Here is a 72,089-nt window from a genome sequence, read left to right on the forward strand (position 1 = left end):
CAGTGCACCATGGGTACTCACACTGAAAATAAAAACAAATCCCTAGAGGATTTTATACTCCACATGTGTGGATTTTCCTGTCCAAAAGGTTACTTATAGATGGAGGACATGACAATAAAAAGCATAGGCCAATTCCTGTTCTTTCTTAGATCTGAGTATGATAAGTATAATTCACTCGGAGCCGAAAGTCATTTTACATTGATATATTTAACAGCAAAATTTGACAAAAGACAGGAAGGCCAAGAGCTGATACGAAGCAACCTTTTGAGTTTTGTGGCCTTCAGCTAGCACTAAGATGACTCAAATAATATAACATACAATTCCAATAACGATACAGGGATCCTGTTCGAGAGCAAATGTAAATTATGATGAACTTATGCATCCCTGGGGATTTACACAAAGAGAATACAGAGATGATTACCTTTGGGATGAATGAAGGCTGCAGTACTCACTGTGCTATACCCACATTAGTTTCTGTGAGCAAGACATAAAGAACGATGGCAACAGCAAGCATAGAATTGTTCTCAGGAGGGTTCCAAAAGAGCTGCTCCACGGATGAATGCTCATCAGAGAAGCTGGGGTATCTCCAGGGCAACTTGTTTCTATGACACTCCTGCCATAAGCATAAAGTATTGATCTGCACAACCCTATAGATGTAGGCCTTGGATTTCATCAGTCTTCCAGTATAGTCTCTGACTGTACACTGCTGTAGCACTGTTTTCAAGAGCCATTCATGCATGGAGAAAATTCAGCAGCTCTAGTATGGACACCAGCACACACACTCAGATGGATATGGCCTCTCCGCTACTGATGCAGGTGTTCACATGCTAAGGTGTCCAGGCATATAAGAGAAAGTTTAGCATAAGTAGGACATGAAATAGTCATCAAGAAATTATAATCAAGTTAACAAAACACATGGATTAGAATGTGGGTTTTTTTTCAGGCAAAATAACCTTAATGGTATTTGATTTACAATTTACCAATGCAAGGATCACTCTGTGCCTGTTTCTTAATAATGCGTAATAGAAGTGCTGGTACTTCGGGGCAGGGGGAGGAACTATAGTCCCAGTCACGTGAGTTCCACCTCACCCCTAATCTGCTAGCATCTCTTAGGACCACTCTTCATAGTTTGCCTCATTGGTAAAGGCTGGTGGCGGGGTGTGCTGTAGCTTTACTCCCTGACAGCTCCATTCACCTCAGCAGAGGGATGGACTGGAAAGCAGGAGTGCTAATGTAATTCATTCCCTTAATTTGAGACAGTGACAAGCAAAGTGGTTACAAAGTAAAACTGCTTTTTTCTGCAGTGCCTTGTCTTTGTTGTGGTCCACAAGAAGATGGTCACCTACGAAAGGGGCCTTTCAGAGGGGCACTCTAGCTGTTCAAGCAGAAGGCTTTATTCAGAGGGATCTTTAATTAGCAGCTGTAAAGAAATGGTGGTGTGGAGACTTGCCTAAAATACACTCGGGGGTTATGATACTGAAAACAAGGGAGGAACTTGAACAGTAGAGCAAGATAAAGGAAAAGGGATATGAGAAGGAAATTACAGATAAGTTTTCAAGATGACTTGGTTGAGCCATTCACTGAAACTGGTCTTTGTACAGCCTCCTTAAGCTCTCTAGCCCAGACATTGCAAGTTCTACACTATGAGGAAATTGTTTTCTGGTCTGCTTTGCATTTGCAGGTATTAGTTAGGTAGCACAACTGGTGCTTTGCTAATGGCTAAGAATTGCTAAACTTTAATAGCAATATTAAGTTCAGAATCATCATTTGTTAAGTTTGTAACTCAGATGATGCCTAAGACCTTTCTGTGAGTTTTCACTGGGCTGATGTTTGCTTGGCCACACAGCTTCTGCATGCATGTATGTTGTCAAGACATATTAAACTTCCTAGGAAAAGAAAAATCTTATACAGAGAGAAGATGCCGTTCACTGACTTATTAGCCCTCATTCCTTAGATACTTAATATCAACTAGTCACTGCATTTAGCATAATTATACTTGGCCAGGGTAACAAAAAATTGCTTGTCTACGTGAGAAGCCCCGTTAAAAATCGATTACCTCAGGAGTACAGGAGGGCTCTTCTACCTCACTGTTCTTCACAGAACTCCCCAAATCTAACTTGTCACTGTAATACAACAAATCTACAGAAACATAAACTGATCAGCTTTAAGTTGTGTGTTTCATGGAAAGTGGAGGACCATAGACTGACTACATTTGTAGAATTTTCTTCCTGTCTTGACCCTTAGAAGAGGAGGGAGTTCGGGGAGATCTCTAAAATAACTTGCAGGGTTACATGGAGAAGTTCAGCAAGCTGGTCCCTACCTGTGCTCCTCCCCACTTGCTGATCGTTTTATTAAGAAACTGAGGAAACTGGAGGGAACCCCAAAGATGACAGCAGCGCTCGTGGAGGATGCGCTGCCCTCCGCAGGCAACCTGCCTTAGAAAGCTCACTGCTGCCTCCAGGCCAACCATTGAAGCGGGAGAGACGCCCCTCCAAGAAATAACGTTATTTTATATTACCTTAACTACCAAGACATACCTCGCGGCAATAAAAAAAAAAACCAAAACACCCAAACAAAAATCAAACAACCGACCCCCACAGCCACCAAGCCGCTTCCCTTCCCCCTGTTGAGGACGCTTCTGCCAGAGGGCGGCGGCCTCCCCCCGCTCACCTCGCGGGCCTTAAAATGGCGGGCGGGGAGCCGCCGCGAGGAAGCTGCATTTGCATGGGCGCCCACATCGCTCTCTGAGAGGGCTAACACGAAGGAGGGGGGAGCTGAGGGTGCGTTTGTTTAGCTGCCTGCACCTGCCCTGCTGCCAAAGGCGCTGAGGGGGGCGGAGGGGGGGCTGCAACCGCCATCGGCGGTTGCAGCCCCCCCTCCGCCCCCCTCACCGCCGCCCGGAGCGGCAGCTTTGCCCTTCTGTCGTGCTGCGGATACAGCTGTGGAATCTGTGAGTGTTTGTGGGGGGAAAGGCCCAGCCGAGGCAGCGGTAATTTACAATTTAACCGAGGGACCAGTTAAGAATCGGTGATGTGAGTTCGTAGGCCATTTTGCTCTCCCTTGGCATCGCCGAGGGGTTTGGCTTGGCCTCAGGGGGGCTCTGGGAACCCCAGTGAAGAGGCACAGGGATGTTGCTGGTGAAGGAGGTGGAAAGGATGAGGTGAAAGTCTGCGTTTGGCCGACTAAAGGGAGGGGGTAGGTTGGTAACGGTCCTCATCCCCTTCTTTTTTTTACAGCAGGTTTGCTTTTTCATGCCTGAATGCGTCTCTTCTCGTAAGCAGGTAGAGCCGCTGGTAATGTAGTGCATCACAGGTAACAACGTGCACTGCCTATGCACAGTAGTGCATCTCAGGGCCAAGAGAATTCCTCTGTATTCTGATGTAAAAGATGCTGCCTTCAGGTTTTCCTGAGAGATAAAGGCAAGCTTTTTATTTACATTTGGGAAAACAGAAAATAGGCCAGGGAGCAGAATAATCTGCTTGGTTGATAAAGATGGCAAAAAAATTCCTCTGTGTTTCATTGCACCGCTGGATATTTATCCCCACAGCCCTTCATTAGTCTTAATTGTTCTGGACTAGAAAAATTCTTAGCAACTTTCACCTCAAAGTGCAGTGTAAAACAAATAGTCATAATTTCTTGGATAAAAATTGGATCAAATGCTAACCTTTGTGAGAGCTGCCCCTATTTTCATACATATTCTCAGTCAAAGAAAGGCATTTTGTCTCTTTGATATAATGCCCAAGCTTGCAGATATATTGTGTCAGGAGAGATGCTTATGGGGTATGAGAGCTAGTGTAACTATTTTTGTATCAGCGGAGCAGAGACAAGCTGAAATAGAAGAGGTGGCCACTCTCCCCCAAACTGAAATCAGACTCAAATATGGTTTTGGGTTTTTAGGTTTTCTTTTGTTTTTTGCCTATTTACTTCTAACTTACAGGCAGAAACTACTATGCTGTATGTGATCCAGTGCTACAATGGCTTTCCCTTACTGTCCTTTTTACCTGTGATCTTGGGACTTCAGAAGGTAACAGTACACCTCAAATGGTACGTGACTATACCCTGCACACAAGAGACAGTCAGAATCTTGAGGCACAGAAAGACCATTATTTTGGACATGAATTATCAATATAATTGGGCCTTATGAACTGGAGTTGTGCATAGCAGAAATGGTAAGATTTATCTGCAAAAGCAGAGCCTTGTAACGCCTGTAGCCACCTGGTCTTTTTCAGGCAAAAGGCCCCGTGAGATTCACAGAGACTGCAGCATACCAGCACACAGCTGTGCACTCATTTCTGATGGACTCATCACTTCAAGCTGCTATAGCAAGAGATGGGGAAGTAGGAAATATTTCTTATATCCCACTGAGCTTCATCAGGTGGGATTACTGGTTGACATCTGCAACCCAACTCAATATTGAGTCCAGCCACCTGGCTGAGGTGCCCAGTGTTGGGGACGGTCAGTCTGCATGGAAGATTTTGTAGTTGCTCCTGTTGTTGTAGTTTCATCTCCAGGCCTCATCCCTGATTTCTTGCCAGAGCAGGAAGCAAAGCTCCTTCTAGCCCAGTTTTGCAGACCCAATGAATTCAGGTGAAGATGGGCTCAGGTATTTAAATTTTCTGATTTCCTTCAGAAGTTTGAACTGCCTTTCATGGATTCTGCTGCAGCTACCACTAATGAAAGCTACAGGTGTATATCTAAGATGTGTTTCACAGAGCCAGTTTCCCATTTGGGTGCAGAATAAAGCATCTGTTCTGAATTCGGCACATAAAACCTCTCTTACTGATCTTAAAGAAAAGTATGTACGTGAAATGAATAGAAGGCATGCCACATTCATGAACTGGGCAAGCCAATTTATAGTTGCGGTTATGCTACTGTAAAGGTAAGGTGGTTCATTAACTACTAGTGGTGCTGTGTTTATACCACTGATATATAGTCTTATTTAATATATGTAAAATGCTTTTGCATGTCTGTCTTTAGTATGGTCGATCTGAGGCTTGGGAAGCCACCCTGTGAATTTACGGAGCAATCACTATTAATCCACAGAGTGGTGCTGTTGGTGTATTCTGGATGTACTGCAGCAGAATACAGATGTTTCTTTAGTCTGTTTAATTTAGCTACATTTTTTTGTCCAGGTGGCATTGTAACTATGGACAAAATTTAAACAGAATACTTTACATTTCTTTTCCAGGCACTCAGCCTCTCTGAACAATAAGTGTTCTGTTCTAATTGCAATTTCGTGTGTCTGGATTAGTTTTCATGTTTTTCAACTGTGGTCATGTCATGTTATTGTTGTTTATAAGTGAATGTTAGTGTTCTTTGACCTGGTGCAGAACTGGAGAGGGCTGTCTGTCCTTCTCAGTCTTTTGTCCCTTGGCGTATGAGGTAGGGTGACCTCAGGGTTTTAGATGACAGCTGCGGACTATGGTGTCTAGAAGGGCTTCCTTCAGCGTGAGGCTCGGCGCACAGGGAAGCCTAGTACAGGAGCCAGCATAACACCTCTTGCTCACCAAGTGAGTGTGTGATAGACGCTGGTGTCCTCTACTTTATGACTGAGCAGAAACAACACAGTTGATACTCAGTCAAACTTCTCTACATTATGCCACCACATGCTTTTGTCTGTGTTATGCCAGGACAGTATAACTCTCTGAGAAGAGAATATTTTGGTTCCCATGCCATAAATTGCTGGCCTTTCTGAGGCAACTCCCAGTGACTCCTATCTGTACCATTCTGTACCGCCCTAAGTAAGTTACTCTTTAGAATTTACTACTGTCTTGGTTATTGTGGAGAATTAGGCTACCTTTATTTTAACCATTGGTTCACCAGCTACAGGTCACAAGAGTCAAGTTCTTTTTAACTTCTCAGATAAATCAGCCCTTGCAGGCCTTTCTGCCCTTTCTTGAATTCTCTGTCTACTTTGACTCCTTGACTGCATCACAAAGGAGTGAAGTAACTGCTGCTTCACAAAACGATGTGTCTCTTGATTTTTCTTGAGCCTCACTGGTGAATCCAGCTTGAATCTCCCCTAATTAAAAAATAACGGAGGAAGCCCTGTCTTTCTGTCTTAGCTATAAGGTAGGATTTCAGACAGTTTGGCTTCGAGATCTCAGTTGATGTGGCTAGTCCTATGGCAATCTCTCTGACCGGGTTTCTAACCAGTGTTCACCTAGCTAGTTTAAAATAATTACTAGATATCTGTGTAAATGTACTCTGAAGGGTGCATAATATATTTTATCAGGAAAATTAATTGCAATTTTATCATGAACAAAGGATTTCTAATGGCTTTAAAATTTATACAAGATGAAACAAGAAGACCAGATCTGCTGAGAAGAGACAGATAATCCTCGTTTGAGAAATCAAGAGCAAATTCTGCACAGAGAATCTATGTTGCTTTACAGAAGAAATGTGTTGTTTTATATCTTTGTGAAAGACCTTTGTGCAGATTTACATATTAAAGCTGCACAGACTATATTGCAAAACACTGATGAAAATAGAGCACATTGCCAGTGGAACACTTCGTTAATGTGCACAGTGAGCCTGGTGATCTCTTATCTCTGCATTCAGCATATACAAGGTTTAATTTTGTAAAGGCTGACTCTGTCATTCTTTCTCTACTTAAACTTATTTTAGTATATACTCCAGTATCCAGTTCTTGTCTGTTGTAGCTATACAAGTGTGTGTCAAGATTTCATTGAAGTACACATTACACAAACTTTGTCGGTGGCAAGTTGTAACAAAGCTTTATTTTGTACAGTAGTTTCTTCAGCTACATCATACTTCCAAGATGCCTGTGACTGTTCTGTGAGACACTATTTTCAGTTGCCAAAAAGTGCACAGCTTTCAGAGGAGAAATTTTCTGTGTTACATATCTGCTTTGGGCTGATACGTACCTAAAGTTAAAGCTCAAATAGTTCTGCCATTTCTGGAAGTATGTACAGGGGGGTAAACAAATTCTTTGTTGTTGTTGAGAAGACCTGCATGCTTTGTAGAAAAGTTTTTGATGTGGTGGGGAGATTGCTCTTTTGCTAGCTGGAGCTTTCTCTAGCCTACGCAAACGTACCTCCGTCTGGCCAGGTTGGAACTTTCAAAAAAGTTTGATTGCATGTGCTCAGTAGAAGCTTTTTCAGAGCACAGAGCTAAATTTAGCCTAGAGATCTCACTTGTAGTGAGGGTGCTGCATCCTCTGTCACTCCTTTCCAGCTGCTCTGTGCACCAGTAACAGGCCCACAGAACCACAAAGCATGCTTACTTCCAGAACAATGATTTTTCAGTACTTGCTCCCACTGTGTATGTGGAGGGCCTTTTACAGATTAGAAAAGGTAGTAGACTGGGGCAGGAAAGCCCTCACCCCTATTGAGAAAGGGAGACCATCAGGACAAAGCAGTATAAAAAACTTGCTAAAGGACCATTCCCCCGGCAGAAAATGCTTTCTGCCAGAACTTGGAATTGAATATGGGATTTCCAATCAGTATCTTCCTCCACGGCCAGAAAACAGCTTTGAAACCCACTGGCAAAATATGTTTCTTATTTTCCTTCACTGACTTATCCAGTTTAAGGTTAACAATTCACATGCGTATGAAAGAGCTCTTTTAGTCCAAACTGACAATCTGTATGGCCTGGAATTTCTATTTTTGCAGGAAAAGAGTAAAGTTAATAACATTAAAAGAAATTTAGCACTCCAAAGTTAAGCACTCCAGATTTGTGATGTGCAGTCATTCCTCCCCTTGCCTTATTTCCTACAAGTCCTCCAGATTCTACAACAAATAATTCAGGGATTCTGGAGACAGCAGCCTTATTTACTGCATAGCTTTCCTACACTCCCAGACTGTCTGTCCTCCACCCAGAACTTTGCTGAGGCTGTTTGGAAAAATAGGATGTACTCACGTACTTAAAAACAGCAGGATAGCATATGCACAAAGGGGCCAAGTTTCAACAACCTTAGTATTCTTAGCTCCTAACTGAAGTTTTTAGACTGCAGAGTGTTTGATTTTCCTTAGTTTAATATAGCTTTGGAGAGAGAGAAGAGGCTGTAAGATTAACTAAGAAAACCAAAACACCGATAGAGGATAAATCTTACCCTGTTTGAAGAGGAAATAAACCAGGTATCAGAGCTTTCTTAGCTAGTGGGAATGGTGAGACTTAAACAGATTTCTGCCTTTAAATGTTTATTCAATTTCTTGTAAGTTCCATTTTGTTACCTTTCCTCCCTGATTATAATTCATCAAGAATGGAAAGATGAGCTGCAATTTTACAGAAAGGTAAGGACCTAATTGTTTATAAGTACTTAGGTTTAGAAAATGGCCAGTACAAAAAGGTGTTCATCTGTTTCAATTCAAGTGACAACAAGACATTTGGCACTGGTGGAGGTTTGGGGCTATAGTCTTTGCAGACACAACTCCATTGCTTCCCTGAATAAGCTAAATACACTTCAACTGTTTTTTTACTTTCTTTCCTTTCAAAATGGAATTTGGCGTGGCTGCATCTCTGGTCCTGTGGGGCTCTGACACATACTGGTGCAAAGCCCAAGGGTTGCAGGTGTGGAGTTTTCTACATAGCTGTGCAGGGTTAAGCAGTAACAGCAATTCTCTGTGAAAAGTTGTTACATTTCTCAATTTTACGATGATCTCTTGAATTGGGTAAATATATCTATGACCGTGTTCCGTGTAGCCTTTTAACAAAGACATAAAGAAAGGGAACTATTTTCTGGCCTTTAAAACATTCTCACTTTCCCATTCCTAAATGCTAGCCAGAATCAATGAGAGTATCTTTGGAAACGTTTAGTCTATTCATCAATTAGGCTTTGTTATTAGTGAATGGCTAAATTTACATGCCCACCAGTATTCTTTTTAACACTAATAGCCTGAATTAGAGAAAGTCTGAAGTTCTGCAACGTTTGGTTGCAGACTCATGGTTTAGTGTCCCCCTTCTAAAGGAAAGAAGGCCTCTTCTTCCTTGTGTGCCTTTTCTGTCTGTCTTGGGTTTCTCTGAGGCAGTATTAACACTGCATGTTAGCCAGGTGACATTTATTTGAAAACATAGTCCTCTGGGGGAAATTCCCCTTTTTGCATAGGATGGGACAGAGAGTAGGGAAGTGGCTGGAGATCAGTCTATTTTGCTTCATCACCCTTTCTCAGGTCTCTTCTGGGACAAGGGAAGTAACTTTGGAGGTGCACTAAGGAAACACGGATGTAGTGCAGTTTGGATCACGCTTTCTTGAAGCCAGAGGCCTTTTATTTTAGTGAAGGTAGAAATGGCTCTAAAAATGTCTAAAGGGGAATTGAGACAGGATTTCTTTTCTGAAGAATGCATGAAGGCATGCAGTTGTCTTCAGAGGGTGATAGGCTTTCTGAGAAGAGCAATATTTCAGGATTGTGTTTGTCTTGTCTGTCTGGGGTAAGGAAAGAGCTCGATGCCTAAAAGGGGAAAAGGAAGGAGTATTCAACTGGAGCTCAATGGAAGGATGTGGTATGGCAAAAGGATAAAGGAGGTCACGTAGAGGAGATGCAATCTGGAACAGATTTTTTTTTTGTTTGTGTGTGTGACAAATTAATAGACTCTTACACTTGCTGGGATCCCACCTTCTCCTTTCGAGTTGCCGGGACTTGTGTGTGGGCTCTTTCAATGCCGTCAGTTGCCATACTTCATTAATGACCTTTAAGGGGCTAACATTAACACCTGTTTGTGGTTATTTCCTGTCACTGTTTACTCTCCCAGATGGTACAAATACAATATGCCCAGTGTGTTAGTCATTTGTCAGTAACACACTCTTTGCCAGCTAAATGCCATTTGTGTTAAATTTGGCAGCCATTTCATAGCTTGAAGAATCTGTCCTCTAAGTCAAAAGCAGAAATTGCAGACAAATCTTAGATACTCAAACAAATAGGAAAGAAATAGCCCAATTGTTTGTCTTTCACCTTAAAGTTTATTTTCTTGTACCAAAAAGGTAGAACTGAGGAGAAGCAGCAACTTAAAATCTAAATGAGTGCCTAAGACTGAGACGGGTGGCTTCACTGCAGTTGGATAGGGTGGACTCATGTGATCCTGAACCTACTATTTCATGACCAAAAGATGTGTGACTTTGTTCTGATGACTGAAACCCACAGATACTGGAAGACTTTGCTGCAGAGAAGAATGTGGTCTCCAGCTCTTGAATTTAGTTTTGCTGTTGCCTTGGGAAGATATTTAAAGAAGTAACCAGAAGGCTGATAACCATGTTTCTGGAGTGCTCTGAGAAGTCAGCTAATACTGGCCAAAATGTTTCGTGTGTGTGTCATGCATGACTTTGATTTCCAGCTCTACCAGAGCAAGGAATGTGTTTTTTTCTACGACTGTAATATACCATGTCCATTTCCAGTTCTAGGGAAATGTTTTATATTGAGAGTAATAAGAAAAACATCATATTAATGCCAACTATCTTGGCTTTGTCAGAGATAAAAAAGTTGTTGACGTATGTATTTGGGAATTTCTAGCCCAAGAGGCAAAAGTCTAAAAGATGAGTAAGTGAATACCTCTGCTAACCCATAGACCAGTTGTTGACTAAAATCATTACTATATAAATTGCTATATTCTGCACAGGAAAGGTCAAATGGGGTGCTTGTGCCAACAGTGGGCCTATAGATGCATTCTTCCAGGTCAGATGATGTTGTTTAGAGGCTGAATCCCTGTCAGCTCTGCCTTGATGATAGAGATGATAGCAAAGCATTTAGCTCTTCATTCTGCATAGGCAAATGTCCAAAGCTGATTATTTTACTAGACCAAGCGAAGCAAAGACCTCATGGAGTTGTGAATGCAGCCAATTATTTTTAAGGTCCTTAGCATGTCTGGGCATGTGTATAAATGTTAAAATCAATTATGAATGCAAGACAGTTTTTAGCTAAATAATCAGGATCGTTTAAGATACAGGTTTTGAGTACAGTTTCTTCACTCATAAGGTCTTACACATCTGAGTGAATATGATCTTATTCACTCACCAGCTCCTCCCAGGATGAGTGATAGTTTGTCAATAATCCCATCAAACCTGGAAAATGGATTCTTGTAAGTAAAAAGGTTCTGAGAGAGCAGAGCAAGGCAAAACCCACAGCTGCAGAAAAGCCACTGAAGAGCGGGCAACTAGAGGATCAATGAGAGGTCATCTTCACCCAGGCTCTCAGAGCAGAGAAGGTTTTTTAATACAAGGCATCCATATCACAAATAGGTAATAGGACCATTTTACATTCTCGTGCTGCACCAACCTCATCCCCAACATGCAAGGGAGGGTAGCGTGTGGGTAAGGGGACTCAACTGAGCAACCATTGCCTTTGTTCTCCTCTTCACTTTGGAGTCTCATCTCTTTGAAGCAATCTTTTGGCTTTTGTGGGTGTGGGATATGTCTGCAGTATGTCGTAGAACAAATATACTTATGGTTAAAGATTTTTCTCTAGGTATTACCAATCTTGATACCCAAAACTTTTACCAGTTTGTATGAAAAGCAACCCCTTTTTTTTTTTTTTTTTTATTATAGATGGTGCCAGACTCATGCATTGCAACACTAGTGGCCATGTACAAACTGGCCTCATAGAAACCAGGCAATTAAAGAACTGCGTAAGAAGATGAAAGGAGCTAGAAAGACAAAGTGAGGCAGAAAGACTCAGGGTGTCTGGCTTCAATGGTAATGATTATGAGCTGAGGCTTCTTTTGTTCCCTGCAGTTTGATGCCTCTTCATTGAGATGGGTGTGATAAAACAGATAATTCTCTAAATTCAGATCATTTCTGCATTCTGTTTTACAGTGTGCTTCTACAACTACCACTGAATACCATTGGCCAACTGAACGGGCAGCAAAGAGCAGGGAGGAGATAGAAATACACATAAGACATGCTTTGGATTTTGGAAATGCCGAGCAGCTGACTCAAAAGAGTTGACTTTTTGAATCCAGACAGCCAGTAAAGACTGGTTTATTTTGGAAGCGGTCTTCTGCTTCACTCTAACTCCCTACTGATTACTGAGGTTTAATTTCCTATATCAGAAGAGGTTTGTGTTTCTGGTTGTATGGTAAAGAGTGAGACTGTGGGTTTTGAGGCCCAGGCTTAAATTCAAAGGGGTCAGAGTGGCTCCCTCTGTATGAGGAAGCTAAGGTTTCTAACATTGCTGGAGGAGGCCATGTAGTCCAGAACAAGCCTCCTTCAGCACAGATGTTTGACAATAACTATTAAAAAATACTGAAAGCCTTATTCAGCATGGGACTTAAAAACTGGAATCCTCCAACAATGGGTGGGCCACAGATTTTCTCAACAGCTCAAGAATAGTTTCTCCTGTACTGGCAGCCCTGCAAACTCAAGCAGAATGCTGGGGAGCTTGTTGTGTTCTTTCTGCTTTATCACTATCAGTCATAAAAAATAAGTAATTGTGAATTAGAGGAGAATTTAAGTGCTGATTAATATTGAGAAAGAGTGGAATCTATCTGGCTCCTCTCACAACTGTGATGAGAAGCTGTGATGACAGGATGCGTGTATGTGTGTGTATATGTGTGTTCACAAAAAAACAGGGCTAAGATGCTACTTACAAAGTTCAGGCAGAAATGAAGGAATTTTTGAGAGTTATTTGTCTCTTTTCAACTTGGATTAGCATTTAGAAGTGCTTGCACAAATCAGCTTACAGGTCTGCTTTTTCCATCTATTCTCTATCTCAAACAAATCTCTTACCTGATTTTGAAAAAAGTAAACCAAATCTCATAAAGGCACAGACCCTAAGCAGGAAAAGATGGGACGATGTCTGCTATTCATTCTCTTGAGGAATATCCATAGAGAGCTATGAAAACTATGTGGGATTCCAAATCTATCCCTACAAGTTGACTAACAAATAATAAATGAGACATCTTTGTGTCATTAGTGGAGAGCAGCGTGTGCTCAGGGCAGTCTTCCTGCCAGTTGTTAGTATTAGGAATAGAGCTGAGAGCACTGTCTGCAGTCTTGGGATGGAACATCATAAAAGATGCTTTACTTCAGTCCAGGCACAGTTTAGCCTGGACATTAGTTTATGAACTCAGTGCAATGAAAATTTTTCAGTATGGAGCTAGGATTTTCTAGACACCAAAGCCTATTTGCACAAGTTGAATCCTTTTTATTTTTAATCACTGCTACTCTCTGCTTTCTTGCTCCATATAACACATATTTTTTATCAGCAGCAAATGGCATCGCTTTGAATATGCTGTTATTTCTAGTTTTAATGATGTCTTTGTACTTTGATTGATGTGGATAATACGTTCAGCATGATCCTGTGCCACAGATTATCATCAAAACAGATTTTTCTCTGGAGAGTCTTTGGCTTGGCTATAACACCAGACATTTTTTCTCAAAAGTATTAAGAAGATTCATTAACGGCAAAGCTAGAAGGGAGAGAGAAGTTCCTGAATTCTCAGTGCAGGGAGACCATTAAAATGTCTGGAGCAGGTTTCTCTTGTTACTGATGAAGGTGGACAAGAATTACCATTCTATCTGACTCCCGAAGAACTTGCATTACTGTTCTGGAGCCATAGGCTGTCTTTATGCTTTTGAATCCATGTACACCTGCCATTACCTGTGTTACCTCCACTGCCCCAAGGGCAGCCTAGAGAGGCTCTTTAGCTGTGCCTGTGCTATGAAATTCAGGTGGAACATTCCCAGCTATTGGGAGGTTGCTTGTGGTCAGAGAGTGTTAGAGTCTTCCTTGCTATAGATGGGGCCCACTCCAGCTAGCGTTCTCGCCAAGCCATTCGCAGGCACAGCTTGGCAGCAAAAAAGGCCCAGGGACCATTTCTGACAGACTGTTTATATGCGCTTGACTGTCATAGAAGTGGGCTGTTCCATTCCCATTCAGTGCCTGGGAATGCCACTAGATGTGTGTAATTTAGACAAGAGTGATGCATTCACAGTCAGGCTTAATGCCACAGTGTACTGTACTAGCAGAGCTGGCTGTGGTGTCTGAAAGTTGAGCACCTTTTCTCTGCTTCATCTCCCACCTCTATGTGAAGAGGTGACAGCCTCATGACTGCTGTTATTTGCAATCATGATAACTTTATGTGCCATGATAGGTCCCTGATACTCCTTTTTCCATTGTTCAAATGCACAAACCAGGGTAAGTCTCCCAGGGAAGACAAGAGTTGATTTTGCCTGAGTTGGCAGCATTGCCTTCTTGCTTGGCTGTTCACAGAGAATTTCCAAGAATAAGCAGCACATTCAGGTGCAGGCTCCATACTGTACTTGTGCATTTGGAGTTAGCCCAACCTGCCTATTTTAGCACTGTGATACACAAGCAAGAAAGGACAGCCAGTACCACTACACAGAATATCAAATATTGCCAGCCTGTAAGGTCATCTGAATATCCATCACTGATCTGATTTCTGAAGGGCTGAACACCCAGTATGTCCTGTTTTATGTAAATGCCTACCAGTGGACTCTCAGCCTCTTCAAAAATCAGGCTATATATTTGGGTCCTCAGACATGGCCGTTATGCTTTTTTGTTTTGTTTTGTTTGTGTGTTTTGTTTTGTTTTTAAATATTGGCTTACTAGGTGTGGTTGTTTAAAATAAAACCCTTTTCTTCCCTAAGATGCTTCTTAGAGCTCTGGGGTAACCCTCCTTCTTTTTCTTTTCTCTCCCTGGAATTTATCTGGCATTACAGCCTAGAGAAGGTCTGTAGTAGGTCTGCTCATGTTAATGAACTGATTAGTAAAAGGCTGACAGATTCCTTACAAAGACTTGTTCCCCATAGTAGGGTGACTATCTTCATAGGCATGATGGTATACTGGGAGTCTTTATGGTAGAAACAACTGCCTACTTAATCTATTCTTTCTTCCCTGAAACCTTCAAGACTTCATACTGCTTTACTTCACCTCTTGTCAGTGAGAGTGATAACTTTCAAGTTCTTCCTGCCCTTGTTGGTAAAATCTTCCCAGGCATTATTGAACTGGTTATTGGGGTGGACAAGGAGATAGGCACTGACATGTCGCCTGCTTCTCTGTTTGAGCTCGCTCTGTAGAGTCTCAGTGTACAGAGTGTCCCAGTGTTCCCATCACAATGTTTTCCCTCCAAAACTTTCTCACCTACACAAGATTCTCAGCTGGTGAATCTCAGCTATTTCAGAGATGACTGGGATTGGAAAAAACATCCATCAATAAAGCCTTATACAGAAAATCACACCTTAACTACAGAAGAACTACTGCCTCCTTATACCAATTATGAGTTTTTCAGTGCCAAAACTTCATGAAGATTTCAAAAAAATGAGAAATAGAGCTTTTTCACAGGGGCATCTGTGTTCCAAAAAACAAGTTAAACAATGAGACCCTTTAAAATTAATTGGTATTCATTGAAATGAATACCTTCTCCCTTCTCCCCAGGGAGAAAAGCCAATCAGCTAAAGGAATTTTTTTGTCTGTGTGTAGAAATCAAGGTAGTAAAGTCTAATTTACTTTGCAGGAATGTTGGTGGCATATAGCTCTGATGTTCCCTTAGCTTCCCTGTGGGTATTTTTTTATGTTATTTTGTGAGTAAAGTTTTTCAGCTGGCATGTTGCTTTTCTCCTTCCTTCCTTGAAAATAATCTGAGAGATATGGAAACTGTGGTATGAATTATTCTTCAGTTTTGCACAACTGAATTGAATAATTTTTACTATGGTTTTGGTCTTTGTTCTGACTTTCTTTCTATTAAACCTCAATGTTAAACAGCTGTTTTACTTGCATGAGTGGTGCTTCTACTTTACTTCAAGACACTTAACCTGTGTTTAGTTATTCCTAAAGGAGGACATTCTTTCATGAAATCTGTAGGAACAGACCTATACCATTTTTTGATGTAAGAGAGTTATGCACGTTGTGGATTTACTATAGCGGGGAGGGTTTTGTTGCTATGATATCTGCTCCCAGGGCTTGTTTTTGGGTTATTCAGCATTCTGTGCTCAGTGTTTTTTATGGTGGGGCTAGTGCTTTTCTGAGGCATTTCTTCATACAGTGCTTTGGATGTTTTGTCTTCACTGAAATTTCTCATTCCACCCCAGTATTCTGATTTCCTCCTTCACTGATTTTTTGGCGCTGATAGCATTGGGACAACTTTTTTTCTCTCCTGTTTTAGGTTTCTCTGTCTTTCTTCAAAATTCCCTTCAAGCTTCCCATTTGGTATTCTTTAATATTTCTCTGTTTCATTTCCTCTGTGTGCTGTTCTCTGTTTTCTGTTGGTTTTATTTACTTGTGAAAACTCTAGAAAATGTTTAAGCTGTTAGCTGTCTTTTGTCCATTTTGCAGATAGTCTGTAGTAACTCTGAAAGTTATTTTGGAGTTAATACATGCTCTACAAAACCAGCCATTTTAAGAATGCTTATTTCCCTTTAGATGGAGCATCTTTCACTGGCTATTTATATCCACCAGTTTACCTTATATTTGCATTCACTAATTCACAATTTTTGTTTAAAGTTCAGTGGTTCATCCTGCAAGACATGCTAGAAGCATTTAATCTCTTGTCACGAAAGCGATGTGTAATTCATATTTTTATTGAAAATATAAATTCTTACTTTTTTGTGTATTGTGGGAGGGAGTAAGCTAAATGACAGGCAAATGACACATGGTTCATAGGACAAGGTCTTCTTTTGTGTTCCTTCTGGACTGATAATGCATCATGGGTAATATTTAGTTATTTCTCTGCAAAGATAGAAGTAGCTCCGCCATCTGAAATGCAGACTTGGGAGTACTGTGTTTCTGATGAAAGAGATTTTGGACCCAATTTGACCTGTTTGGACTGTTTAATGGTGATGGGGCTTTGTTAATTGCAAAAATGCATACAGTATGTTCTGTGAAGAGTCTTTTCTTTCCACATGACCTGCTCATCTATAAATAAGAAGATTAAATAAATTACAGGGAAGCGAATCTTTGAGTTCTGTAGGATTAGAAGAAGATTGTCCATTGACTTCAAAGAGAACTAAGTGATTTTGAACATCTTGCCTTTGACATTATTTTTGTGAATGTTTGCATAGATGGACAATGGTCAATATGCTACAAATCTCTGACAGCAGAGATTGACCCAAATTCTCTGCCTTTGTGAGGGAAGGTTCACAGCTTTCAGTTTGCTTTATCAGCAGAGAAGCTAGGTTTTGTTCTCTGAAGTAAGGGTATCAATATTTGGAACAACTTGTGAAATATATGTAATTTTCCAGAAGATGTTTTCAAAAGCTACATGGGAAACCATTATAAACTATTAAAAAAAAAATGATGATTCAGAGTTGTCTGTTTGTTGTGGCTTAACCCAGAACTATTTGAGACACCACAGCTTCAGTGAGTAGTTTTTTGCAAATTTTACACTGTTAAGTGGCTGATGACTCCTCTTGGCTTGTATTTTACTTGATTTTCAACCTCCGCACAACACTGGCAATGGGAATGGTTATTCTACGTTAATCATTCTGTGACAGTGAAAAGGCAATTTAGGCATTTGGAAATGACACTATAAATTCTTGAGCCTCACACCAAAGCTCCCAGGGACTTTAGAGGGGCCATGGCCATGCAGATGAATCAACTCCTGTACTGTAGGGCAGTGTCTTGATGTGGACTCAGTACCTACAGCATCCAAGATGACTGTCAGCATCTGCTTTGTGGTCACTGCCCAAGCCCTGGCTCCAGTTCTTCCTTCTGCTCTGGCCCTTTTTATCTAGTACAGGCAGTACATCATTACAGCTTCTCCCTGTTCTCCGCATCCCACAGAAACTACCCATGTGACAATGAAATACTGCTTTCTGGAGCACAAGGAGAACTCCAGATAAGTAGAAAAATCTTCTGTTTCCTGCATGTGAGGTCTTAGAAGCACCTAGCACTGAGACCATCCTCCAGAATGGGGACTAGCACTCAGTTAATTTGCTGCAGGCTGCTCAGTACTTTGTTGGTGTGACTTGGTGTCAGCGAGGAACTCTGCTCCTGACACATCAACCCCATGTATGCAGAGGCCCAGCAGCCTCGTGTTTTTCCAGCAAAGCCACTGGAGAGCCCTGGTGAGGGGAGCTTTGCCGAGCACGCAGGCAGGTCTTGGTGTGGCAGAGAGGATAGGAAACTCTGCCCCACAAGATGGAATATTTCACCTTCTTGGCTCTCTCTGTTCTCTGAGAACAGAGAGACTTCCCTCTGTCATACCTTATTTGCAGGTTACACCATTACTCTCTAGAAGGCTAGACTCAGCAGACTTGATTTTCATGTGATGTTTACATACTCGTCTTATCACCTTGGGTATTACTTCACTTCCTTATCTAGGACGTGCTTGGTACATGAAGGTATCTGACCTCCCTTCTGCTTCCCTCCTCCTGCCTTTTTTTGTTGGTAGCTGCAATTTCTACATTTTCTTTCCGTAAGAAACTCTTACGGAGTTTATTTAAATTTTTTTTCCCACAATTTCTTCTTTTTTAGTCTTACTGTAATTTCTACAGGTTTCTGCTTGCCTGGAGAGTTGTTCTTAAAATCTCAGTTGTCCTTACAGGTAGTGTTGGTCTTGGCCTATATATCCATCCCCAGTGTACATATAACTGACATTTACATCTGACCTAATTATTCATAGGATCATATGATAGAGAAATTGGGGGGGAGGGAAGGTCATAGTCCTCTGTCGCTTTTTCCAGTGACTTCTGACTGTTTGTTGACGTGTATTCCTAGTTGTCTAATTTTAAATGTCTCTTTCATGTGGTCAGTATATAACCCAATTTAATGACTTTCACTGTTTGGAAAGTTGTGGGTTTTTTTCATGATAGGAAGCTTTACTTTTTGTTTTTTCTCTTTACCTATTTTTCCAAAGTAAGGTTTCTACTATTGCACTTAAACTCTCCCAATGTTTTTGTTGGTGGCTTTATGCCCTGCTGTCCTTCTAATCCCTTAGCCAAAACATTAATATTTCATTCTTTTACTGCTTCCTTACATGTCATTCCTTTCATCCCAGATCCTTGCTGTAGTCTTTAATGATGTGCCTGCAACTTTTAAATTATTTCTGGTGTATGGAAATATGGAGAGTACTGTACTGGAGATATGAAACAACCCCTCAACTTGTGTAAGTAGTATCATTAGACTGAAAGACCAGTGTCAATTTAAAAGCTCTGCAGACAGGGCTTATGTTTTCAGTATCTGAAAATTAGGGGCCCAAGCCTGTATTCGTTTTACGTCAAAATTTCCCTGAGTTCATTTGGACTTTTATGTCTATAAAGGAGGCTTAATTTGCCTTTAGTGTTGGATGTTACATATATTACAGGGCCAGAAAAGACTGCTCTGATCCTTCTCAAAATCCCCTCATTTAATATATCCAAGGATGACACTTGTTGACCACAGTGTTGAACCGGAAAGCCACATTCACTTGATTAGCCAACAGGAGCTCAAATCTTTTTCAGCTGCTCCTTCCAGAGTAGACTCCCCCTCCCCTCAGTATGGCCTCTGCCTCACTTTATTCCTAGAGGGATGAGCCTGCAGCTAGCTATCTTGAATTAAATATTGTGTTTTCCATGTTCCTTCCCAAGTGATCCAAACTCCATGGCAACCTGATCTTGTCATTATTTTGTCCTAGCTCAAATTTTATTTGAGGTGCCTTGCAAGGAGGTGCCTTGCTAGACCTACTGTTCACAAACAAAGAAGGGCTAGTGGGGGACGTGGAGGTCGGAGGACATCTTGGGCTTAGTGACCGTGAAATGGTTAAGTTTTCCATTCATAGTGAGGTAAGGAAGGGGGTTAACAAAACCTCCAGGACAAAGGAGCCCAGGAAGGCTGGACGCTCTTCAAGAGGGAAATCCTAAAGGCCCAGGAGCAGGCTGTCCCCATGAGGCGCACAATTAAAGGGCGGGGAAAATGGCCGGCCTGGATGAACAAAGAGCTCTTGATGGGACTTAAGGAAAAAAGGAAGGTTTACCACCTTTGGAAGAGGGAACAGGCAACTCAGGAGGAGTACAGAGATCGTGTTAGGTCATACAGAGAAAAAATCAGGAAGGCAAAAGCCCAGCTGGAACTCAACCTGGCATTTAATATAAGGGACAACAAAAAAAGTTTCTATAAATACATCAACAAAAAGAGAGTGACAGAGAATGTCCATCCCTTACTGGATGCGGGGGGAAACCTTGCAACCAAGGACGATGAGAAGGCTGAGATACTTAATGCCTTCTTTGCCTCTGTCTTTAATAGTCAGACCAGCTACCCCCAGGGTATTCAGCTTCTTGGGCTGGAAGATAAGAATGGAGAACAGAACAACTCCCCTGTAATCCAGGAGGAAGTAGTTAATGATTTACTTATGCACCTGGACACGCATAAGTCTATGGGGCCAGATGGGATTCACCCAAAGGTTCTCAGGGAGCTGGCAGGAGAGCTCACCAAGCCCCTCTCCATTATCTATCAACAATCCTGGTCAACAGGAGAGGTGCCGGATGACTGGAGGGTGGCCAATGTGACGCCCATCTACAAGAAGGGCTGGAAGGAGGATCCCGGAAACTACAGGCCTGTCAGCCTGACCTTGGTACCGGGAAAGATCATGGAGAGGATCATCCTGAGTGAGCTCTCAAGGCAAGGGAAGGGCAGCCAAGGGATCAGGGCCAGCCAGCATGGGTTTATGAAAGGGAGGTCCTGCCTGACCAACTTGATCTCTTTCTATGACCATGTGACCCACTTTCTCGATGAGGGGAAGGCTGTGGATGTTGTCCACCTGGACTTTGGTAAGGCCTTCGACACCATCCCCCACGGCATTCTCCTGGAGAAACTGGAGAATCATGGCATAGACAAGTGTACCCTCCGCTGGATAAAAAACTGGCTGGATGGCCGCGCCCAGCAAGTTGAGATTAATGGAGCAAAATCTGGTTGGCGGCCGGTCATCAGTGGTGTCCCTCAGGGCTCAGTTGTGGGGCCAGTCTTGTTCAATATCTTTATTGATGATCTAGACAAGGGGATTGAATGCACCCTCAGTAAGTTTGCAGATGACACCAAACTAGGTGGGAGTGTTGATCTGCTTGAGGGTCGGAAGGCTCTACAGAGGGATCTAGACAGGTTGGATCAATGGGCCAAGGCCAATGGGATGAGGTTTAATAAGGCCAAGTGCCGGGTCCTGCATTTTGGTCACAACAACCCCGGGCCACGCTACAGGCTTGGGGCTGAGTGGCTGGAAAGCTGCCCAGCAGAAAAGGACCTGGGAGTGTTAGTGGACAGCCGGCTTAACATGAGCCAGCAGTGTGCCCAGGTGGCCAAGAAGGCCAACAGCATTTTGGCTTGTATCAGGAATAGCATGGCCAGCAGGAGTAGAGAAGTCATTATGCCTCTGTACTCGGCACTGGTGAGGCCTCACCTTGAGTACTGTGTTCAGTTTTGGGCCCCTCACTACAGGAAAGACATTGAAGTGCTGGAGCGTGTCCAGAGGAGAGCCACCAAGCTGGTGAGGGGTCTGGAGAACAGGTCGTATGAGGAGAGGCTGAGGGAGCTGGGCATGTTTAGCTTGGACAAGAGGAGGCTGAGGGGAGACCTCATTGCCCTCTACAACTACCTGAAAGGAAACTGTACAGAGGCAGGGGTTGGCCTCTTCTCCCAGGTGAATAATGACAGGACCAGAGGAAATGGTCTGGAGTTGCGGCAAGGGAGATTTAGATTAGATATTAGGAAGAATTACTTTACTGAAAGAGTGGTCAGGCACTGGAACAGCCTGCCGAGGGAGGTGGTGGAGTCACCATCCCTGGAGGTATTTAAGAAACGTGTAGACATGGCTCTGCAGGGCATCCTCTAGTGCCCAAGATTATTGGTTTGTGGTGGGGTGTTGTGCGTGGGGTTGTGGGTGTGGAGTTTAGTTGGTGGGTGCTTTTTTTTTGTGTGGTGTTTTGTTTTGTTTTTTTGTTCGTTTGGTTTTTTTTATGTGGTTGGACTCGATGATCTCAAAGGTCCCTTCCAACCACTAAGATTCTGTGATTCTGTTATTTCAGTGCCATATTTTACTGCTAGGCTTCTTTATATTTTTCCCAGTGATGTTAATAGTTTGTGCAAAAACCTATTGCAAAAACCTCACTTCCAATTATACTGACACTTTATTACATGCCTCCTAGTTTGGCTGTTCCTTGATAAGTATAATATAAATTTCGCGTCAGCTTTGATGCCAGCAATGTACTGTGTCCACGGAGGCTGGCCGTCCCCAGTGCCTCCCTTTTCTTCATCATCACATACCAGGAATCACCAGCCCCATGCAATCAATGTAGGTGCTGCCTCCCACCACTGCTCCACCCTGCTGTCCCAGCCCAGCACCCAGTAACATTTCTCTGACTATCCAACACCCATTTGTTGGTCCTCTCTTGCAGCATTTCGTTTTCATCCAGTCCTCTGTAATTTCCATCATATTCTAAACATCTCAATACATGAGTATGAGTACTTCATCCAAACCTTTTGTACAGTTTTTGGGTGCAGTTTTCTGTACCTTTTTTGGGTTTTGTTTTTAAAACATTACTTGTTTTAGTAGCTGTTTAGCCTCCCCTGATTTTATTTTTTTTTTTTTTTTGTGAAATAGAAAGTATTTCCTTGTGGTAGGAGAGAAATTAGTCTCTGGCAAAAGCCAGCTATAAGATGAAGTTATACTGCATATTTCTAGGTTTTGTATGTTTCTAACAATAATTCAATATTTGTCTGGGTCTGGAATGCCTCTGTTACTGGGATTCCTTTCACTCTTAGTACTCTTAGAAATTTCCTTGCTGTCTTGAACTCTCCATGCCACCGATTTATTTTAGGTCCTTTTGTCCTGGTAGGAAATTTCTATATTTAGTTTCCTACCTATCAGCTTCCTTCTTATTTACAGTAGAAGTTGTGCACCTTATTGTCAACATTAAGAAAGAAGAAATTTTTTTAGGTAAAATTTTTTAATGCTGTTTTTCTTAACCTTCTAACTAAAGGTTCCCTTCTCTGTCAGCTTCCTTTGCCTATGAGGAACAATTCTGACAACATGTATTTGGGTAGAATAAACTTATTAGTATTTGGCACCACATCTTCATCTTTTTTTTCCTTCCAGTTCTCTGCTATTCCTGGTACACTTGAACATAAGATAACAAACAGACCACTAAGTGTGATCACTCCTGGTTTTGTGCTTTTTTTTTCTTCTTGTTTGAGGTTCATTATTTCTCCTAATTTGTTGTCAGCATGAGCATCAGTAAGGAGACAGGCGCAGCAGGAAGCAGGAGTTGTGCCGTAGGGATTATACTCCAGGAGACGTTACATGCTGTTTTTCGATATGATTAATCAGGTGAAATGCACAGAGCTTTGTAGTCTGAAGAAATCCATTTTGAAAGGGGAATTGTTTGGTTATGACTGGGTTAGGAAGGTGAGAATTTCTCCCTTCCCCCACAGGCAGAGATTTCAACAGTTGAAGGACAAGGGTGAAATATTTGTAAGTAATACTGAGGCATGAAAGGTAGGCAGGCTCAGCAGTCGGGCTTTGATTTGTATGCCACAGATCTTTGGGTGGAATTCCACGGGGCTTTTGTAGCCTGAGGCAAATGCAGGCTGAAGATGGCCCTGGGCAGAGCTCTGGGATTGGAGGACGTGGCTTTTGGAGGGCAGTGGCATCACCCTCAAGCCCTGTGGTAGCCAGAAACCTGCTGGGCAAATGCGGCCATGGGGAGCCATGGCCAGGGCATGCGGGAGGAGGAGTGCATTGGTCACCTTCCACATGAGAAGGCCCCAGCATAGGGTTTAGGTTGGTTGGTTGATTGGTTTTCAAAGGCGAAGAGAATGAAAAAAACAAACTGTGACTCTGTGATGGCACAAGGCTCATAAAACTCACACTGTGGCAGCAGTGGCTGCTCCCACTGTGGATTAGGATTTCATTTAGAGGCACTTCATATAGTTGGGCAATATAGTCTAGCACATTTTGCAGAGCTGAAGTAATTACAAGGAGAAATCAAAACATTGGGAAGCCCTGTCAGGAAATAGGGCTTCAAGAGACCCTGCAGGAGACATGGACATGCCTGGCCCTGGTTGTCTTTATGGTATGCGGATCTTGGAGGGTCTCTGTGTAAGGAGAGCCCATGCTGGGGTCAGGATATGCTGTGATTTACCTGGGAAGTGCCCCTCGTGCTTTCATTCCCAGTGCCACTGAACAGCAACATAGGCTATCCTGGGAGCCATCCACTGGAAAGGTTTGTTGTTAAACACAGGTAAATTGCTTCTTTATTTGAAGAACTGGAATAGGGGCACTTCCAAGAGTCAGAAACAGCTCAACAAGAAGGATTAGTAGTGTCCTATCGTTATTTGTTTTGGCATATGCGGAAGTAAAACATAAAAATTTTTGGATGTGGCCCAGTTTAATTTTAGGTCAGGGAAAGCTCTATATTCTTCCAACCTGGCTATTTTAATTGTATTATGAAAATATCCCTGCAGGTTTGGCCACATTATGACCAGACTAACTTCACTGTAAAATATGTCATCCATTTAAGGGTCTTTTTAAAGGCAGAAATATGGGAATGAACAGCTCTACTTTCTTTAGCTCTCTAAAGTACAGAACCATTTTTATTTTAAATTTGTAAGAAGAATTCTTTCTCTCATATGGGACCCTCTCTGCCAAACCGGGCACTTCAGCACAGTTAAAGACATAAACCTTTCCAAATGCTTCTAGGTAGCTTGAAATGAGGTCGTGTGATTGCCTTGTCTTTTATTACAAAATATTGTAGGAAGAACACTGATGGAAAAGAAAAAATCTTCTGTTTTGAGAGGAAATACCTTTACATATATACTGACAGGAGTAGAAGGGGCCTATGAGAAAATACAAATGATTAATAGCTTTTAACAAATATTTACAACATGTATTTAGCAGGACTGTACGAATATAAACCAGTTCCTTTGCCACCTGCAAAGAAATCGTCTGGTTTTATTTTTAATACCTATGGGTAGGTAGTAGAGGAAATTTTTACTATTTAGGTGAATCCTGATACTTGGGAATATTTTTGTTGCTGTATTTGGAAACTGTGTAATTTTGCTGAAAAAAATGAAATATTGGGCAGACTGAGGTAGTGCTGTATGATTATTTCCAACATGCCTAAAACTTTCTGTATCCCTGTTCCTAAAGACATGACTGGACTTCCTGGGTTCTGTTTGGCTTTCTTGGGGTTTTGTCAGTTTATTAACAGAGGACTGGGAGGTGTATTTGGTGTAAAACATCAATGCAAATAGCTCTTCAGCAACCTTTTCCATTAGTTTGACAAAAAAGTTCATCGTTTTGTAGTGGTATGAGTTTTAAGAGATTTGGTTCTGTTCAGTGATTAATGTGTTGGTCCTTTTTTACATTTGTCTTTTAAAGTTCTCCTGGGTAAGAAAGTGACAGTAAATCACAGCATCCACTGAGTGCAAAGAGAAGTTCTTTGTCAGATTTATACACCTACTTGTACTTTATGTGCAAAGAGGATTTTGGCTCTGAGTAATACCCACAAAAGATTTCCTAAAGTGAAAAAGCTATCAATACGCTAGTAAGTGATAAATCTCAGTCGGGAACAGGTAATGGCCCAGCAATACAGACTGAAAACTGCTGAATCTGATCCCTCCATAGCAAACTGTTGGGTAATACATTACTCAATGCAGTCTTCACTGACTGTGTCATACTGATGGAAAAAAAACCCCATGCTTTTTTTTTTTTTTTGTGTGAGAGGGGTCCAATACATCTGTATATGAGCGTGAAACTATGTCCACAAAGCCAATGGAGACATCTGTACTGTTGAGTCCAGCAGAGCTTGGATCTGATCTTCAGCGGTTCTTGGTGTCAGCTAATGGTGTGTGCACAAGGAACACAACTGTGCCTACAGGGTTGGCTGTATGGTTTGTTTCAAGTGCAAATCACAAGTGTCTTGGAGGCAAACAGGAGGGTGGTGGTAAATATGTCAAGATAGACAAATATCAAGAGTGACGTTAAGTGTTCCCAGGTCTCGATGGCTGCATTTTTTGCTTATTTGACATTGTGTTCTGGTTCCGGCGGGGATAGGGTTAATTTTTCCTGGTATTCCATGCCATGTGAGCCATGCCCACCCTGAGCTGCCGGGGGAGGGGGCAGGAAGTCGCGGCTCAGAGCGGGCTGGGGCGTCCCGGGTCTGGGCGGGGAGCCGCGAGGAGCAGCGGTTCCGTAATCGTGTTTGTATATGCCTCTATCTGTGTTATTGTTGTTGTTTGCCTGTTCCCTTTGCTGTTCTGTTAAACTGCCTTTGTCTCAACCCAAGAGTCTTGCCTTTTTCTTCTGATTCTTCCCGTATTGGGAAGGCCCGAGCGAGCGGCGCGTGGTTCTTTGGTGCCGTCTGAGGCTAAACCACGACACATTGATGTAAAAGACAATGTACAGTCAGACCAGAGGAGAATACAGTCTTGGACAGTTCAATTTTGCAAGTCAGTTAATTTTGAGAAGTGGTTAGTCACTGGACCTAAGTCATGATGGCTTCATGTTTTAAATATGATTCAATACACAGTGGTTCTCCAAATGTTCTAGGTATCACTTTTGAGGGAGAGTTAGCATGCACATTCTGTATGGGAAATAGAAAATATAATTATTTAAATCAGACATAAACAATGTGGTGTGTGGCTTCAGTTTTGCAGAATATCATGCCTGGGATTTTGCATTTAATTTTAGTTCATAAGGCAGCTCCTCAGTTAGTGGATTTCAAAAGTATTCCACTGTGATCAGCAGAAGGAGCACAGACTTCACCAGCTCATGATGTCTTGGTGAGGAGATGGTTTGGCCTGTCTTGAACACCTGCTGTGGAGATGGTTTGGCCTGTCACTGGTTGAAACAGACATGGGTAAATACATTTCCCAAAAGCGGCTTTTATTTGTTCAAGCAAGAGATGGGTGTTTTGAGTTCTTACCAATTATAGGCCTTAAAGTGTAAAAAACCCTGGGTCACTGGTTCTGATTTTCACCTTTACATTAATAAGCGAAAGAGTGAGCTCTCTGAGGATATGCTAACACGCGGAGACCCATGATTTGCTCTGATTTTAGCTCTACAGGCTATCAAAAAGTAAAATAACACACTCTGGCTTCAAGGCATGTAAAATAAAACATGTGCCCAGTACTGTATATACAGAGTGAAGAAAATGTTTCAGGAGAAAGGCAGCACTTTAGTATTTGACATTGGTAAATAAACATTGTGGTAACTTTGACCAAGAACAACTGTGATTTTTTTCATTCACATGTGACGAGTATTATTCTTTTATGCCACTGTTTCACTAACACAACACTATGTATGATTCTCCAGGATAATCATCCAACGAGGGAAATTTTAAGTGAGACAAAGGAAAGGCAGCGTGGCAGTCTAAATACTCGAGCTTGTAAGTGAGCTGTGTGCTTTACATGCGATAGCTATTTCTGGGGTCCAAGATCAGCAGCTCTTGCTGTGAGCAGAGGACTCTGCATGCTGGAGGACTTGGAGGCAAAACCACTGTCTCCTAGGATGGCTACCTGTATCTGAGGGCTGGGGCAGGTGCATTGCACAAAGCTGAAAGGAGACTTTCCTCCACTCCTGGAAAATTTTCTGCCCTACCTCCATCTGGGCATGGGAGAACTTAGAGGTCCAGGGTGAAATCCCAGAGGGGTTTGCCAAAAACTAGGCAGGCCTGAAGTTAGGATGTATCAATAACCTCCATCATTGTCCATGAGGTGATATTTGGTATTGGATGTAGGATGGATAACCAGAGATCCCAGCCACCAGGAAGCTGCAGAAACACATGCCAGTGTTGCCATATCATTCTAATAGGCACAAAAATGGGTTGGAGTATCTAGACAAGCTACTCTCACCCCTGTAGCTCCCTTTGATGCCTGGAGAATTATCTGCCCATATATAGTTCAGCAGCATTTTCAAGCAGCCTTATTGTGAAGTGCAGCTTTAATGCTAGGGCAGGGTTGTCTGCTTCTCTGAGGCTCCCTGTTCACTTGTGCAAGGTCTGGCAATGAGGCAGTGCGGCTGCTGCTCCGGTGGCCGTCGAGGAAAGATTTGGGGCTTCAACTTCGAATACCCATCACTGCCATTCAGAAGGAACCCTGTTCTTCCCCTTGCATGAAGCTAACCAGCTTGCTCTATTCATAGAAAATGTTATTGTATATTTTAATGAAAAGAAAGTCTTTACTGACAAAACAGGTTTGCCTGTGTTCCGCTAGCTCTAGTAACACTGCTGTGTGGAAAGCAATCAGCCCAGCAGTTTTAATAATATGTGGAGCTACAGCTTTGCTTTGCAAGCGGACAGGATTGTAATAATGTCTGCTGAAACTATTCCTGCCAAAACAAACACCAGGAGAGATTTCTTTTCCACATACCAAAGTCTCACTTTAGCATTTGCCAGGGAACATATTTTACTTTTCCTGTCTTCTTTTCTGCCTATGCCAGACAAATGAAAAAGGCATTGCAGATAGGTAACTATCAGTCAGCGTCTTGGTACTGGAGGACTGCCTGACGAGCTGTGGGCTGCAATCATTTATGGAGTTTTCTCTGTATGTTTGGGAAGGGCTTTACTCTTTCGTTTCAGCTCTTTTATAAGAGCTCAGGGCTGGGGCCTGCATTTTTCTGCGGTAAGCTCACGAAGTTGGATTCCCCTCGGACTTGCAAACCTTGGCCACATTCATATTTTACGTGAGCCACTCTGCGCAGCTGATTCTTCTAGTGTTTATTTTTCTTGATTTGAAATAATTCTTATTTCCCTCTGAGGAAACCTTGCCTGTTAATGACTGCTAGCTGTAACATGCCGGCAACTATCCCCAGGTCTTCTCCCATGGCTCTGTCTCACCTCATCCATCACCCCCAGACATGAGGTCAGAGGTTGCCATGAAGTGGGGGAGAAAATCATGCTTTTGAGGAATTGAATTGTTTTGCTTAAAAACTTTGTCCTGAGGTTAGCTATTTGGGCCTCCTTGGCTCAAGTGGTCTTCTCTCCTATAGGAACGGAGACCCAAAATTTTCTAGTGGTGAGGTCATAGCTTTGCGCATACTGATATCAAAAGCACAGGCTACCATGCTGACTGCCGATAATTAGGAGATGCTCTGTGCAGTTGTGCCACTGCATTTATCCTTGTGACTTTGGGGTGTGTGTAGTCACAAATGTGTGTGTAGTCACAAATGCGTGTGAAAGTGAGATGAGAAACCTGGATCCAGACCTGTCCCTCACAGTTGCATGGGTTTGCGCCTCCAAAGCTGCACCTAGAGCCTGGATCCAAACCCAGGAGGAATGAGAGAGGAGTTGGGTCTTCCCCCCACCAAGACATGGGAGTAGCCGGGAGCGGCAGCAAGCTAACGGTAGGTTTCAGAGTTACAGATGGATGAGCCAGCCTTTTCCCATAAATTGAAGCCAGCTCAGGCTGTTTTGGAGATTCACATGTGGTTAGAAATGGCAGTTGGCAACATCTAGGATGTCATGAAAAAATTCAGACTTTGTGACATTTCCAATTCAGTGTTGTGGAGGAAAGCATTCCGATTATTTTGATTAAATTGGACCTATTTTGCTGGTTTGACTAGGCCAGTTGGCCTTCTCAACCTCTAAGTTGTCGTCAGCCATAAGAAGCATAAAATACCACGAGTGGACATCATATTTATCTGTTTCATTTATCAGTCATTCCCAGAAAATGGTGTCATCCATGCAGATGGATAAGCATAGCATGGATGTAGGCCATGTTCTCTAATTTCCTTCAGATCCTTTACTTTATCAGGAATAGGAAATTCCCTGAGTTACTTTACAATCATAAATAACGTAAAATTTCAAAATGCTTTACTGAATTGCAAACTCAAAGTACCATTCTCATTTGACTATGAAATTTGCAGCTGGAGCTTACTTTCGAGCCCACCATTTCTATGTTTCAAGAAATTTACCTTCAGGGAAAGCTCCCAGGCTTTTTAGGAGATGAAGCTCAGATAGAGCATTTTGCATCCCTGCAAAACACCAGATTATTCTGGATACCAACCAGCAACCTTTGCCTGAGTAGCTATTGCTGATAAGATGATGAATGGTCACTTCTCTTTGATTGGACTTGCCAGTCACCTTGGTGACTGTCCTATATTATTTGAGAATATACAGATGAGCCTTCTTGAAACACGAGGGACTCCTGTGTCCTCTCCAATTCTTTGATAAGAAATCAGATTTACCATCCACTACCTTAATGGAAAAAGGCATTTGTGATGCCTGATGGGGTAAGAGAAATCCCACCATGATCTGATATTATTTAATCTGACTGTGAAGATGAGTCCTCCATTCCCACTTCTGCCTTCTCCTCTCTCTTTTTTCTCCATGTGGTTAGTAATTATTTTTCTTTCTCCATTTTTTTATCATGCAGCTAGGTGAAATGCTTCTTGATCACTGCTAAACTGCTGGTGTCCAACATAGGTACTTAGTTATATTTAATATTATCTATTTTCACCTAAATGTTGAAGGACAACCTGAATCAAACTAACATTGACATCTAAACATCAACTAAACACGAAACTTTCTACCTCCTGTAGTCTGCTCCATCAAGACATGCTTTCTTTTTGTTATAAGCCATGCTGCTCTCTCTGACAGCTCGGTGCTTGATTTATGAAAATCCACATAACTCAAAAGTGTTACAAAGGAAACATCATGTCAATAGATAGGTGCAACATAAAAAACACTTGCAAGTTAAGCATCTACTAACAGATGATGCAATACAGGTGTTGAACACTCAGCAGATAGTGGCCAGCTTCTGGTTCCACTGAAGTTTCTGTTATTGTTGACACCAATAACCTTTTAAGTTTTCAAAGGAATTGAAGGTTCTCTCAAGCTGAAATGCAGGTAAGAGAGAACAGGAACTGATAATATTTATACAAGCTGTCAAGTTGAAGGAATTTTTGATCCACAATTTTATTGTGTTTTTTTTTGTTGTTGTTGGTTTACTTTTTTGTTTTAAATGAGCTAGGCAATTTTTGTTGTCCTTTGAACTGGTGGTGGTGGTGTTGTTGAATTGGACAGGTGAAGAAGATCCATTAGGTTTCCCATAGATAACCAATTGCAGAAATATCTTAAAAAAAAAAAAAAAGAAATTCCTTCAGGATGTGAGGTGGAAATTACAAGACATTATTTTTGCTCATCCAAATTACCTCTTTAGTTACCTCTTCAATATGGCTCCTTCTTAAAAGAGAAGTTTGAAGAAGCTCTGTTATTGGAAATCTTGTGACTGTGAGGACAGTGCTGGAGTATTGCCATGGTACTTTGACACATTATCATCCTAGTAAATGATCCAAGTGTTGAAATTCAGTGTGGAGTGATGGCTTTTGCAAAATTTTGCCATGTGTTTCAGCCCTCCTGGCAAGCACAGCATTATCTGATGGTATGTTGCTTGAAGAGGAGTGGAAGGAGACAAGAGAAAAGAGAATGTGGGCTTTGCATGAGCTGTGGTATTTGAACTGAAGCGGTAGCTGAACAAAAGCTTGCCTGTAAGTTTACAAACATACAATTAAGACCCTTACTGTTATCTAAATCCTTTTTCTTGCCTTATAATTTTATGGTAAAAACCATTACTGTTGTTTTTGGACTTTCATAAGAAATCTAGTAGCCACAGAGAGAACTAAATGTTGTTTGTTTATTTATTTGTGAAACAAATTATGCCCCTCTGCAAACTTCACTGTGTAATTTGCACTGGCTTTGCAGTTTACAAGAATGCACGCACTGGTTTAAGTACTCCCCTCTCCCTGGAATTAGAAGATGAAGTAGCAGGATTGCCATGCAAGTGGCTATGATTTCAGTGCAACAGATGCAGCTCATTATATCTCCCGAAGTCAGAAATAATTTGTCACAACAGAGTCCTCCATTTGAATCTGCAGTCCGTGCTTTTAATGAATAAAACATGGCAGTCAGAATTAAAAGGGGTAGAGTTACGGTAACACACTCTGAGTCCTGTTGAGTGTGATTCAATAAAATTATGGATTTCTCCCCATTTATCATTTGTGGTTCATTTTGTTTAACAAATACAGTAGTCAGTTTTTGGTTACATTGGTTGCCTACCCAGAGCAGACGGCCTTTGAAATGTAGCCCTTGACATTTTAACTTAGTTTCTGCGTGTTTGCATGCCAGTTTTATATGTGTTTTCCTATTTTCCTGGTTGTACAGTATAGATACCATTCAGCAGCACAGCTGCAGTTGCCACTGGACATCTTCATCATTTCTGCTTACATTTGCATTTGCCTCAGCCTCACCCAGCTGAAAAATGCACTCTGTGTCTCCAAATGATGGTATTTGGAAATCTGGCCAGGGCTCTCTACAGGGACAGGCAAAACTTGAAGCTGATGCTGAAAACTTGCTGAATTATCAGTTCGTATCAGATGAAAACAACCCAGCTTTGCCCTAATTAATTGTTATGTGTGCTGGTGGTGAGATTTAAGAAGATACATGCAACTACTTTGTGTTGATCATACGAGTATCATCTCAATTGAGCACGAAGGGGAAAATCTCATCTGGAATGAAATTGTGTTCATTAAGACCAGCAAAGTGAAGTTTTGACGCCAAAGGAAATCTGCCTCACGGTAGGTAGATTTATGCTTCATTCCATGGGAGGGTGCAATGAGGTGATGGTGTCCCCTTCCAGCTCCTGGTACAGGGCTGGCTCTGGTTCCTGTGGGGTTCTCAGCTAACCTGGGGAGTAAGGCTGCGTAGGAGAAAAGACCCTGTCTACCCCTCACACCTCTGTCCGCCTCACAAACTCACCCTGGCAAGTGCGGTGGAAATACTATGACTTTGATCGTGCACCAGGGTCTATGGGTTATAGGGACAAACCTGGCCTGACGAGGAGACTGAACCTCCAGAGCCTCAAATACCTCCATTAGGTTTTCTTTCTTCCTGTCTCCTTCCACACTGCTCAGTTGCATATGAGTGCCTCCACGATTCCAACTTCTGGGCCTCTGCATGGGTTCCTGTGCCTTGGAAAAGCCTGTGCAGGGAGCCAAAGCCTCTGCTAAAAATCTTCTCTGGGGATTTGGCTTACTGCGAAGGACTGTGTAGGATGGACACTATAGTTTTTATGAAAGAGTATGAAGCAAGTGAAAAGCAAAGGTGTGAATGCTTGTGTATATTTGTATGTGTGTAGGAAAGAGGGAAAGCACCATTGTTGGCATCCCTCATTTGAAGTATTGCCATGTCGTGGGTTCAGCTGATGCTCAGCAGTGCCTTCCCATTGACCTCAAGCACTAATGCCAGCTGAGAATCTAGCCCAGCTCTCAAACCTTTGGCATGTTTCTGCCACCAGTGCACAAAATAACTTTTCTGTAAACACTGGCCCAGGCACATGGTGCAGTGGGTGTATGGGCAGTCCATTTTTCAGTGTGCATGGATGCACACTGCTGGCAACCACATCGCATATGGAAAAGGGGGCTGAAAGAGAGAGGCAAAGAGGTTTCTCAAACACCAAGTAGGACTTTCTGGTATTTTGCATTCTGCCCTTGTTTAGTTTACACTTGATGTGAATGAAAGTGCTGACATTACTCCAGGAGGGCTTGTTTCCAGTTGTGCCTGTGCTGATGGATGAGATCGAAGCAGGTCAGCTCAGCTTTATCATGTCCTTCAACAGTGTCTGTAATGAGGCAGGGAGGAACATGCTGGGAATTCAAGGAGCAGAGGTTTTTATCTCTGCTCTTTGATGCTTGGTTGGCAATACCACAGGAAAATAAAAAGCTATATAAACAGAAAGCACTTTTAAGGTGGTTATACCGCACCTTAATGCTAATTCTGTCTGCTTGTGCTACAGATCTGCAGGAGGTACTAATGGCATTAAAAAGAAAACTCACAGGAGCAAACATGGAGGGGAACGTTTGTAACATGCTTCATTTTCTATGAAAGCAAATGGTAAGCAGGCAAACCCATTGCTGACAGGATTAAAGACATGCTGGTAGCAGCATCGGAGTTGTTTTGAAATGCCTGGGGAATCAGGCATATAAAATGAAACATGTGTCATCCCAGGTCATCTTCTCTTTAGGACTGCTTCTCCTTTTCAGGCGTATTGTGCTCAGGACAGCCAGCCAGTCCTGCTGCAGCTTTTTGGACTGTCAGTCTGCCTGCTCTCTCTTTTTCTTCTAGGTGCTGATGCCCGCTGTGGTTCCTTTTTTTTTTTAAAATTTATTTATGAGGATTCTGTGCATTCCTATAGAGGAACAGGCCAGGTCTGAAAACAAAAGTGTGTGGTATTTGTTCTTCAGGGTTATAGACATCATTTTCTGCATCGTGGATATGGGTGGCATCACTATTTGCACATGTTCTTTGTCACTTTTTTGTATACTTAATTATCGATCCTCCCTTTGTGAATTTACAGGGGAAAACTGAGCTTTGCGATTTGTAGTATAAAAGAAAAATAGTGTAAGAGTCCCACAATTCTGGTTTGATATATTCTAGAAAGGTTTTGTTAGGGACTCTGTGAGTCTCCTATTTTACGTCTTTCTTTTTTATACACAGGTAGTGTGAATACCACTGAAATAAATTTCAAAAAAAGCCAGCTATGCTGTGGCTACTTTTCCTCCCCACTGTATCAGTGTGACCATGGGTAAATCAGTTTGTAACTTGCTTTAAGGAAAAACGCTAAAGAACTCAAGGGGAAGATGGTAGGGGAAATAATTTTCAAGGGTCTTCTCACTGTAAGCTTGGGCATGTGTACAGAAAATGCTGTGTAATGTAATCACTGTATCTTAAAATACTCAGTAATAAGTAGTTGAAGCAGAGAATGTAGCCCAAATGCTCTTCAAATGCAAATGGAGGGATAGCTAAAAAACAGTGTGTTCCATTGCAATTACGTTTAGGAAAATGCTTTGCCATGTCTGGCCAACCACGTTCTTAAAATAGAGGACACACGACTTCCTACCGTTTCCTCTCACACACTTGGGACAAGGACCTGGCTGTGGTTAACAGTGGAGAAAGTAAGGTAACACAGATGGAAAAAGGAGAACACTGTGAAGACATGCCAGACATGATGACCTTATTTACTTTTTTTCCCCAGTTTCTTTCTTTGGGCTGCAGCCATCTTCTGCAAGCTGCCGAGGGACTCAGGACAGCAACAGCAGGAAATTCCTCCAGGCTTCCCTCCAGCTGTGATTGCTGGTGCTCCCTCTTACACAGAGATGGATGCTGCACACCAGGTCTGTGCCCCAGGTAGTGGTGTGAATTACACCTAGAAATAAACATTGATTGCCGCATGGAGAAAGCTTTCGTGTGGAGCAGCCCTCCATTTGGGCAACATTAGTTGCCAAGTAAGTGTCATCGCACTTTGTTACTCATTACGTTAGCTCCCCGTGAAATATGAAGTCATAGTCAATGTTTCAGTGTTAATCCCCAGGATCCTCAACGGACTTGGCAGAGCCGCCCAAGGCAGTGCCTCCCTCATGGGAGCGATGTCCTGGAACAGCTGCTTTCCCTAGAAACTAGGAAGATGTCACTTTTGAGGCCGATGGTGGAAGTGAGGGGGAGAGTGGGGCCTTTGAAGCTTTCAAGATGTCCTAGCTTGCAGGTGGGAGGGTTAGAAAGGCTGCGACCTCGTGATGCACAGCGCAGCACGGACCTCCTGGTTCATGGACACAGCTCACTGTGGGAAGGGGCCTGACAGAGACAGAGGTGAAAGGAAGAGTGGCATAGAGAATTCAAGGAAAATAAAGGGAATTAAAATATTTGTGAAAGATGTGTAACCCATGTAGCTAGTTTGGAAGATGGGTATCTACATATTATGTTACTTCTCTGTGTTTTGGTATTTACAAAAGGTAAGTACTAAAAGCTCAGGATCGATACAGTGACCTCAGACATTCGAAGTTTAACATCAGTCACACCCTTCAGAAAAGATCAATCTTACTCTAATTCTGTAGCTCAGTCAGTGTCAGAAAATGCTATTTGTAGCAGTTTGTCTCTTTGGAGGCATTCAACTACTTTGGTTCTTTTTTATTAGTAGGTAGATTCAGGGAAGAAATCGTCAACTTGGTGGATTTAGATTTCAGCTTTCATTCGTTTTCCTTGTGTCCAATGTTCTCCCACTGATAGAAAATATTTGCTTGTTGCTATGTGAAGACCTATTACACAGAAATTTGAGTTTGTCCTATTAGAGTTGGAAAGCTGATGCATTGCAGATACAGCATCAAGAAGCCAAGTGTGCTACTGAAGAGTTAAACCCTTGTTTTGTGTGCTTCAGCTGAAAAAAAGGACTGAGTGACTTTTATTAATAATGTGGATTTAATTATGGATCTGAGAGTTGGAAAAAAAGTAATAAAGGAAAAAATTTTGGATAAAAACCAAACACACCTAAGAAGTTTTACATTGTTAAGATCCTGAGGGAAAACAGAGATGTGAGATATTATCATGGGGAGAGAAAATTGTGGCAAGTCAGGAAGAAGAAATATGAAAGCACAGTACATAAAATATCTCTCAGAGACATGAGTAAATGTGTCTCCATGGTGTGGGTATTTGAGCTCTTCAAGGCAAGGACCGTCTTTTATTTTGTTTTCTACCAGGAGCAAAAATGGTGGGGACCTGATTTTCAGTTTCCAGGTGGGGTCTTAAAGACAGCCATAAAGTAAGTAATGAGTTATATTAATAACTCCTGAACGTGAATCTGCAGCCCTTGATCATAGGAGAGGCATTGCTAACTTCTGAGAAGGTTTGCTGGACATCTGTAGACAATCTAGACATCTGGTTGTACTCCAAGAAGATCAAGTAGAAAGCCAGGTCCCCTGTTTTGTATTTAATTACTGCTAAGAAGTTATAAAGAGTGCATTGTGATGCAACCTTTGCAAGTGTCACTGGTGATTAGACTATTGTAATACTATTTCAATAATGCAATATGAACCTACATCTTAGATTTATCTGGAAAGTACCAATGCAGAATTTGGCAGCTTTGTTTTGGTTTTGCTTCCAGGATGCACTTCTCAAGCAACTCATGATGTAAATGCTTTGCTGTTCATTCTGCAAGTTGCTGGGTAGGGTTTGTCCTTTAAATGGCCTGGGACCTATCCCTTGGCCAGCCACCCCTCCTTTCTGTGCTGGAGTGCCATGGCAGAGATAGGAAGGATTTAGAGACTCAGCTGGAAGTATAGAAGAGGTTAAACTGAGAGGACTTTCCTATGAGGATACCTGCCTTGGCCCTTGTTCCCAGCTCTGGATTTGTAAAACTCTAATTTATTGAACTGAAATGTGTGTTCAAAGGCCTGTTGGTTTCTTAGCCTGTCGAAAGTGTAGAAAGATTTGCCAGTGGGGCACACTCAATAAAACTGGTGGATTGGGAGGGTCAATGTGGCCTTTGTGAAAGGAAGCTTGGCCATCCAAACCTGATAGAGCATTCTCAAAAGAGGCTTAGAGGCACATGGATAAGAGTCATAGTATTGGCCTATTATTGTTCGCTTTCCAGAGGCTCTTGACGGACTCATTCACCAAAACCTTTTAAGGAACCTAACATAAGACAGGAGATCCTTACATCGATAAATACTTGATAAATGGGAGCTATGGATAAATCACCAATTCTTGGAGCAGACTGAAGTCAGCAGGGGGGTTAAATGGTGGTCTGTGGTGGAACCTTTTATGTTCAGTGAGCAGCAACATAAGAAAATTTGCTGGTGAAACTGAATTACTCAAAGAAGCAAAGATGAAGGACATCTGTGAAGAGTTGTAGAAGGATCTGCTGGATGGAATTCAAGGTAGATAAAAATAAAGTGATACAAATGGGGGGGAAAGGGTCTTAAATTCACCTGTTGAACAGTGATTTCTGAACTGACCATTACAATTTAGGATTGAGATCGTGGGTACACAATAGATTCATGAAAATATCAGCTCAATACTCAACAGAGGTTGAGGACGCATATAAAATTGTAGCTGTTGTTAGGGGAGAAAGCAAAACAGAGAGCATAATTTTGCCATTCCCTTAAATCTGTAAGTCTCTCAATTGTTTTAGTTCTTTCATGTTGTGAAGGGTGCAGCAGAACTGGAAAAGAGCCAGAGAAGGTCAGCAAGGGTACAGAGCATCTTGTTAATGAGTTGTCGCTAATGATGTTAGGGACACCCCACAAGGTCAGTGGAGTGGGTCTGCCCTGGCAGGCTGGGCCTTTCCCAGGCTCAGCTGAGGCTACAGCTGGGGATAGCTCCTGCCTATTTGTATTAGACTTGTCCCAGAAATCTGTGAAAGGCACTGGTTTTTAGTGGATGTGAGGACAAGGCTGTAAAAATAAACAGAAGTAATTTTGTTGAAAATATCCACTTCACTACGTAGTGGCAGAATCAACCCTCCGGTAAACAGATCCAGTTCCTTTTTTTCAAAATACTCTTCTTCAAAGCTAGTTTTCCACATCACTTCTCAGCCACCATCTCACTATCGTAAACGAATGGCATGTAAAGCCTAGGAAGAGTGTGTGAACCAGATTTTACACTAGACTGCATCTCTTTCTTATGAACCAGGAAGCTGCAGATGCAGAAGTTAAATTTTATGTCTCTTATTGTAGTAGAAAAAGGGAGAAGCTCAGTGCAATCAGCCATGTCTGGAGGACAGGAGGAGAGACAGAGGAGGGAGAGCTATTTTCAAGGTAAAATGCCATTAGTTATACTGCCAAGATCTAAGGTCCCAGATGCAGAGGGAATGCATTTCCCACTTTTTTTTTCTTTTTTTTTTAAGCTAGCAGCCTCTCTCTTTTGTTTTTTTTTTTAAATTAATTTTTGGCAGTAACATAACCCCTGGAATCCTGCCATTTACCGCTTTAAAAATTTCTCTTGAAAAGAGGGAGGGAAGCAGGGAGAAAGCAAAGGGTAGAGGGAGTATGAAAACCTAATGGAGCAGATTGCAAGGGTACATAACTAACATTTTTTTCTGCAAAAATAATCTCTCATTTATTTTTGTGATAAGTCCATTTTTATGTCAGGCCCCTGTGGGAGAAAAGAATACTGTTCAGTAGAGATTACTGTCTAGTTCAAAGTAGCAAACAGGACAGCTATGCAGAACTAAACATATTGGTATTTTATGGGGTTTCCTTAAAAGAAGGCTGTCAGTGTAACACGATCATTCCTTAAAACTTTAAAGCATGAAGTGTTTATATTTAAAAAGATGCAGCCATGGAAACACAGATATGTTAAAACAGAGTAAAGATTCTTCACATTTTGGGCTGAAGAGTTTCACAGATGCTGAGGAAAGGGCACAGCATCCTCATCCTGCCCCAGCAAGATGCGCCATCTGGTCTGTGTGTGTTTGTCACTGACGGTGTTTTGAGACAGGTCTCTACCCATTTTTCGTTATCGTCTCCTCTGCCTTGGGTCAACTGGAATTAGGATAGCCTCTCCCTGCCCACTTCCTCGTCATCCTATGCACCTGTTGCCATCCTCATCCCCTGCCAAGCAGCAGCCCCATGACCATTTGCAGCGAGATGGGGACTGGTGCAGGTTCTCGTGGCACCATTCCCCGGAGGATGCAAAGTAAAGAAAAATTCTGGGAGCCCCTCTCAATGCCTGTGTCTCCCTGCACGTTTGAAAAGGATAGATGTAAAACAATCCATGTGCAGTAGAATTCTTTATGGTCATTGTTTCTGCTTCACTAGGGAGACCTTTGAAGGGAGTGTCGGGGCTCAGTATTGGGTCCAGTTCTCTTTAATACCTTTATAATGACCTGGACAAGGGGATTGAGCACACCCTTAGTAAGTTTGCAGATAACACCAAGTTGGGCATCAGTGTGGATCTGCTTGAGGGTAGGATGGCTCTACAGAGGGATCTGGACAGGCTGGATCAGTGGGCCAAGGCCAGTGGTATGAGGTTCAACAAGGCCAAGTGCCAGGTCCTGCACTTGGGTCACAACAACCCCATGCATCGCTACAGGCTTGGGGAGTGGCTGGAAAGCTGCCTGGAGGAAAAGGACCTAGGGGTGTTTGTCGACAGCCAGGTGAGTATGAGCCAGCAGCGTGCCCGGGTGGCCAAGGTGGCCAGCAGCATCCTGGTTTGTGTCAGAATAGTGTGGCCAGCAGGACTAGGGAAGTGATCATTTCCCTGTACTAAGCACTGGTGAGGTCCCATCTCGAGTACTGTGTTCAGTTTTGGGCCCTTCACTACAAAAAAGACATTGAGGTGCTGGAGTGTGTTCAGAGAAGGGCAACAAAGCTGGTGAGGGGTCTGGATAATAAGTCTTATGAGGAGCAGCTGAGGGGGCTGGGGTTCTTTAGCCTGGAGAACAGGAAGCTGAGGGGAGACCTTATCACTCTGTACAACTACCTGAAAGGAGGTTGTAGAGAGGTGGGGGTTGGTCTCTTCTCCCAAGTAACAAGCAATAGAACAAGAAGAAATGGCCTCATATTATGACAGGAGAGGTTTAGCTTGGATATTAGGAAAAATGTCTTCACCAAGAGGGTTATCAAGCATTGAGGCTGTGCAGGGAAGTGGTGAAATCGCCATCCCTGGAGGTATTTAAAAGACAAGTAGACATGGTGCTTAGGGACATGGTTTAGTGGTGGTCATGGCAGTGTTAGGCTGATGGTTGGACTCAGTGGTCTTAAAGGTCCCTTCCAACCTATACAATTCTACGATTCTATGTGTTTTCACCTTACTGATAAAAGCCAGGGGTATACATGCGAGCCATTGCGATATAGTGGTGGTGGTGGACTACAGTATTAACAGTTGGGAATGAATAACGGTGCCATCGTCAGTCACTGTGTTGTGCTTACCCAGAGGCAGAGTCTTTCCTTTCCCATGCTCGGCTTTCCCATCATAGAGCTTTGCCAACTACTGGCCAGGGCCTTGGCAGCTGCCTGCGCTGCCATGCTGCTCTTTGTCCAGCTCATCAGTTTCCTCTCCTAAAAACAACCCCCTCACAATTAATACTGATAGATGCAAGCTTCCTCTGTATTATTTCCTGTTGTAATTAGTTCATTCAGCTTTTCCCCAGTTGGTTTCAGCTGAAACCCCAGTTGGCCTGGCCAGCTTCCAGGTGCTTGGAGAGGAAATGCAGAGTTTACCTTCGTGTACTACTGAGTAACAAGATATGCACCCTATGGTCCATATTTTGGAAGGGAAGAGGAAGAGGGGGAAAAAAAGGGAAGCCAAAAATGATTCTTGTGTAAAGGATATGGATGGTTTTTGTCTAAATATACTGCACCATGCACATCCTGATATTCTCAAGCAGGATATCTTTAAATGGATACTGACAGCGGATTTATGCTTGGTACTGGGTTGTTTTTGAAGGGACATATGTGTAAAAGAAAATGTGAAAGATACCATGGCAAAATATAAGAGGAACTGTTGTTTTCATAAATGACCACATGGTTTCAAAATTTAAACATCTCCCTGCAATGTTGGAAAACTGAAGCAACAACATCGTGGTGTTGCACAAGACCTGCTAAAATGGTGCCACGGAGAAACAGAAGTAGAACTTACTCTTTGCGTTGTCCTGCAGAAGGGGGAGGGGACCGCAGGTTGTCGCACAGTGCAGCCTCTAGTCTAAGCAGGCTCTGCCATGTTCATCTGGTTCAATAACACTGTCTATCTGAAAAAGCCAAACAGTGCTTTTTTGAGCTGATGGCTAAAACATGCTTTTAAGCTGCACCAGACTGCAGGCTGTGAAGCAGCACAAGCCTCCCTTGGAGGTCAATCAGTGGGCAGGTATGAACCATATGGGCTCGTAAGTAGCAAAAATATGTCATTGCTGATCTTTCTTGTGTCTCGATTGCTGATGCTACCAAAGATGTAGCAATCAGTGTGGATAATGGTGTCACACTAGCCTTTTGTCCACCAAAGTGCTCTGTAAATTCACATTACCTACCTGGACTTTTGCAGGGTAATAAGCTTCCAGCAGCTGCAAGTAGTGGAACATGGGAAGAGCAGACCAGCAGAGTGAAACCGGTGGTGCAGAGGCCCACTGACTACCTGCTTGGGGGATTTTTTCTTTGGACAAGGTGCAGAGGAGTGGCTGGAGTGGCTTTAGGTGACCTCCTGGGATGCATCTGCTGGTCTGGTTTTACCCTGAAAAAAAACAGTTGGTGCCCTCTGGGACTGCTCTTGCCATGGTTAATCAAGGGGTGGGAAGTGGCAGTGCTCTCCTGGCCCTACCTAAAGCACTGTTGTAAAAGACAACAAAATGTTGAACTTAACAGGAGCTGAGCAAACAGACGCAAGGGCAGAAGGATCCCCATCAGGCCCCAGCATTCACACGTTGTGGAGCCCATCCACACAGCGCTGCGCAGAGCTGCCTCACCCCTGGTAAGAAATAGTGACGTTTACTTCATAACTGCCTGCTTCTATATGTGTGCAGCCTCCACCTTATCTCTGAGGCATTTTTTAAATTCCCAGCATTGTAGCATGCTCTCTTGCTCTCCCAGGCATCTCATATAACCGCATGCCTCCCTGCCATGCAGTGCTAGGCAACTTGTTACTGTATGTCTGAGGAAAAGTCTGGAATAACCTTAATTTTCTATTTAAAAAGCAGCGGCTGGTCGCAGCAATTGTCCTAAGGAATGCTTTATAGTTGATCTGTGTCCTGATATGTGTAATATTACCGAGGACAGGATAAGCCAGATCTGGAGGCCTGTGAATAATACTGTATTGTGAGAGACTTCCACCTTTTCTTTTGTGGCAGACAGAAAGTGCGTGTCACTGGAGAAGGCAAGGCTTTCAATTAAATTCGCCAAGTGTGTATTTAAATTTTAGAATTGTACCAGATGTGCGTCAGAAAATTGAATATTTAGGGTTTTTTTACACAGTTCTATTAAGGGATTAGGAAATATTGGCATCATTAAAACAGGCAAGGAAACATTTATTGGGCTGTCAGAAAACCTTGCAGCTTCAGCTAAATCCACTGTTGCTTTTCCCCAGGCCCTGGTTTCCTGTAACTCGGGTGGATGGTAAGGACTGTGAAGCAATGGAAGAGTCACCAAGACAGCTGTCACGCAAGGGTGAAATCACAGGCTGGTGTATCCCCTTTAAAAAGCATTTAGACAAGCACATGTTGGGAAAAATGCCCTTCAGTCATTCTTACCATTCAGGTGGGACAGGGATCAGGCACCTTTGGTGTTTCCTACTGATCTTTCGGGTTTGTGATGGCTGTAGAGAGATAAACACAGACATGCTGAGTCACATCAGCTGAAAATCAGGCTTAAAGGTTAAAAATTGATATTGGGTTAAAATGCTGATTCTAAAATGTTTGGTAGTAAAAAAAAAGAAAAAGAAAAAGGTTGCTTGTGAAAGAGCTTGTGCTGCAAGCAGAGATTCCAAGAGTAAGATCTCTAGAAAATAATTTCACTTTTCTATTCTTTTTAATATAGTAAATGTGAATAAAACTTCATTAATTAACTCTTGCTTTTCACAACTCTCTTTTCATAATGAATATCTCTTTTAGAGAAGAAAAGGATATAAAGTGTATAATAATTGACTTAACTGATAGTATTGCACCTTTGTGGTTTATAATGTTACGCTTGTACAAATCTGCTTTGTGTTGTATTTGTTGTGGTCCAGGGCGGTGCAGAAGGTTGTCAGGGAAAGTTTTAGGTTCTACATGGAGGAGAAAAAGCCCTAGTAACCTCTGTACAGTGAAACTAGAACGTGGAGACTGTTATACTGGATTATGTCCATCATCCATCTAGTCTAGTATCCCACATCTGAGAGTTGTCAGTGCCAGATGCTTCAGATGAAAGTGTAAGAAACTTGCAGACAAGGGATCGTCTTGATTACTGATAGTTATAGTTTTGCATAAGCTCTGGAGAGTATGTTTTAATACCTCTTCCAGAATGCTTGTCCTTGATGTTTTTAAAGTTTATATAAGCATCTAGCCCTTTCTGAAAGTTGTTACATTTTGTATTTTAGGGTTTGTCTATGGGAACAGATCCCATGGTTTAATCCCATCTTGTGTGAACATTTTTTTTCAGTACTGTTCTGATCATTCAATTTCATATAAACCTTCTTGTGAGGGAAGATAAAGAACAGAAGCTCTTTACATAATTTCTTCCTATAAGCCAGTGTTCCATGTACATTTTATAATGCCCTGCTTTTTGTCACTGCTACAAGATGAAAACCCTGAACCTTAAAACTAGAAAAGAAAAAAAAAAAAAGATTCAGGAGGGGAAAATAGCTCATATTTTTGCTGGGTTGAACTATTCAAATAACACAGACAAATATTTAAGTATTCTTCTGGAATAGAGTTTAAATCAGTAAAAGTGTGTTACAAAAAAGTGAGTCATGGCTCAGTAGAAGTCTTAAAATCATATAAAGTTGGCTTGGAGGGTTTTTTTTTTCCATTCGAGAAACTGACAATACAGTAAACTTCTTATTGATTGAAACATGATAGCAACAAAAACATTTTGTTTCAGCTTTGCTTTGTATGTCAAAAATGCAAAAGAAATTGATTTTGGAGGGCAGAAGAATTACTGCAGACCAGAATGTTTGATGTTTCATTAAAAGGAATGTTAGACTTGGATCTTTCACATTTTTTCAGAACAAAAAAAGGTCTAGGTGGGGAAGCCAATATCAGTGCATATATTCGAAGGTTGCTTCACACAAATATACACAAGAGAATGAGGAAGAGTGGAGAAAGAATGAGATGTGTGTGAAAGATTTCATGTAGCATAAGTGTTCTTGATATACTTGCAGATTATTTCTAGAGCATAAAGATGTTTAAAACACAGCTGTTAGAGGAGTTGCCACTGCCACATACAGTTAAATTATAATGCTTACTACTTCTGTGGCTTGAAAATGTTTTTTGTGTTTGGGGGGAGGAAGGGAGGTTGGGGATTTTTATTTTAGGCAGGACGCCTTTGCAGTGAATAGAAGAACAAAGAAATTAGGAAAAGTAACAAAACAAAAGCAGTCAACCAGAAGAACTGAATAATTAAAAACTTAGATGCCTCTATTTTTTATCTGCCATGTTTCTTGAAATCAAATGAACTATTGTAAACTATTTTTTCACTAGTTATGCAAACAGCTCAGAAAAACTCAAGCCATTCAGACTCGTTCTGTAGATATTCTGGAAGTCAAACTCTTAAATTTTTGTTGTTAACACTGTCGTGAATATTACGATTCATTTGAAAGATATATACTCCAATAGCACTGGCTGCACCAGAGGTCTCCTGGAGTCATGGTGAAGCCATCCAGATAGATGCCAACACTGCCTCTGGAAATAGAAAAGTTAGATCTGTGAAGGTGCTGAGCATCTGATACGTCCAAACACGGACATTTGAAATCTGGGAAATGAATTACACTCTTAGAAGGCTGTAATTGGTTTTCTCCATGTCATTTGTACTGGTGTGAACTAAAATTCAACATATTTTTATTGCCTGTGTTCCAACTTAGGCTGCACTTGATCAAAGGTAACTTAGCTTTCATCCAAGTACTTCCAGGGAACAAAACCATATTTCTTGTCCAGACTCTTCTGACCTGTGCAATATTCAGTAGTGCTCTTGTAAACGTATAACAAATGCAGATCAAGAAAGTGCCCTGACTTCAGTGTTTAAAAACCACCTCTGTCCCACTAAGAAAGCAGGTAAAAAAGTGTTTACATCATGTCTCTTCCCTCAAGTTATTGTTATATTAAATACGCTTTGGCTGCTGGGAGCATTCATATTAAAAAATGGAAAGGTTTACAGTACCGTAAGTAATAGCTTCATTGGGGTATGAAGAATATTTTAAATGAAGTGAATAGTTACCTTCATTTTTGCACACTCTGGAAAGGATATTTAAACTGTTTTGACATGTCCAGACGCTCGTTTTAGAATCAGTCTTTCCAGACATTACTCAATCCACCTGACATCGGAGAAGTAGGATTTGTCACCAGTTCTTGATCTAATGTGTTTTCGTGCTGAATTCAGAAACTATTAACTCTATTAATGTGGAGTTGTTCATACTGAAAATATTTTTTTTTTCCACAGCCCAGTCTATGCCAGTGGACTTTACTCAAGGGATAATGTGCAACCTGGTATGAATGGGAGAGGCTGGGCGTGGAGCCATTTGGGGATCCTTCCATCAGTAATTTCTAACCACTCTGCCACGAGTGTAACATTATTGTTTCAGATATTTACAGTTCTGTCATTGGTAAAAGCAATTTTCCATCCTGGTTTATGGGAATTCATTAGAGGTTATTAGTGAGTAAAGATTGTATTCCTGCTATCCTGCAGAACTGCACAAATGTGCTCTTTTAACAAGTCATATTTAAAGGGACTTAAGTCAGACCAGTTTAAGGCAACTTTTGGTTTCCAGGAAGTCAGATCTTGTCTTACTGTGGAAAAAGTCTCCTTCATGTGCTACAGAGTCACAGAGTGGCCAAGGCTGGCAGGCCCTTTTGGAGGTTGTCTTGTCCAGGCCCCTCTGCTTGTGCAGGCTCAGCCAGAGCAGGCTGCCTGGGGCCTCCTCCAGGCAGATTTTGATGTTTCCAAGATTGAGATGTCACAGCTTTTCTGGGAAACCTCTGCCAGTGTTTGATCACCCTCATGGTAAAGAAAGAACTTTAGTGGTTGGGTTTTTTTTTATTTTAAGTGGAATTTCCTGCATTTCAGTTTGCACCTATTGCTTCTGGTGCTGTCACAGCGCACCACTGAGCTCCATCTCCTTTAACTCCTCACCTCAGGAGTATATATATACACCTCAGGTGTATATATATATATGTTGCTAAATCCCCCTGACCCGTCACTTACCAGGCTTTTTGCAAAGCTCCCTCTTCTCAGGATCCTGCACTTCATCCGGACCCTCTCACAGTCGCTGCAGCCAAGGCTGCTGCTGCCCTTCACATTCCCAACCAGCTATTGCTTTGTGTAAGTATGAGGTTCATCATACCATCTCCATCCATTGGCACCTCAGTCACCTGGTCCAGGAAGCTGATATCAATGTACTCCAGAAACCTCCTGGATTGCTTGTGCCCCACTGCATTACTCTTTTGAGTATTATTGGGGTGATTGAAGTTCCCCATGAATATGATGTCCTGCAGACAAGAGTCTTCTTCCCGTTGACCAAAGAAGGTCTCATCAGCCTCTTCACAATCAGGTGGTCTGTAGCAGACATCCACCACAACATTGCTCACATCAGTGGGCAATTAGGATTGCCCTAATAATCCTAATTTATGAACTCTCTGTTGGTCCTTGTGTGTCATCACTTCTCGTGGTTCTCATGGTCATCACTTCTCTATCCTGTCATTCCCCATTAAAAGCTCTCTGCTCCAGGTTGGTCTGCCTGTATTATGTAAACTGTAGGTAACACAAAATCACATTTTGATGTTGCAATCGTAGTTGTAACATGTGTTATCAGGCTGAGGTAAGCCCTAGATTTCCTTTTAGCTCCTAACATGAAACTCCAATCTGCTTAATATTTATTTGCACTCCTTTGGGCCTATTATGCTCATTTCTTAACAAAGGTGGAAGTAAAAAAACATTATGTTCATAAAAAAACCATTACTTGATCAACAAAAAATGTTTAGGTCCCTCTGAGATGGTTCATTGGGATTGTTATTTTGAACAACCTTTTGCTGTAAAATCCTAATGCTTGCTTGGATTTTACCTTGGTTCTGCTACTTGAAGAAAACACTGAGTGTATATATGGGCATGTGTAGGAAGAGGTATGGGATTTCCTTCAAACAACTATATCATGATTTATCCCTTACCTCCATTCAACGTGTGGTTTTTGGCTTCTTCAGACATAGGACTTTACAAAGTCCGTTTCCCCCTGTCACACAGCTTGCTTTATTTCTTCTTTTCATGCCTTGAATGAAGAGACTTTTGTGTCACAAACAGTGAAATAAATTTATCTGAGGAACTGACTTCCTTATCCTCTGCTCTCCCTGGAACAAAATGTTGCAGGGGCATTCTTAAGTATTTCACCTTTTCATGGCTTGAAAAATTCCCCTCCACTTTAACCTCCTTAATCTTCATTTACTTTTGCAACCACTTCTTGCTCAGTCAAAGAAAAGATCTCTCCCCTCTCCAAAAAAGAAAATCTTTCAATTATTTTTAATTTTTTTTTTAACAGGAAATCAAAATAACCATGCTGTTGTAGACCTTGCTGCTGTGCTCAGCTGGGTCTGGCTGTGGCTACCATGAACCATCTGCTGTGCTGCCGGTGGAGAGAGACCCACATGATCCACTCCAGGGCAGGGATGAGCATAAGGCCAACAACAGCAACAGAAAAAAAATATCAGAGAAACCTCAGATGACACGCTTCTGGATATTGCTGTTTCTCCGTGACTTGGAGGAATGTTATCTTGGCTTGCTACAGGACATGTCCACAGTAGACTGGTGGCCACCCCCACCCTCTTTAATAGGAGTTTGGGTCTGGCTGGTGCACCCTGTGCCCAGCTGAGGTTTTAGCCCTGAGCACGGGGGCTCAGAGGCACCTCTGTGAGGACGTGGTGGGGAAGGAGGGCTGCACGAAGCACAGCCTCATGTGAATGGCAAAATGATTGCAAATGTGAGGGGAGGGGGGCGTTTGTCGTTGTTTCAATTTGGCTTTTGTTACTGCAACTTCTTTTCATTCACTGCGCTTTTCCACAGTCAGCACTGCGGCTGCCAGCAGTCGTTCCTGTGAAATGCTTCTGATTATGGTTGGCGTCAGCAAATACAGCGTCTACAGCCCCTCTGTAGTGTTTCCAAAAATGTGTTAGCCTGGATGGAGGAGTAATGGGTCAAAAATGCAAATATGGTCTGAATGTCAATCTGCAAAGCAAAATGCTTTGCAACCTGTTGTTTCATTCAGCTCACCAAAAGCTGCTCACAGTATTTCTCTACATAGGGTATATTACTTTGCTTCAAAGGTTCATCCTTAACAATGGATCACACTCCTCCTGGGCTCCTGCAGTTGTGGTGGTAGGGAGGGCTTCAGGTGTTGTATCACAAGATGCTGAAACAAACCATTTGCTGAGTGGGGGAAAAGGAGGATCTGGCAAAGGTGATGCTGGCAAGGAGAGTTCGTGTTAGACAGCCACCAGTTATTTTTTGCAGAGCTATAGCTGTCACCTGCATTTGGCTCCCACGGTGTTTTTTGAACAGGCAGGTGGTGCTGGTCCCTGCTGTGTCAGCAGAGCCCCGGGAGTGGGGAAGACAGGCAGGGGAGCACCGGTCCCATCCCATTCTGGTGGGTTTGGGCTCAAGTCCTTGCTCTAGCAAGGACATCTCTCCATCAGCAGAGCTTCTCCAACCCAGCAAGTCCTGACAAACAGTGAGTAAGAGGACAGGAGGGAACAGAACTATACTCACACGCTGCTGCTTAGCCATTGTTCAGGTTTCAGACCAAAAAAAGCATGCTGTATTCAGCGCACACTTGACTAAGGCCCAGTTATCTCAATTATCAAAAAAAAGATGAAGGGAGGCAAAACAGCTCACCTCTGGGGCACAGCTGGGTTCAGCCTCCTGCTGCCTGAGCCACAGCAAGGCACAGCTCTGTGGTCATAGTTGCTCAAGGACCCAGGACCAGTCCTCAGGGGCATAACTACTTGTTTCTTGAACTGTGTCCTCTTCCTCCGCTCCTCTGCTGGCATCTGCTCTTGGCCAGGGCTGGAGGCGGGATGTTGGGCTAGTTCAGCACACACCCAGGAGATGTATCCTTGGGTCCTTGTACTCTGAGTCTTGAGCGATGTTACGCTCACCAAGGAGGCATACATACAGCTGCTCTCAGCTTAAGCAGTTCTACTGATTGCCATGTTCATTGCCAGAAATCCTGCCCGGCCCCACCAGAAGTCCTGGTGCACTCTGTGAGGCTGGGGGTGCCAGGTACAAGAATTCACACCCAATGCATCTACCAATGACACTGATGGTGGTACCCCTGTTTTCAGTGCAGTACCCATCTCTGGCTAAGTTTCTTGCCATGAAATTACTGTTTCTTCCCACCAAGAAAAACTAGGGTGTGAAGCAAAACATGACAGTCTGCATCCCATTGCTACCATGGGCAGGACTTCTCCTACCATGGACAGGTGAGACCACCTCCAGTCCACCCACTACAGTTAGTCCAACATGTTTCTACACTTCTGTCTCCTATCTCCTATCTAGTTATATTTATTTTTGCCAGATGATATGCTGCTGTGCCTCCCAGGTGTGCTGCAAGCTGGGGACAGCTAAAAAAAAAGAGAGATTCAGTGAAAAGAGATATCCTCCCACCCATGAGCACTCTTTCGTTCTCCTCTGCTGCTCATACGGTTTCAAAAGAGCCCGTGATGTCCTCCATCCTCTTTGCCTCATATGAGTACCTCCTGGAGATGCAAAGGGACAAACCAGCATAAGTCAGCATAGGGAAGGTAAGACTCACAGAAGACTATAAATAATTTTATTAATGGAAAATAAGGGACCTAGTCCACCTTATTATTATTTGTCCCATTTCTGTTAATGAAAACATACTGCAGTATGTTTCACTATTCTCTTTTTCATCAGATGGAGACTCTTCAGGTGCCTGTGTAATATAGTTGTGATCAGTGCCTTTTTACTATTACACTGGGTAATGCATTGACCTACTAGAAAGAGGTCCTCCCCTGAAGGATCTTGCACCACAAATGTGGCAGAAGGTGGTGGGCAGCACCTTTGTCATCCTTCAGTTACAAATGGGAGCCTGAGACACAGTCAGATTCACCCAAGAAAGGGCTTTTATCACATTGTCTTGAGGTCCCATGCCAGCAGCTCCAACAAAGGGCCACCCTGACTCTTGTGCTAGCCATTGCCTTTCCTCCCTTGGGCTCCCTCCAGGTCTCTGGGCCATAGATATGTGGGGGACTTGGTGCCTGTGGTAAGAGCAGCTCTGGGACTGTACTGAAATGCAGTGCTTCAAGGAGGGATGAGAGACCCAGGACCATGAACAAATGTTGTCCTGATGGCTTCAAATCCACATAGACCTCCATGTCCAACGTCTATGAGACTTGTGGCCTGTAACTATATATACATTAAATACCCTCTGCTAGTCATCCCACTTCTCCCCTGCCTGTGGTGTCTGCTCCCACCCAACCAAAATTAATCTCCCCAGTAGCAGGAACCTGAATGATTATCACTGCGAGAGCAGTTAAGACACTCAGTTGCCTTTGGTAGAGTAAACTCCTCAGAGACATGAGTAAGTAGAAGACAGCTACATGGCAGATGTTTATATATATGCACACACACACATATACACACACTCTCCCTCTAATTTCTTGACACATGGAGAGCAGCTACACATGCAGCACACTTTGTATTGTACGTCAACTTCAAACACAGCCCAAATCAGCCGTGGAAATGGCAGCAATTATGGTAAGCTGAAACCAAACAAACTGCAGCAACCTAATAGTTTCAATGGCAGAAAAAAAAAAATCCCACATCGCCCAGCTGCAGGAGCTGATAGGAAGACAAGCCTCAAGGCAGCTTATGGTTTCCCGGCTGTCATCAGCTAGCAGCATGGATACTTGATATAATGAATAATCAGTGTTTGAACTGATGGAAGTGACCTTAAAACATACTGGGGAGGGGGAAATATTCACAGTGTGCATTGGGCAGTGGAAATTGTGGTTTGAATACATTTACATGGTAAATGTTTGTACAACGGGGTGGAATTAAAGCAGGGTGAAAATAAAGTCTGTAGTCACTACATGGCCAAAATATGGAGAGACAGATATATATGAAACCAGAGCTCTGTAGATGGCAACAGCAGTTTAAGTAGATGTACATCGCCAGTTGTCCTTCTCCTGAGGCCTGTATTTATTACAACAATGGCAAAACAAGCCAGTGAGAAGCAGGAGGGAAAGTCTTCAGTAGGCAACCAAGTAAAGGCATTAAGGTTGTCTTCTAGATAGCACATTAACAGCACAGGGAGCAAGCCCGGAGGGGATATCAGAGACCTGCCCGATATGGCAATGGTGGGCAGGAGCTGTGGCCACCTCCACCTCCACCTGCCTCTTCGTTCACGCTGGTCGGTGCTGTGTCAGGGAAGGTCGGCAGCTTTCACCAGCCGCTCTCGAGACGCCGCGTGGCACTGGGGCTGTGGGCGGAAAGCCCAGGAGGAGACCGGGGGTGCCTTTGTGTGGGGCTGAAAGGAGGGAGCTGGCTGGCTTTCTGGGCTCCCTCTGCATCTGCTGCAGGCGTCCAGCCTGCGAGGAACCTGGCAGGACCGCACTCACCTTCTGCCAAGATTTCTGTGAAATCGTATTCCTGAGTTGCTTTGTCCATTTTAGCTGGCCTGGTCACTCTCCAAAAGCTAGGCTTTAAAGGTAAAAAAACTAAACCCACTGTGCAGATGTTACAGCCAGGACAGTTAGCATGCAACAGAGGCTTTTCTAGAACTGCAGAGGCATAAAGAAGCAAAGGAAATGAGGCACTGGCTTGGAGAAGGGCTTTCATCATGCACTTCTGCTCTCCTCCCCAGAATTGCTGCCTTTTAATTAAAAAATGACCTATTGGGAAATTTGGAACACGGACAGCTTTTTTTGCTAAAAGACCACGACTCGTTTTCCCTCTACTGCCTCCTTAATTTAGGTTAGATTTAAAGGAAATAACTTGAGGTTTGGAAACAAATATCTCTAGAGACTAGCTCAGTAGTATGGTATGGAATGAAGCCAGTAGCTGTAGAGATCAACTTGAACTGAGGCAGGTAAAGAAAAGCCAGGGAAACTGAACCAAAACTTTTCTATATGCATTTCTAGTGGCCTGTTTTTCTACTGCTTTGTGCTTTACAATGCAGCGCGCAGCCACATTGAAGGGATCTGATGTTAGCAGATAAATATAGCCACATTTTTAGAGTACTCTGCAGGCTTATGAACACAGCTGCCCTCTGTGTGCCCTGCTACCTGTTTTACCCCTCTGTGATTTGGGGTGTCTTACTCCTCAGGTAAAAAGGGAACACATACCTCACATTCACCATAAGGGTGGCAAGCTGGTCAGCCTTTACTAAGGTACCTTGAGGCAGCTGGTGCAATATGAAGTTCGCACTTCTGCTTGCCCAAATGTAGCTTGTTCGTGTGCCTGGCTGCTCTGGCAAGAGCATCACTTTATAGGGACAGGAGGTTGTCCTTCCTTAGGGCTGGTGAGGAATAGTGAAGATAGCAGAGGTCTGTACCAGCATGAGGAGACATAGAACTGCAGAGTTTCTTTTTCCCTTTCTGCTCTCACTGCAGATGCATGACATCATCATTAAAATGTGTCCCATCTTTACCTAGTGGTAACATTAGAGCCTGTGATGTGGGGCAGGGGGGTCAGACACTAAAGCACTCTTTAAATCCCCAAACCACAGCAGAAGTCACTGCACCAGTGGAGAGCCATACTGCTCCACCCCTCCACTTCCAGCCTGACCAGTCAGGTTAAAAATACAGCCTGGACTCTAGGCTCCTCAGACACAGCCCTGGTTTAAGCAGGAGCGTCTTCATGTTGCCAGCAGTGGTGGCGATTGGTTTGATGAGGACCACAGACCCTTGGCAAATGGGCTGCACCTGCACTTGCAAAACCTTCTGCAGTTGAATCAGGCTGAAGTGAGGTTTCTGCGCTGTGGTCATGGAGGACTTGATTTACAGAGAGGCTCCGAGCTGACCAATCTGCAAAGCCAGTCTGCCTGGTAATTTTAAAGGACTAAAAAAACATTTGGGACAGGAAATGAGGAATATGCACCAGGGAAATTTCCCTCCGCTGGCCTGGCTTGCCTTAATGGCTCTGTTTTACCTCTGTATGACTGCCCTTGACTTTCTCTGTAAGTGATATTCTATCACAAAGAAGATGATGTGTTCACCCAGACAATCACAAATGGGTAAGAAAACAGAAATCCGTATTTTCTTCACTTCCTTAAGCCCATCTGCTCAAACATAGCAATTCCCTGGTGTAAGGGACCTCAGTCATTCTGTGGTGGGCAAGTAAAAGTCATGAAACAAAAAGTTCCAACCAAACCAAATCCCCCTAAAACATCTGTAAAGAGTAAACAAAGCAGAAGGATGCAAAATCCTGTGTGTGTTTACAGCAGACAAGTGTAAAAAGAGCAGCACCTCTCTTCTTGGCCAAGCTTCTTTATCCACAGGAACAAGGCTTGAGATGCTTTTGCAGAGAGATATCATGCCAGAGGAGGCAAGGAGTGATGCTGGGGAAGCTGAGCACTCGTTATCTTAATGATGCACCAAGCCTGGAACATTTAAAAGATAGATGTAGTCTTTGGAAAAACCACAGAACAGAAAATATATATGTGTTCATCTTTCAATCTGGTCAAAAGAGACAAGTCATTTCAGGCACTTCTTCAAAAGTACTGTTTTTCTCTGTAAAATGCTGCAATTCTGGTGAAAAGCGCCCATGAAAATCAAGTGTTACCAGAATACTATTTTTGTGAAAGAAGCCCTGTGGCTTACTTTACTAAAAATCTCATCTTTTCACAGAAATTGTGAGCCTGGCAGGTCTTTCATAAAGTAAATATTTACCTTTCTTGCCACCAAGTGTCAACACTGCTTTGGGCCTAACTTACCTAGATGTTAGTTCATTTTTATTATCTTGTTCAATTTAAAAAAGTCAGAAATGACCACAATTTAAAATTAAATCTAGTAATAAAAATGAATTAATTGACATATATGTCCACGCAGGACACACAGAGAACTAAGTCTTCAGCACCGAATTACTAGTAGGCTTGTAAGTCTGTCATTAAGCCCCTAAGTGTATACACAGGCTTCTAAATATTTCTTTCAATTCCAAAGAACAGGACAAGGCACTAATTTTAGGTATCCATATTCGTCAATGCAGACTTTATTGCACCATCAGTCAGGTGTAGCAACCAACAGTAAAAGAAAAGTGTCTGGCAAACAGTCCTGGGTGGATAAGCGTGCGGTAGCTGTTATTTGTGGTGACAGAGGGTATATTAGCTGCAAAGACATGGAAGCTGCAAATATGCTGAGATCAACTACAAGTTTAGTGAATTTTAACAGGAATAACTATTATCTTCAAATTCCTATCAGCAGCAAATCACCTGGGTTTTGCTGCTTATTGCCTTTCATGCTTATAATTCTCCTGGTAAAAACATTTAGGCAGCCAGTGAGAAGGCAGAAGTTATAACATGTGATTTAGGTGACTGGCTGCCCACAGGAATAACAAGAAAGGAGCAGATTAAATTAACATTTTCCAAATAGCTTGAAGCACGAACATAATTCTGCCAAAGCATTTGGTGCATACTTGCAAGTAATACATTCAGGGAAAGGCAAGACTGGTTTGTAAGTAATTTGCTAAGGAAGAAAAAAAGCCTAAGCAACAAGTTTATAATATAATTTAGGGGCTTAATGATGCAGATAAGAATCTAGTTGGAGATTTATGCCTGTGTGCTTTTGAAAAATCCAAAAGGATGTCCAATTTACAACTTCAGGTTGCTAAATACCTTTAAGCTTTGGCCTTGGTTTCAAAATAAGCATACATTTGTCCAAAAGAGCTTGACCCAGGTGAGTGCATAGCTGCATGTCTTGCCAGTCCATACAGATGTGGACTACAGTGTGACACATACTCTGTGGCAGATAAATTCATATCCTCACAGTTACAGAAACAATGCAGTAAATGATTAAAGATATCTTGCCAGAAAAAAAAAAATCCCTCCAAAACAGCAGTGGGGATGTGAATTACAGGGGAATCTGTATCCCTTTATACCTTGTAGTATTGCAAAAAAAAAGTCTGGAAATTATGGCAGAGGTATACATTGGCAGGGGTGGGGCGAAGGAAAAGGTTTTGTATATAGTTTATATTAAAAAAAAAAAAGGGAGAAATTTGTGGTTTTGCAGGAGAAAAAATAGGAGAAAGATTAATTTGTACAGATGTGCTCGAAAACTAAAGGGGTGCAAGGATATTGTCACTGGAAGAATAAATTATTTCCTTCAGTAGGCGGAGTCTGAATATGCAGTTGAAAGAAAGAAGTCTTTCTTACAGAAAATTCATTCCAGTCTTTATTCTAGATGTTAGTGTTGAAAAGTTGTTCACAAAACGAAAGACGACCTCAAGAACATAATTTCTACAAAAAATCCTACATAATTCTTAACAGGAGTTGTCTGCACACAGAAATGGTTGTTTGGTGGCGTGGATCCTGATTATTTCAGTATTGCTTCAGCTAATCTTTGACATGCCGTTAAGCTAACCTGAACCGTGCTGTTTAAAATCAAAGTGTCTATGCAGGCTTTTATATCTCTACTGACTGGGCCATCATAAAGAAGCAAGCCAACAGAAAAGGATCCAAACATTTGCTTTCTTTAACACTTAACCCTTTAACAGCAGTTTCAGAAAGACACTTATGTAGGACAGATTTCACATAGGAGCTTCACATGGAGATCACATACACTCTTCTAGACTCCTGGGGTTTTGGGTGTGGGGTTTTTTTTTGTTTTGGAGTTTTGGGTTTTGGTTTGGTTTTTTTTTTGGTGTGGGTTTGGTTTTTGTTGGTTTTTTGTTTGGTTGGTTTTTTTGTTATTGTTTTTTTTTTGTTTCTTTTTTTTTTGTGGTTAACTTTTTAATTATAAGAAACCTTTCTCCTGCAGCAGAAATAGAGGTTTTCCACAACCAGCTTCCCTGGAGAGCTCGTCTTGCCCCGATGAAGTCTGCTAACACCCTCTGGGCTGAATGAGCCACCGCTTCCCCCCGCTCGGTGCCAGTATTGTCCAGTGTGATCGATAAGGGGTCGGGCTGTGGGCTGGAGGCGCATTCACAGCGCACCAACATCTGGAAGTCATTCCCAGCCGGAGTGGACCTTGAACGCAGTAGGCAGACAGGATCCTATAACGTCTCTCCAGTCTCAGCCTTAGCTGCCTCCGATGGCCAGATAATGAGAGCACTACTGTGAGTGAAAGTGTTTATGTGTTTATGTGACTGCAGGTATGGGCTTTTTTGCCGCTGATTTCTTGCGTGCTCTGCAGACAGTGAGCAGGGACATCACAGGGACAGGGCAGAGATGGAGCAGCGTGCCGGGGTGGTGTGATAACCACCAGCTCCAGGACTGTGATGACCTCCTTTTCTCTTGTCTGTCGCAGCAACATGCTGCCTGTTTTCATTAGGGCTTTCTGCTTGGGAAATAGCTTTGACCTAGAGCATGTTTACAAGGAAAGGAGCATCAGCTAACACCATCTAGCCAGGCAGAGTTATTTTCTAAATGTTTTTCTCTTCTGATTACTTTTTGAATAACAGCAGTGTCTCTTGAGATAACTCACCAAACAGTATGAAGTCATTATACTCATTTAAAATCCACACATCATTAGAAACCTTTGCAAAGGCTCATGTAAATATGTGTGTTTCCCTGTCTGTGCTGTCCCATGGAACCAGGGCAGTGAGCATGGGAATTACATTCACCACAGTAGCTAGAGTACCGCTGCGTGTGCAGTGGAGCTGCCTGACGAGCCAACAATTGTCCTTGAAAACAAAAACAGTGAAACATTTCTCTTGCAGTTCCTCCAGGAGAAGGAGGGCTTGGATACACCTTCTGGATGTCATCACTGAACAGTGACAGTCTTGAGAGCAGCAGTGAAAAAAATATTACCCAGCAGGTTTTGAAGGGTGCAATTGGTGGTATACCAAGAAGTCATCCTATCTTAGATATGTTCATGACCCTTGTGACCACAGCCACTGAATACATCACCAACTTCAACATCCTTGTCCCCTCAAATATCCTGCAGGAACCCCTGCCACTACTCATAGAATCATAGAATCATTTAGGTTGGAAAAGACCCTTGGCATCATCGAGTCCAACCATCAACCCCACTCCACAAAGTTCTCCCTTACACCATATCCCTTAACACCACATCTAAACGAGTCTTAAACACATCCAGGGATGGTGACTCCACCACGTCCCTCGGCAGCCTATTCCAGTGTCTGACCACTCTTTCTGTGAAGAACTTTTTCCTAATGTCCAGCCTAAACCTACCCTGCTGCAGCTTAAACCCATTCCCTCTTGTTCTATCGCTAATTACCTGAGAGAAGAGACCAGCACCAGCCTCTCTACAATGGCCTTTCAAGTAGTTGTAGAGAGCAATGAAGTCTCCCCTCAGCCTCCTCTTCCTCAAACTCCTTCTGTCCTATGTGATGACCCCATGGTTGTACCTATAATGGTGTGTATAAGTGCAGCCCTGGAGCCAGAGTCAGGGTCCATCACATCACTGGCCCATTGCAGCAGCCTTGGGGACATCTCTGGGGTCATCCCAGTACACCGCAGGAGGAGCAATGGGAAGAGAAACTGAGCACCTCCTGCTATCTTAACCTGGGTGCTTGGCATAGACAGATTAGATGCCTTGTACCAGGTACCTGGAGCATGTTTGGAGGCATGAGCCCCAGCTCTCCACTGGAGCTTGCACAATGACATCGGTGCACTGCAAGACCATGTAACCCAGCTGCAATGTAAAGCACCAGAGAAATGCAGCCCCAAAGGCAGAGGTCTGGAGAAAGGAGTGAGAGGGACTAGCTGGAGTCATTGCAGGGAGCTTACTAATTGGCCTGGTTTACTTTCATACACCTTTTAAATGTTCAATTATTAAAAAACCCTATATCCTAATTTCCCTGAAAAATGAATGTGTGTATATTCTGTTAGCTTTTTAAATTATTACAGGGTTTTTTTACACACAATAATCTGCTCATTTCTTTTGGTTAAATAGTTAACAATTTGCTGATATTTCCAATAGGTTGAACGAGACAGCGTTGGTGGTTTCAAATACGAAAGTTGAAATGTACGTGGGTATACCTACTAGCAGCCATGTAGGAATAAATTAAAATATGTTTCTGATCTAAATATCTACCTATCAGCATTAGCTGACATCATTTTTCTATTCTACTCAGAGAAAAAATGGAAAGGTAATCTTAGACTGAAAATTCTCCAGAATCTCTTTTGTCAGCCATTAAACAGATCATTATTCCAGATCCATTATTTTCTATTCCCTCTGAACTTACATTATAAATAAATAATAGAAAAATAACTTTCTCCCTCCAAAAAACATTCTGGCATGAAACTCTCATAAACTTCCTAGAGTGTGCATGAGCAATAACAGATAACAGTTACTAAAACAAATATTTTAAATGTTTTATAAATTCTGCTAAACAATTTCATTGGCAATAGAAATGGGAAATGCTTTTTAATGTTCTATTTTATCTAGTAATGCAGAAATCAAAGGTCTAAATCAAAATAATATGCCTCACTATGGTGTGTTGACATATGCTGTTATTTTAGATACCTACTTCAGCCACTTTTCTTATTAGGATAAGGCTTTTACAACAGTTTTTGAACTAAATTCCCATAGTCCTTAGTTTACTAGTGTTAAGGACCTAGATAAACCTACCTAGTTATGGTTTAAAGGACAGATTTTTTTTCTTTTCTGCCAAAGCAAAGTTTTGTATGTGTTACATCACTTTTGATGCTTCTTCATAAACAATGTCAGATTGATATAAGCCTACAAGTCTGATCTATGGATCTTATTGCACTCCTGTTTTTAGACACTGATCAATGAAAAGTATTGGGTTATAAATATTTATGTATAAAACAATATGATAAACTTGCTTTATTTAAGTCATTTTAGGAATTCACAAAAGGATTTCATAATGTATGATTTAATGCTATTGATGAGTTCTAAGATTCTTAGGTCTAAGTTGTTAAATTGGTTGTTGAACGGGTTCTCCAAGCTTTCATTTAAGGAGACAAGAAGTTTAATTTCAGCATTTCGAGATTTGGAAGATCAGAATATATTTTTAGCCTGAAGCGTGCTTATTTGGAGCACATTGGAAATAAAGTCAGTGAAAATGTGCTAGTACAAGCCATGGAATTCAATGGCTACATCTTGGATCCAGCATGGAAATTGTGTTTGGTACTTTGAAGCTACTCCTGTAACTTTCCTTCTCTTTTAAAAGGAGATGTTCTAACATTCAGAGCATTCAGAAGAAAAGGAAGACTACGGGAGAGTAAGTAAAAATGAAAATGAACTTCAGGAACATGCTGCCCAGGAAGGTGGCTGAGTCACCATCCCTGGATGTGATGGTTTAGTGGTGGACTTGGCATGGTTTGGTTGGTGGTTGGGCTTGATGATTTTAAGGGTCTTTTCCAACCTAAACAATTCTATGATTCTATCATTCTATAATTGACAGGATTTGTAATTTGCTAGAAAATCAGCATCAAGAAAGAAGAGACAGTGAGAAAGTGGCATCAGAAAGTCCAATGAAAAGCTTTGTTTGTTTGCATCATGGCAGTATTTTTTCATGGATTTTCTTGGATTCTCAATGTTTTACAAGCCAGGAGAGTATCTGACCCAGGGTTGGAAGAGCATTACTTGCGTTCATTTAACCTGCACAGTGAAGGATCATCCTGAAAAATAGTATGTGATTATAAGGTAACTGAAGTTTATCTCAATGTGATAGGGACATAAAGGATGAAGCAATGCCTCACTCAAAGCTTCAAGCCAGAGACCCTGTTGCTCCAGGCATTCAGGAACAGGCCCTATGTCAAGTCCTTCCTTACCCTCCAGGTGAACATTGTAAGATCTCATTCAGCTAGTGTTCTCTGAGTGACTGGTGGCTTCTCCAGCCACGTCTTGTTGGATGTCACCACCTGAAGGCTCAGAGAGAGTTCCCATTGGAAAATATTCACAAGTGTTCCTTATTTCCTTTTGATTCCAGGCCACAAAGTCTCTCTGCTACCCACCAAGGGAGGCTTAGGAATGTGAAGAAAGGGTGCTCAGTGCCTGGGACAGCTGGATTCATTAGGTGAAACCACTACACATGAACAGGCAAAAAGGGACTGGAAATTGTGGAGGGAGAGATATCAAGTGGAACAGAGTAGCGTAGGGTCATGAGTAAAGCAATACGTAAGAGAGAGGTCTGCTTAGTTTGGCCTGCAGTCCCGTTTCAGCCAATGCAGCCAAGCGAGGACAAGGACACGGAGGGAGTAGCAACAGCAGCTGTACACTCATAGCATTTTGGTACAGCTGATCTCTGCAAACAGCCTTGCTCATGTACCATACAAGCGCTGCAATGATCGCATCACATTTGAAACCATCTGGTTCTCTGCTGCACCTTTTTGCCTGGTACAGACAACCCCTTAAAATTCAGCAGCTGTCTCAACATATTTTAACAAACCACTTTTCCAGTCTGTTTGTCTGTCCTCACATGTTCTGTGTAATGTGCACAGCAGCAGCTGATGAAAGAATGGTTAAGGGCAGAAACAAAGGCATAGTTTGTCGCGTGAAGCCAAGCAATTATTAAAGCTATTGTGGATGAAGGTGCTGAGCTACCTGTACTTAAAAGAGACTTAAGCGAGTGTTAATGCTGAACCTTCAGGCAAAAAGAGCTTGTTTGACACAGATATTACCTCTAATACATTGAGAAAGCAGAGATTTAATGTTAAAATACTATTGACAGAAAACTTGGGTTTACAGAATGACATATTTTTGCTCCCATAATCCTTTCTTCACGTTTAAGAGCAACCACAGAATGCTATTATGGAATTAAAATTAATTCGTATTTTTCAGATCTAGTATAAAGCCAACAAATTTCTATGCTGTCCTTCTGAGTCAGTACAGATATATTCTACAGCAGGTACATCAGGCTTAAGGCAGTGTTGTGAATTCTGATACTTCTTCACCCTCGTGCTGAAAATTTGTCTTTGTATTTTGAATTACCCAAATCCTTTTTCCACTGATTCCACTGTGAAGTGAAAGCCATCATCAGAAGACAGGGATTCAAATTCTTCAGAGAAACAGTGTATGTACAGACATTGTCAACTGAGATGAGGGAGAACGAACCTACCTCTGCTGTGACACAACTGGCATTACTGCACTGCAGTGCACCGTCAATAATATATTGCGGTAGCAGTTGCAGGCTAAGTTAAGTCCCAAGGATGGGCAAGCGTTTTAGCCATCTGAGCAAGTGGCTACACCTTCTGTAGCTCCCCAAGTTTTAACGTGCCAGTCCCAAAAGCTAATCCCTCACTAGTATTTCCAGCACACTGGGTAAGTTGAGTATGATCTGTATAGGTTGATAAATCTCCATCAAATGAACAACCCAGTCAAGAAAAAAACAAACCACCCTCAGGATAGAAGTGAGCTTGAAGATGATTAGATGTTTTTAATTCTGTCTTTTTTTGAAGAATCAGGAAGAGCGTTGCTTTTCTCCCTGTGCAGGTTTGGGAACATGTGAAGATGTCATAGTTTTCACGTCAAGGATGGTGAGAAGTATCTGAGCTGCAGAAGAAGGATCACAAAACAAGGTTGTGTTATAACACAATTCAGTTAACTGGGGTGTTGTTATCCTGGTCATTTTTTAAAGTACTGAAACTTCTCATAGGGAAATGTTTATCTATGATAACGTAAATTCTATGCAAATATTATGTATATTATAAACTATACAAAAAAGATAATGGCTGAATCTTTCAAGACCTACTCTGACTCCCCTAAGTTTGTTGTCATTGATATTAGTTGCAAACCCTTCCTGACCTCCTGAGGAGGAGATGGAGGAAATAGCTCTGCTCGGCAGAGGAACTACCCAAATCCTCCATGCTCATCATGCATGCACACCCTGCCCCTTGCCAGCTGTTAACAATTGCCGTTCAGAGCAGTTTTTGCAGACGGGGTTTTCTCTGGCTGACAGTACAGTTTCTGTGGTTAATACTGCTAGGAGCCACGTTTTGCCCTGGCAGCTGGCTGTCCCTGCCCCTTTCAATGCTAGCCTGCTTGCTTAAGCAGGTTCAGTTTTGCCAGCACTTTGCTGGTGGCAGCCAACGTTTTGCCTGCAGGAGTTCAAACTTTTGCTCCTGGTGCTGGAGCCTGCCCTGTGTTTGCACTGACTGGAAATTTCCAGGCTGTAGATAGACCTTTACAGGCCCCAAACAGCTGCATCTCATAACTGTAGCTGCAGTTGTTGCTGGTCTGGCTTGTAGCTGGCAAGGAGGAGGATATTAAAATCCCATAAAGATACTATCAAATTAGAAAATACTGTACAGTGTGCTTTTGTTTCTTTTAAGGATGAAGAAACCAGATGAGAGAGGACTTAAGCTCCCTCTGTGCATATATGCAGAGCGGAAAGAAATTACATTTAACTGACCCCTTGATGATAGGACTTGATATTTTACTATATTTAATCATGTATGGAGAAGACAGTTGCACTTTTCAACAGCTGCACTTACTCTGAGCTTCAAGGGGCTAACGAAAAGATTAGGTCTGGGCAGGGATTTACTCCCTCTCTCTCCCACCCCCACCAAACCTGTGTTTTTCATGACTTTGGCATTCCAGGGGGAAAAACAAAACAAAACACGTTCTTTACTGCATTCAAAACTTTACTGCCGTTTCAATAATGTTGTGGCAGTATAGGTGGAAGCAGATGGCTGAGAAAGAAAGCAGGCCCTGCAGGTGTGAGAGCATACCCCATAGGTGGGGCTCATCTTTGTCCAGCCGTGGAGAAAAGGTTTTACTGACTTCCCAGATTAGATACTGAATAGCAGTGTGGTTTTTTATTCTGTTTCAAAGAGTTTCAGCCATTTTCAGGGAGACAACTGACCAGAGGAAGGTCGCTGCTGATACCTGGCAAAGGCTTTAGAAGTCATGGTGCTCAGAGCGCAGGGTGGAACAATTAATGGGCTGAACTCTCCCCAGCCCATAAAGGAGGCTCTTTCTGAATGGGGTCACATCCTGGTGTCAGAGTGCTCTGATCTGCCCAGATGTGCCAAAACTCGGGTGGGATGTTTGGGATGTGACAAATGTAGGGAGTCACTTTCAAATCTAAACATGCTGGGGGATAATTTCTGATTTCAACTTGAGCTTCTTTATAGTCCCAATAATTTCCTCAAACATGTCCACTTCAGAACATGCCTGACAGATTTAGAAATACAAAAAAAAAATGTGGGGTATAAACTTTATTAGAATATGTTTGATGCTGCTATCAGTATTTTAATTAAAATACACATTAAATATTATTTCTTCTGGTCCTATTTCGCCAGAAACCTTCACTATGCATTAAACATAACTGAATGCTTCTATTTAAAAAGTATTAACATTTAAAACCAATCTTCTGGAGGGGGAAGAGGTAGAGTAGCCTAACAACTGCTTCTACACCTTGCACATATGTGAAGACTTTAATTTTAAATGTCCAGACTAGAAGGTGTTGTATGACATGACCCAATATTAATGAAAATAACCTTTTTGAAAACAGTTTATTGAAAGCATTAGGCATTTAAAAATCCGGCTTAATAAGGGGACGTAGTTTGCACAACACCTAAACTGCAAATGCAACGAATGGTGTCTGGTTTCACTTGTTAGGTGCATGTGTCATTCACGTTAACAGTAACTGTGCATGGGGAGTATCTCTTTTAAATGTAAGCTTCAAAATAAGCAAAAGGAAGGAAGCAGTTCAAATTGCTTTCCCACGGTAATACTGAGAAGGCCCAATGCTTAGTGTAAGGGAGCAGCCAGCATGTCAGCCTTTCGGATTCCAGGTAAAGCTATAGTGCACTCAGGCTCCAGTTCTTGCTGGAACTCACAAACCTGGTGTATTGCAAGCATTAGATTGTCATGCCATTTGTCAAATTAGTTAAATGCTGTTATTTAAATGATCAGTGAGAACATTTGTCTACGCATGTGGGTTATTTAGAAACACAACATCACTTATTCTGATTACAAATGGGAGCGCTTGCTCTGTAAAGGCATAGGCACAAGACGCTTTACTCCTTTGAACAATAAACTTTCTGATTTAAGTAGTGCTTCTAGTTATGCATGTAAAACAGATGCAGTTGCCTACTTCACATCCACGTAGATACTGATATGCGGTGAAATGACTTGTTATGAAAAGTGTGGTCAAGAAACCTCACAGTAATATTCCCATGAAAATATTTTTGTGCATATCTACGTGTACTCAGATACACACTGGCATTTTGTCCCAGACTAAGTAATTACTCCTATGATTAGGCTTTTGTGTAAACTACAACTCAGTCTTCATCCTTTCACAAATGCAATTTCGTTTATATTTTTATAATTATGAGATCTTCATAATAAAGTTCTGTCTTGTAAACAAAGTTCAGGGAGATTAGGAATAAAAGAAGATTTAATGATCTTAAGACAAGTTGCCAAAACGATATTGGTTAAAGAAATATCTTTTGACAGCAATGCATAATTCAGTTCTGGTCCTGATTATGACAGGAAGTTCTTGAGGCCAAAAGCGTGCCAAGACCATTTAAAAAGACTGGGTATTAATGCAGATAAAAAATAGCCCAAATGGTCATAGTTGGTTATTGTCAAAGTATTGGAAGACTGTTTGACCTCACATTACCCAGATTAAAACAATCTCTCTTGTAAGAGCAGAAGGTGGGGCCTACCTCAAGGAGATGCAGTCTAAAGCCAACTGGGTTTGGTTGCTTTCCGCATCATCTGCTAGGAAAACACGTTTGTTCTCTTTTGAACAGCTTCCCCTGACCGCCCCTATATTGTCACTTTTCCTGCTGCTTTTCTTTCAAGCACAGAAATTCTGTTCCTAAAGGAAAGACCTTTCCAAAGAGAAGCAATAAAGGATATTGTTATAAGTTTCATCAAATGCTCCACCATAGCGTATTGTGGAGCACAAGTTTGTTTCGATAATGCGTTGGAAGCTTACTGAGTTTCTATTTATGCAAAACCTACTTTACTAAATGAAAGTAAACATTCAGAGTTTGTTTTTTGTTTGTTTGTTTGTTTTGTAGAGAATATTTTTAAAAATCTGCAGGGTTTTGGATAAACTGGAATAGATACGGACATCCCATGTTTAGAGCTGAATCCAAATGTTTGTTGCAGTTGGGATAAGTTCGGGAGGGATGGGAAAACTTTCATAACACTTCAGTTTAGATCCCAAACCTAGATATCTGATCGTATATCGTATATCTAAACTTAGATTTTGTCTAGGGCTGGTGGGAAGAAACAGGTACTGTGAGCAGTCAGATGTCAGAGGCCTGGCTTGACTCCTTGCAACCTTTGGGGGTGCCAAGGTCTGGTGGTGAGTCCTTGCGTGCTGCTCTCTGGCTTCACTGTATGCCAACCTAAATAAAACATCCCCATGTGTGGTTCACAGGAGAAAACAAAGGCTGCCCTTGCCTCTCTGGGACTGTCCCTGGGGTCTTCTCCTCAAAGGGAGAAGCTCAAAGGACCTTAGTGGAGCACGAGGACTGTTCTTGCTTCCCATTGGTGAGAACGAGGGCTGCTTGTGGGAAATTCTCAACCATTTTGCAGATCAGTTCACTGAAAATTCATCCAAGTTATGCATAAACCATATGAAATTACGCAAATCTCTCACTAAATCACACTAGAGCACCATTTCGCCATGTTGATAGAACAAGTATGAAAAGTGGAAACAAATACAGCTATTTGGCGAGTGTGGGTTTTTTTCTGTGGTGAATAGCTGTATTCCTTGAATAATGCTTTCAGAGAAAAATACGCAACGGGATTTACAATTTTAAATGATTGATCTCTGCTGCCATACTAATGTTTATTTTACATATTTTTTCTGCCCTACTCATCACACGGGATTTTTCTTACAAGCAAAAGGATGATGGATGTGCTTGGACTGGGAATATGCAAAAAGGTATCCACAACTCAAGCAAAATTCAAAATAAGAAAAAGCTTAACAAAGTTCCAATAATTCAGTTAAGGTCTAATCACCATTCCTAAAATTTATTTTATTTTTGTCACCTGTTCTTTCATGTTGCTGCTAGCTATTTAGATCCAGGAGGTCAGTCTCTGGTGAACAGAAATTCCCAGAGTTAGCAGCTCTTGTCTGTATTTGAGGTCTTGCATTTATATATTCAAAAATGAGTGCTAGTCTTGGCTTAAAAAATAGACTGTCTCACTTCTATCTACATGAACAAAAAATCGAGTGTAGATTTTATGGTTTCCATCTCTGGTTCTGTTCCTGGAAGGCTGCAGTTATTCTAACCTCATGCTATTCATGTGATGACCTAAAACACAACCCAAGTGTATAAGTATTGCATGCCGAGAGCTGTGTGATCACAGCTTTTTGTAAGCACAGCATGTGGAAAAAGTGGAAGCACCACTGTCTGAGATGGCCTCTCCTTGGCATTTCTTGTTTTCTAGAAGAAACCTCCTCTGATCTGCTATTTCATAGGGAAGCCGTGCTAGAGGACAGACCCTTTCTGCAGCGGAGTGCCTTGGATGCTCACAGAAAGCATCAAAAAGCACCAGAAAAGATTCAACTTCATATGGGAGGCCGCAGCCTCAGACCAGAACACATCACGTGATGGAGGATGGATAGTGCCACCTGCATCCACATGAGCTGTGCACTACTAGTTGTTTTTGCTGATAAATGAGGCTTTTGAGCCATTTTATCGCTGTTGCTTCCCACCTCAGGTGTCAACATGTGGCCTGGAGATCTTGCTGCCGTGAGAAAGGCTGCAAAGCTGCAGGGTCGTGTTGGTGCTGTGTGCTGGGGTCACTAGGAAAAAACATGATGTCATAAAGCAAGACATGACACTAAAATATGAAGCTGTGAAAGCCTGTCATTTGCAAAGCTGTAATATGCACTAATGTAGTGAAAGAGAGAGCAACTTAGATGTTAAGGTGATAATGTGCACTTACTGTATGTCTCTGGGCTGGAAAGAGACCAAAACTCTTTATTTTGACAAGGGATAATATGCATCTTTGATAGCGACTATGAAAGAAAATTCAGCTTGAGATGTCAAGTAGTCCAGCATGCAACAGAAAGCCGCCAACATCTGCTGAGGTGTCACATTTTCTTGCGTCAAAAATGCAACTCAGATGTAGCAGCAATCTTTGCAAGGGTAGCACCACTTCAGCAAAACCCCACCACCTAAGGCAGAGCATTGTCTGTTTATTTAAAACAAAATTAGGAACCAACAATGTATTATTCATGGTCTTTAGTGTATCCAGAGCGTCTTGTGTGTTTCTTTGACTGCTATAAATACAGATTCAGCTTGCCACACACAGAGCACTTCATCTGAATCTCGTCAAATGTGTACATTATTTACATTTCATCCCATCTTAAAATGTGGCTTTCTCTTTTGTGCTTCTAAGTGCTGCAGCAATGCCACACCACTGTGATGGTGGATTCTTAGCATCATGGTTCAGATCCCTTCCTGACTACTGTGGTGTCAAATGGGAATGTCTTCCTTCTTATCAGAAACGTCACTTGGACTTTTCACCCTCAAAACAAAAATCAGGGTCTGTCCTTCTATAAAAAAATCAGGATGTCAGCCTGAATCAATTGACCAAGTTTCTCCATTCGTCTTCTCTTCTGCCCCCCCACCCCCCGACCTTTTTCTGCATGAGCAGTCACTTAAAGTCATGCATGTAATTATCTGACAGTTATTTCAATAATACAAAAATAAATTAAGTAATCCTTCTCCCCTTTTATGACTGGAATCTTGTGCTGAGCCTGTGGCTCCTTCCAGGAGTGTGGAGCATAGATATTACCATTTTTAGCTACACTCGGTGGCTTTTATTCCTTTTCACAGATACACAAAATGCAAAAGACTGTTTATTTCCATCTCTCTTTATTTTTTTTCCAAGTGTAAACTAAACAACTCCTTTTACATCTCTTGCTGGTTAGCAGCCAATGTAAATGCTTATGCTAGGAGAACAAGCCCATTTCCTGCCGTTAAGGCTTTTTTGTTTATCCTAGGGCTACTCACTGCCACTGCCTGCCCCTGACAGACTATTAACCCCTGTTTCTAGCAGGCATACCAGATGTGGGTTTCTTAAGCAAATTATTGGTTATTTCACCACATGTCGTTTTTGCAGTTAAGTGCTTCCAGCCTCTCAGAACATTCCACAGAAATAACATCACATTTTCCTCCAACCTGTTAATTAGCATAATTATTTATCAGCCTGAAAACCACAGCTTGAGTTTGTTAAGCAGCAGACAGATATGCACTGGACAGTGGCCCAAGAGACTTGAAAGAGTGATGAGAGGAGGGAGGCTGTGGAAGCTGACTGAGAGGCTGTGGGAAGGCATGCTGTTTGCATTTCCCTCCACCACCTTCTCTGAAGACCCTTCCAGCTGATAAAGACACATCCCTTTTTCATGCTGCGGGGTTTCAGAGTTACTTGTCTGCCAAGATCTACCCAGCTGTAACAGGGAGATCTGGCTCCAGATCATCACCCCAAAAAAGAGGTGATGTGTGAAATACGCACCCTCTGCTAGCCCCGGCAAATAGTCCAGTCCTCCCTTTGCATTGGTTTGCTCTTTGTGCACACATCTCATCTCCCTTACTGAAAGGAAGGACAAGATTGCAACATTTATAAGGCTTCTAGGATGTAATTTGTTCAGTCAGCACATGAAATAATCAAGGGGGTCTTTGTCCAGTGTTGTGCATGCAATAGTCATCCTCATGTCAGAAACCATAGTGCCTTGCAGAATACATTGCAAGTAGCAGGTCCAAACTGCTCATTAAAACTACTCATTAGGTACCAATGATAGAGGTAATACACAAGTGCTTGATACCTTTGAAATGCCCAGGTGACTCCATTTTTTCAACCTGCAAATGCAGATGGTCTGTCTTGGACCTGAGCAGATTAAATCTCACTTGCCCCTGGGCCCCATGTAAATCTGGTGCTAGAAGTGTTTGCACAGGTCTCTGTATGGGGTGGATTGCACTCAACTTTTGAAAGGTTAGGCACTGTAATTTTCTACCTGAATGTGTCTAGGCTGCTTTTATAGCTGCAGCAAGTCCTGTACTTCTGCCAGTAGCTGTACTGTGGTTTATGTGTACCTGGTAATTGAGGGGCTTTCATGTAAAAATTAATAGTAGCATTATGGATCAGGGATGGATATGTTTCTAAGTGGCGGCATTTGAGCTTAGAGCTGCAATGGATTTTTTATTATTTTTTTTTTTTCAGTTAGACTTCAGAAAAACATAACTTCAACAAATGAACTAGACCACAGTTCAACTGTGCTGGTTTTCCTAAAAAATATTCAGGACATCCAATTATATTCCCAAGCCTTCCAGCTCATTTGCAAACCTATAGATGTAGTAGGAAGTACCCAAGACTAGAAAGCCATACAGGGCAGTGATCTCCTAAGTAGCCCCTTTGCTTCAACATTGTTAAGGATGCTGCAACAGGTTGGTGGCTCTCAGGTATACCTAAATTACTGTGAAATAAATGTCACAGCGCAGTGTGGACCAGTTGTCCACATGACACATTAGCTGTCATTAGTTACCTATTAGACATTAAAACATAGCGCATTAAAACACTCTACTTAATAAACGAGCAGACAACACTTCATTTACTCAGGGTCTGTGTCCATTAATGGTAGCAGTTAATCAGCATGTTCGAAAATCTGTTTTGTTACTTTACCTCAGATGACGGATGCTAATCTGGGAACACTCTATTGGAAGTTTCAAGTCTTCATGAAACGTGAGGAGCTGTGCTTGCTAGTGTTGTATCCGCAGTTGGTTTTACTTTATCGTGTTAGTTCCTGTTATGCACTGCAGGCCAGATGGCAGCAGGCTGACACCAGTTTGAATAAGCGGGCGAAAAAACACATGCTCCTATGAATGATGAGCACAAGGCCTGTTTCTCCAGATGCTCAGGGAGATGCTTGATACAGTAAAATATAATGGTACACTGACATTTTAAGTGAGCAGCATGGGATCTTCTCCGTGGCTCGAGCAAATCACACCACAAATGGAAACCATTCAACAGAGACAATCTTGATGAAACACATTCAGGTCTTAATATAAGACCTCTAGGTACCAAGCCTGAGCTCATGGAGCAAACATAGGTATGCATATCTCCAAATGTTGAGAGAGATGCTGTAAAAAGAATGGAGAGAAGTGAAAAATCCTACCAAAGAGAATGGAGAGAAGTGAAAAATCTTACCAAACTGAGAATCTACTGGCCCTTGGCAGCTATAATTACCAGGTATTCGCTCATGCCTGGTTTTTATGGAATTCAAGGGTTTTTAAAAGTGATTATAACATTTTACTGACTTAGATGAGAAGGAGCTGCTTGTCAACAAATAGGAAAGATCATAAATACGATGTTCATAGAAGCCAGCTTCAAATTATCCAGCAAATTATCTTTTGTTGCCGACATTCATTCACTCCTTTGTTTTTAAATATATATTTTTTTCTCATGCATGACAAAAAATATTATTTTTCCTTAAATAACTTAGTTGTTACCATTAATTGTTCACTCACATTTTGTTAACTGTCACAGGAAGGTAAGGGTCTCTGTGAGAATACATTCATTTAGGGACAAATTGATGACAGTTCCTTTTTTTTTTTTTTTCTATTTCTAGAATGACACACATGGGCCATATTTTCTCACAGGAAGGAAGAGAGATTGATTTAAGCTGAGTGCACAAATACCTGCAGAAATGTAAATTTCTCTGGATCAATGGCTAAACCCAATAAACTTTAAAGAAAAATCCTACTGATTTCAAATGAAACTAGTTGTGACTGCAAATGAATTTTCAGTAAATCATGACAGCTTTTGGCTCTGCTAGATTCCCTTGCCAAAATTCCCCAGATCAAGCAATGCATGCTTGTTATGTTCTGCAATTGCATCTGCAGTGACTCACACGTACCAATGGATATCTGGAGCCCAGATGTTACGTGAAAGGGTGAAAATATCACACTGGCTCAGGGTCTATTCTTTCACATTGCTCCCTTGATGATTCCTGCTCCCTCCCCACAATGTAATTTAAAGAGAGAAGAGCTGATAAGGTTTCCACATTTCTCCTTAGGAATCTGTGGCATTCACTTGTGGCTGCAATAAACAGGTCCTTTAATGCCATCAGCAGCTCAAAAGAATTTTGAATGCATACTGAAGTACAATCTCTTAACCATTTTCTCTCATTTCCAGTTAGCCCCTGTAAGTTTGGCTATTTTTTTTTTTCATAATAATTTTAACTGGATGATTCAGTAACAGTAGGTACTATTGAGGCAAGATCAAGATGTGTGTTTTGCTGTACCAAAAAGGTAAATACACATTCCCTTTAGCAACACTCGCAATAACAGCTCATCCAAAGAAGGATTTTTACCCTTTTCTCCCCTTAGAAGGTGTTCTATTCCTTCGCTTAGACTTAGTTTACTCATCGGTTAGATAGGGAAGGATGATGTAGTCAATACAGACAACTTTCCTACAGGCTCGCAGTGGAAATTGTCTTTCCAGAAGCTGCAGGCATCAGGATGGGACAGATGAGATTAAATTTTCAAGCTTCACTTTAATTTGTGAAGTCAATAGCTTCTGAAGTTGGAAGTGAGGGTGAGCACTCTGTGCACGCCCTCAGTGCTGTTACTCCGCTTTGGATTTCTTTTTATGATTTTCCCAATGCAAATATACTCTTATACTCCCTATTTGCTAGCAATATAG

This window comes from Rissa tridactyla, chromosome Z (assembly GCF_028500815.1).
Source record: "Rissa tridactyla isolate bRisTri1 chromosome Z, bRisTri1.patW.cur.20221130, whole genome shotgun sequence".
Taxonomy (NCBI): domain Eukaryota; kingdom Metazoa; phylum Chordata; class Aves; order Charadriiformes; family Laridae; genus Rissa; species Rissa tridactyla.